This window comes from Phoenix dactylifera, chromosome 7 (assembly GCF_051530095.1).
Source record: "Phoenix dactylifera cultivar Ajwa chromosome 7, Ajwa_hap1_PhDact_Kaust_v1.1, whole genome shotgun sequence".
Taxonomy (NCBI): domain Eukaryota; kingdom Viridiplantae; phylum Streptophyta; class Magnoliopsida; order Arecales; family Arecaceae; genus Phoenix; species Phoenix dactylifera.
This window is the reverse complement of record NC_143196.1, coordinates 8,326,996-8,381,115: the sequence shown is the minus strand read 5'-3', so window position 1 is coordinate 8,381,115 and position 54,120 is coordinate 8,326,996. Positions and strand designations below refer to the sequence as shown.

Genomic DNA, 54,120 nt, shown 5'->3' with positions numbered 1-54,120 from the left:
TGGCCACTTTTTATCGAAGGTTTATATGGCATTTCAGTTCTATTATGGCCCCCATCACAAATTGTTTGAAAGATGGTTCCTATCTTTGGACTATGGAGGCTCAAGAAAGTTTTGAGAAGCTTAAGGAGTTAATGACAGCGGCCCCTATCCTTGCCTTGCTAGATTTTGAAAAGATTTTCGAGGTGAATTGGGATGCCTCTAATATGGGATTGGCGCGGTGCTTAGTCAAGAAGGATGCCCTGTTGCCTTCTTTAGTGCCAAACTAGGAGATGGGCGAAAGAACTATTCAACATACGATAAAATATTTTATGCTATTGTTGAGGCTCTTCGTCATTGGTGACACTATCTTGTGAGTAAAGAATTTGTTCTCTACTCCGATTATGAAGCCTTGCGATTCCTCAATACTCAACACAAGCTTAGTGCAAGGCATGCCAAGTGGATTGAATTTTTGCAATCCTTTACCTTCACCATCCATCATAAAGTCGGAAGTTTCAATCAAGTTGCGGATGCTCTTAGTCGAAGACATGTTTTATTGTCAACCTTAGAGATTAAGGTAATTGTTTTGATTTGGGCTCGGTGCAGTGATGCTCCTCATGAAGATTATTCAATTCAAGAAGGTTACTTGTTTAAAGGTAACCAATTATGTATTTCTAATTGCTCTCTTCACCAAGCAATCATCAAATAAGCCCACGATGGAGGACATGGAGGACACTTTGGCCGAGACAAGACTTTAATAATTGTCAAAAAAATTTTCTTTTGGCCAAAGATGAGAAAGGATGTAGAGAGACATGTCAACTTATGCTGAACATGGCATATTGCCAAAAGCCGAGCTCAAAACACTGGCCTTTATACTCCTCTTCATGTACCTCAAGCTCCATGGAAGGATCTAAGTATTAATTTCGCCTCTTGGTCTTCCTCGTACTCAACGTGGAAAGGATTTGGGCATGGTGGTTATTGATCAATTCTCTAAAATGGTATATTTTGTACCTTGCGAGAAGACCTATGATGCATCTCAAACTGCCTATCTTTATTTTCGAGAGATCGTTAAACTTCATGGCATCCCAAAGACTTTCATTTCGGACCGAGATCTAAAAATTTGTAGGACACTTTTGGCGGATTCTATTGACGAAATTGGGCACCAAACTTCAATTCGGTTCTTCTCATCATCCACAAAACGATGGTCAAACGGAAGTGATGAATCGAAGTCTTGGTAATCTTATTCGAAGTTATTTGGGCAACAATAAGAAGCAATACTAGGAATAAAGAAAGATAGGGTTGATTAAGCGGTAAGTGCCTGACACCCCAATCAGTTCGATCAAAGCGGAATTATCTAATCATACGCACACTAGGATATAGGAGTTTAGATAGATATTTGGGTTAGATAGAGATGAGGGTGACCAATTCTAATAATATTCGGAAAGAGCCAAGGTGGGAGCTAGTGCGCTGCCCGCCGGCCATGGATCAGGGCCCTTCACAGGGTTGATCCAAAATCACTGAGGGAGGTACCACATCTGGATCCAACATCACCAGAGAGAAATAGAGAGAGAAAGTTCTGTAGAGAGAGAAACACAAGAAAGAGAAACCAAGAGAGAGAAGAGAGAGAGGAGAGAGAAAGAAGAGAGAGGAGACTCTTTTTTTCTCAAAATAGGGGAGAGCTCACTCTCCCTCTCTTCTCGAAACAAGGTTGACGACCACCAGGCGGCCCAACCCTGGCTACGACGACTGGCCTAGTGACGTCGACGATCACTGAGGTCGGCCGAACGAAAGAAAACGGCGACTAAGGTCGGCCGGACGGAAGTAAAGAGGAAAGAATAAAGGGCTCGACCCTTCTCTTCCTCCCTTCCCTTTCAACCTCGGTAAGCAGCCAATCACTCGCCTTGTAGTCAAAAGACAACCAAGGGCGATGATGGTCAGCGGTGGTCGGCAAAAACAAAGATAAAAGAAGAAAATAAGAAATGCCCTATTTCAAGCCATTCCAACAGCTTGTCGGCCCAAATCAACGGTGGCAAAGGCCATGGAGCTGGATAAATAGGAGGATGAAGAGACTTGACTAATTACCTAGTCCGACAAAGCTTCCGACGGCATTTTCGGCAAGGACCGAGAAGGAGACTCGGAAGGAAGACTTGGAATCGATGGCCTTTCTCGGGTCTTTGTCGGTGGAGCTAGGAGGAGGAGGAAGGAGCCTTAAATAGAGGAGGTCCTTGAGATTTTGGCCAGTATTTGGATTGATCTAGGACTCCTAGAGTCTGTCGGTGTCAAGGGAGAAAGAAGACTCCCAATCGGAGTCTTCTCCTCCATCGCATGCAACAGGCACACATTGGGCTAATCGGTCTGGCCCCTTCCGGCCGACCCGCAAGCCCACAAGCTGGGCTGCGGGATCAGGCTGGGTTTAACCACTCCAGGCCGGCCCACGAGCTTTGAAATTATTTTTCATTACGTTGGGCCAAAAGACTGGGCGAGTCAAGTGGATCGAGCCCAGTTATTGAGTCTCATAAAAGGAGCTCTATTATTGGCAATGCCATGGAGGATGGCCTAAGCCAAAGCTTCACAACACTTCTAGGCTGTGTGGAATTGAAACTCCGGATCAAGTATTTAGGATTGCCACTCCATCATCTCAAACCAAGAGCCTCCGATTGGCATTTTTTGGGTGGAAAAAATCGAGAGGAAGCTAGCTTCTTGGAAAGGAAGGGTTCTATCTCTGGCAGGTAGTCTGATATTAGTGAATGCCATCCTTAGTGCAATCCTAGTATTCTGGATGTCCATAACTCAAATTCCGTCCAACTTTGTGGAAAGTATCTATCGTAAAAGGGGCAATTTCTTCTGGAGAGGCAGTAAAACATGCTCCAGAGGGCACTATTAGATTAGATGGGATCAAGTATGTAGACTGAAACACTTGGGGTGGGAGTAGTAAACATCCAACTTTTAAATGAGTGTTTACTTAAAAGGTGGTGGTGGGGGTAATTCTAAAAACACAAAAGACCATGGAGGATGCCGCTTCAAAGCATATATTTCGAAAACAAGGGACCAAGCTAGCTGAGCAGGTACAGAGCTAAGCATGCATCGCCTTATTGGAAGAGCATCTTGAGGATCCGGTTGTGGTTCTTTTCAAGCATTTATTTTTCTCTCGGAAAGAGTGATCAGATCATGTTCTAGCATAACCATTGGATTAGCGATAGTCAGCTAAAAACCAGCATCCCTCTATTATTCTCCTTGTTGGAACGTCTTCAAGATCTCTGACGTATGCTTTCTCTAAATCAGTAAAACTCATATAAAGATCTTATCATTTTTTTTTTTATAGTTTTTCATTAATCTCCAAAGAAGAAAATATCTTCTCTCATGGACCTTTCCAATGATAACCAAATTAGTGCTATGATATATTAGTGTTATAGTATAATTTATGCTTAATCGCCCTCTCCTAAAATTTTATGTATCGATCATAAGTTTACTACCATGATGGTTAAAATGATTTTTAATGTCACTTTTATTCTTACAAGTTGGTAGCATAATGCTCAATCGTTTTTTCCTATTTTCATAATTTTTCATAGTTTTCTTTATATTAGATATTTTAACTCTACATATACACTCAACATTTCTATCCTTAATAGAAACTAGTACGATATCCTAAATCATCTATATGACTTCCATTTAATAGCTTATAAAAAAAATAACTTTTCTATCTTTTCTTGTTCTCATCTTTTTTTAACCAAAACTTTTTGATCTTCATCTTTGATGCATCTAATCTATGCCAAGCTTTTAATTGTTCTTTCTTTAGTCTTGTTTTATAGATATCTTTTACGACATCCTTTAATTTCTAACTTGTAATATAATTCTTCATACTGCACCTTGAATCTAGCCTCTCATACCGCCTTCTTAAATTGTCTCCTAATCACGTTATAGCTTTTATACGTTTGTCTACTCCTATGTAGTTTACTATAGTACTCTCTTTTAGCCTTAACTGCCAACCAATCTTTCTCATTTTAGCAACAAAATTGCTTACCAGATAGCCTTTTTTTTTTTGTTTCATCCTCCTAATACATATGCAACCACTTTCTTAATACTATTAGCCATCTCATTTTACATGGAATAGATTTCTACATCTAAACCCCATTTTCCTTCCTTCAACATCCTATCCTTAAAAGTTATTTATTTGTCTCCTTATCTCCTCGCAATGTCCATCATCTAGCCTTTGGGTTTCTATTTTCATAGTTCCTACTATTTTCATGCTGAACTCGTGTTGTTTATATCTCGTGGAAGAGATCTATCAAAAGATTGATGTGTTCCAATACCTTCGTTTATATACTTTGCGGTAAATTATATTAATTTATCTTAATCTAATAGCTAAGTCATTATCTACTTTATCTAAATTAAATTAAATTATAATAAATATGTGAATATAAAAATATTTAGATATACGAAATAACTATTAAGAAAATGGGGGCTTATCTCATTAACCGCTTCCATCTACTTAGCAACTAGATGATGTTCTAGGTTCGAGTCTTCAATCATGCATCCCTAAATGTTTGATCATATATAATTATAGTACGGATAAACCTACCTTCCTTCCTCCTAGAAATGGATAAAGCATTTTTTTTGCTATTAATCCCAAAAATCTCCGGTCAACCCTGAACACTAATTATAAATCCAAATCATTTTTATATTTATATAAAAATATTTATAAATGTTTTGCTTTTGCATAAATCAGTCCCTTTGCTAGTTTTCATTAATTGAATATTAGTTAAGGTTAAAAATGTTATATGACAACAATTTTCTTGTTTTAACAGTGACTGAGGCTCAAAATTCAGCCTCTTCTCATTCAAGACTTCGCCAGTAGGAGCTAACAATGGAGGGGAACAACTTAGTGAGTTGATTAAGTGTGAGGGTTAGGAGGAAAAATATCCAGAAGATATGAATTTAACAATTTAGGAGAATATAAGCAGAATATTCTGCTTCGAATTAGCACGAGAGATGTAAGTAATAAGGTACAAGATTTTAGGGATTAAAATACACATATAGAAATGACAGAATTAATATTGAAATATGGAACATTTCAGGGACTAATATATGAAAAACCTTTATATCAAATAATTATAAAAAGATATCATATGGAAATTAAGCCTCAGCTGAATTTGGAGCCAAACATAAGCTGGCTCACCAACTGTTTGCCCGTTCGCGCAGGTGTTTATTTGTCTAGCCGGGCGTCACCTCAAGCTATCCTCAAGGCCCCTCTTCCAATGAAGAGCATGCATTCCTATCGTCCATCACTCATATCCTCGGCGGCTGTGGAGGCCTCCCAAATGGAAGGTTTTTTTGAAGGCCACACCACACACCCTTCTGCCCTATTTAGACCGGCAATCTCTTGCTGCGGAGTTCAGCAAGGCTGTCCGAAGAACACCTGCGTACAACTTAGCTCAGGGGCTCCACTCGTTCAGGGTCTAACCCCCTGTTCTCCATCTAACCCTGTATCTTGTTACCCCCTTCAACAGTCCAAGCTAGTTCCTCTCAGGTTTCCTAGTCTGAGACCACTTGGTTCCTTGTAGCCAGGGCTATCCAACTGCAAACCAGATTTGTTCGGACAGCAGAGGTTGCCGGAGCAATGGAGGGCAGGCACGTTGCTGCTTCGGTTCTTTAAGGTGATTGCATTTGGTTGGAAGGAGACTCAAGCACAGTTATCACTTGGATTAATGGAGTTGGATCCACTGGCCACATTTTTCTTGAAGATATTCTCTCATGCATTGAGAAGGCAGCTGACTGCAAAAGCCTGATAAACCCTAGAAGTATTGGAAGTATGCTTTACAACCAACAAGATTGTCATACGCCTACAATATCGGCATTCCATTTTCTTTTGTCAACTGGCACTTCTAGTTCCATCGTGCCAGATATTAAGCCTTCGATAACTTTGTGCCGTCCCCCGATAGCTCTTGAAATAGTCAAGAAGAACACTATTTGACGTTTCGTATCTTTAATACCTGAACTAAATTTAGATTCGGTTGCATTCAACTACATTGGCTTACCCTTGACCTTTCTCGGGGGAGCCGCTGCAGTCAAATTATTCAAGAAAGCGCCTAAGCCAATACCTTTCCCTTGATAGAGTTGGGATAAGGTATTTGACAAAGGAAAATTTTGCAGCCGCTATTCCAAAATGGTATCATATATTGCCAATAAAGTACAATACGTGCTTTAGCCATAACTCTAAAATATCAACAATGTGTTCAGTACAAGAATTTCTAGACTATAAAAAAATAAAATAAAGCTACCTTAGATTCAGTTTTGTTGATTGACCATATCTTAATCAGATTAACCATTCATTTAACATCATTTGATCTCCTACTTGAAGGCTCTTACAAGATGAGTTTGAAGCTTCTGCGAACATAAACAACAAAATAGCCAAGAGGAGAAAGAATGCAGTCTCCAAAATTAGAGTTCAGATCGCAAACCAGGAGGCAAGGGCACCAGCAAAATATCACGTCAGGTCCACCATAAATCTCTGTACTTTTACAGCCTCATCACCAATGCCAAACCAACTTTCACCATCTTCGCAATGAATAACAAGCACAAAATAAAATTTCTATAAGCATTTTCTTGGATGGAAGATCAGAGGTCTGACTCATAGCTCATACACCCAAAGAAGTCCAATACAAATAGTTCCATTACCTACACTCGTTATAACCTACATCAGTCTTTCTACTACACAAACATGAGAACAACCTGATAGGGAAGTAATAAACTCCATGTTGTAAAGCTAAACGTTGAGAGAAAAAGATGCAGCTTGAAGGAGTGGTAAAGCTGAAAACTTTTCTGAGGTATTTGCACACCAGACATCAATGGTGCCTGGGTTCCTCACCAAAAACCTCAGCAAAGCAAATTGGGCATGCCTACAAGATAAGAAGTATGGTCAGGAATAGATGGAGCACTGTCATGACAAACAGGGAGCCTGTATTCTTTGATTAATATTAATCTCAGCTTACCTTGTTTATGCCAAGCCATCTAGTCACACAGCCAGCATGATAGACATGCTTGCATGGAAGAATCATTTGTCTATCCCCTCTTTTGTAGTCCATCTGGCAAATCACACACCTGGTGCCAGGGGAAGAAACAGCACCCAAAAAAAAAATTATTGAAGATACTCAGATGCTTCCATAACCTATTTTTATGTGGAAACCAGAACAAACTAATAAACATCTTTGGAATTGAATGGTAGGAAATAAAAACAAAAACAGCTAATTAACATGAAGGTAAGTGTCTCTATTTATGATCTACACATAAGGACTTATGAAGAAAAAAGGCCATATCCGCAGATACATTGCTTGCAGAATTTGTATTTCAATTCCTCGTTGAGATTTAGGTGTCCCCTTTCTCTGTATTTTTTGTCATTTATTTTTGGTCCCATCAACTTGTATCACCACTAATATGCTTACCATAATTGTGCTCATCAATTTTTTTTTTCCCGTTTTCATCAAGAGATCTAAAGATCATGCAAGATATACAATAATTGCTGCCTGAATGGATGCATGGGTGCAAACCAAGGAATGCGGAACCGTCCCAAACCGGACGGTTCCGCCCGTTCCGAACCGTACTGGTGGCTTACCGGTACAGTTCCGACATAGAAAATAGTTCGCCGCCGGAGACGAAGAAGAACAAGAAGAGAAAGAGAGAGCGAGCAGGGGAGGGAGGGAGAAGGAGCGGCAGCAAATGCCGGCGAAGGGCCGCGGGGGGCCTGTGGAGGTCGAGCGGCCGGGGGGAGGGGGGGCGGAGGCCGAGGCTACGCGGGTGTCTTCTGTTTCTTTAATTTCGGGATTTTAAGTGAAGTCGACAAGCAATTTGCCAACTTTACTTAAAAATTATGAATTTTTTTTCCGTGGCCCTGTCCCTTGTTTCAAAAGAAATAGGAGACGCAGCCGCGGCCTCGGCCTTCGCCGCCCCCCCACGGCCTCCACTCCTCCCTCCCACCCCCACTCGCTCTCTCTTTCTCTTCTTCTCCGGCTCTGGCAAGTTTTCTCTCTCGAGCGGCCCATATCAACTCATGCTGCCGAGCAACCGATACGGTGCCCGTTACCGACACGATGGACCTTGGTGCAGACAGATGCTGGTTCTAACTCTGAGGCACAGAAATTTCTTTGTTCTATGATATTAGCTGGTCAGTATAAATGGAATATATATGGTGCATTGAAAAGGATCGTAAACATTATTCACAGAAGTTATTCTTTTAAACATTTTTTTCCTAATACCTTAAGAGGGATCCATAGCATAGTTAGTCATCAAGAAAAAAGATATAAACGTTGTCAGGTAGTCTTCAATGGATGCAGATTGGATTCTAACAATCCAGCAATCATCATGCTAATGTGGGATGGATTAATTATGTCCTTGGTGGACACCCAAGATGGATGCTGCAACTACTTCATGTCTTGACCTCAAATTTCTCGGTCACAAAACAATTTGAGGCCTCCAAATGCTATGCATATCAAGACACCAGACCCTAATAAAGAACATTTATTAGTCTTCCTTTACCATATAGATGTTCCTGATGTATTTCAATTCATGATTGAAATATAAAAAGTTAATGAAGTATTCAGTTTTCCAGATTATTTTAACAAAAAAAAAGTCAGGCCAGGTTATAGCCAAATCAGATTGATGATTTGAATAGGATATTTGTGCAATGACAATATATATATGTATATATATATGTGTGTACATATATGTATATATATGTGTGTACATATGTGTATATATATGTGTGTACATATATGTGTATATATATGTGTGTACATATATGTGTATATATATGTGTGTACATATATGTGTATATATATGTGTGTACATATATGTGTATATATATGTGTGTAGATATATGTGTGTATATATGTGTGTAGATATATGTGTGTGTATATATGTGTGTAGATATATGTGTGTGTATATATGTGTGTAGATATGTGTGTGTGTATATATATATATATATATATATGTATATATATATATATATATATATAAAGATTTTCAGAGGGACATCTATATTTCCTCATCCCTTATCTTTAATTTTTCTTCATATTTGTGGAGCATTATTTCAGTTTTTGTCAGATCTTATAGAACTAAGATTCCTTTTTCTTTCAACAAAAACTTGTGATTATCATCTTCAATTTGATAATAAAATTGAATATTCATTAGTCTGTGACAGAGCGAGTTTCTTCTTGATAATAAAATTTTCTGGTCAATTGAAAGAAATTTTCAGATTTTTGGAAGCAGATAGAAGCATGATACCGATAAGAAACTACAATTTACTTCCACTATACTGAGCAAGAGAAATTATATAGTGGTTTATTCCAATACACTGTGAAAAAAGAAAAAAAAATACATATTAGTTTATGCTGATCTTCCTAAATGATATATAGGCGCGGTGAATATTGCTTACAATCAGTTAGACAACTAAATACTACTGTAGGTGATTAGTCACAGCATGATCTATGTGAAGAAAGCACGTATTAGTAGTCTTTTCTAACAAAAGCCTGATTTCTTATAACTTAAATAAATAATGCATGGAAATTGCTTTCTTTTGAAGCAAAAAGCATCAAAAGTAAGACTTGCAGGGGCTGCAGGAATGACATTGGCCTCTGAAAGACAACTATAAATAGTACAAGACTGGATATGGACATTAACCTAAGCTGACAAAATACCATATTCAAGAATCAAGATCTTGATGAAGCATAATCAACTCTCTTAAGATAGAACAATCTGAATAAATTAGCCCACAACAACGTGGTAATCAAGCCAAGATGCCTACCTACAATTGGCAATCATCCAGTGTACAAGATAACACTTACAATAGGGAACATGTAATCTGACTAGCAAGTGCACTGGGAAATACAAGCCTCACAAAATCAGGATTAGTGAAGGAGAAGGCTATCACAGAATCAATGCTAATGATGGAACAACACAAATACATGTTATATGTTGATGAAAAACAATTCGTCAAAGTTCCTCTTACTAAAAGCTCTAAATATGGTAGCTGGAAGCATGGATTTACCCAAAAAAGCTTGAACAAACATATCAATAAAAAGATGAAAAAAGCAAGCTTCATTTACCATAGTTTGGTTAAGTTTGATATGTAGGAACATCATTGTCATGCAAAGCATTTTGGCAAAGTCTGCTATCTTGGCACTGGATCCCATAGCGGTATATTACCGAGACGGTACAGTACGGGTCGGTTTAGTATGGGTCAGTATAGTATAGTATGCATCCCAAATTGAAACAATTTTTGAGCTATTTTTCTCACTTTATCTCCATACACCTCGGTACAAGTCTATATGTGCCTCAGTACGCCTTAGTATGGGTAGGTACGTACCTCCGTATGACTCGGTATGGTCGGTACGGGGCCTATATCGACCCGAATATAATTTTAGTTCCAGTTCCGACTAGGTGTGGTATGGTACGCCCCATATAGGTAGTTCGGGTGGTACTGTAGTCCATGCATTTTAGCATTGTGATGGCTTGTAGAGAATAAACAAGAACATGCGTAATTGATAATGGAATACAATGATCATCATGCCACAATAGACCACATAGTAGTAACAATAGCGAATGAATTGCTATTCATCAAAAAGCCTTGCATGAAATGTGATCCAAAACCCATACTTTAACACACAAAAATAAGATCATAGGCAACATTTGAAAACTCGATTTAATTCAGGCTAGACCAAATAAACTTCAACTTCTGCAATTTCAACAATTTCGATGATTTCACTAATTTTAGTTGGAAATGATACAAATAAAAAAATGGCAATTTAGATTAGAAAAAAATCAGAAATAATTAAAAAATAAAATCATTCAAGGAAATCAATTAGACATAATTTTGAAATCTATTACATTGCTTAGAACAATCACATATGACATTCTTCTAGTTCTATACTAAATAAAAAAATTACGTTTAGAAATAATATTGGAAAAGAATATCGGATGTTCATTTACTATTTGAAAGCAATCTCACTTAATACAACCTAAATATCTCTGATATTTGAGTTTTACAAGCAAACCTATGTCAAAAATTATACTTTCCTCTAAGTTTCTTTTGAGGCATTTTCTTAATCCTCTTTAAACTAGTAAAGTCTTAGTGTAGACTACAGAAAATACTTGCAAGCATGGATTGTTGTACCACCCCGAACCACCTAATATAGAGTTGTATCATATCAGGTCAATACCAGTATAAAAATTATATTCAAGTTGGTACAGGCCCCGTACCAACCCAAATTGAGGTATATTGAGATATAATCCAGCTCGTATGAAGACGTACCCAAGGCGCACCAAGATAAAAAGTGAGAAAATGGCTTGAGAGCATTTTAGTATAGGGTGTGTATCAAAACAAACTAACCCATATTGTACCAAACTAGTAATGTACCAGAGTGGTATTTGGTATCAAAATTGCAAACCTTGCTTCCAAGATTATATGATACAAAGAAGTAACAAAAAAATGGGAATATATAGCTTATTGGAATGACAAACTTGGCCCTATCGGTTAGTTTTAACCAAAATTCCAAAATCATCCTCAGTTTTGGATTGGTTTGGGTGAAACTGAAATACTTGTGTTTCAAAGTTTCAAGCAAAACTTTAAAGCTGAGTTTAGTTCAGGCATAAAGTAGAAATAAGGCTTGGACTGAGCCTTATCCCTGCCAAACAGAATTTGTGAAGGAGGGAAAACCAAGGAATAATATGCCGCTCAAACTTGCTTATAACAAGCTTAACTATTCCAAGGGGGAGTTCTCATAAGGTATTCATTGGCATAAAGGCACTTCCTACTTTTTACCTTTTTATGGACAAAAAGGTCATCACTCAAAAGTTATTCCAAAAAACTCTCTTTTGCAATTCAAACCTGGAGCCAAACTAAAACTCGGTCATTGCAAAACTATTCTCATAGGCATAAATTTTACTATTCTATTTTCTTATTCCAAAACCAAATGCAAACAAAAGCATGATCTTAAGGTCTATGAAGAAAGCACTTAATAGAAGCAAGATAAAGCAACAAATTACCTAATATACTAATTATGTGAAAAATGATGAGGAAAAAATTTCGGAGCCAACTCTTTCATGTTTGATTAGCAGATGAAGATCTAACAACAATAGTTTCACCAGATGGATCTCACATTTTAGTCAATTGTAGTGTAAATTGGAATAGACTGGGTGATTAGTTGATCACAGATGATATAATTCAATTTCAACCACAGATAGGTATTTCTCAACTGTTTCATGCACATTACATATATCCGTGCATGCATGGACATACATGCATATGTTACACTTTTATGATTGTTTTCCAACTTGAATTTTAAATGCCTGATCACATCTAGGGCCACATGATTGACTACCAGCATTTCTGGAGAGTGGTGTCTATTTGTCTCATTTGATGAGGACATTTTGTAATGGGAGGACTTGTGCAGAAATATAATAGTATATTACTACATCAGAGCCAACTGAAAACATAATTCTTTCCAGCAGTTTTCAAAATAAAAAATTGCACATTACGGCTCGTCCACTTTAAGCAACAGAACTACAAGTTATGGTCATGTAAGAATGGGATCAAGTAAAAGAAAACCGCACAACCTCTGTCTCCTATTTGAACCCATTGTATAATTGGTGGGAAGCTAGCGATAGAGCATCCATCTTTAGCCCCTAGGATTAGATAAAAGGGAATAAGTGACCATATAAAGATGACTGTAACCCAGGACTTTGTTGCTTTCTTTTAATCACTAGAGTTGTACATGAATTGTTTGTTCATTTAGAGCACAATTCATAACTTTTGCTACTTTGTTGTGCTCAACATACAAGAGCCAAAATTTCATTATAAAAATTAAGAGGGCAATAGCATGGTATGGGACTTGATGATTTGTCTTTCCCTCTAGTAAGGGATTATCTTGTATATTAGAAAGAAAAGTGGAGCTACTTGAATATGCACAAGGATTTTTTTCTATAACCTCCCTGTTACGGGGGAACTTAGCCACCATGCCCCACGTGACCGGCACGCGCGCCCAGGAAGACTACGGCTGCCCCTTGATCCAGCAATCCGACCTCGGGTCGGATATCTTCGGCTCCGCAGCCCGACCCCGAGTCGGCTGCCCCTTGATCCAGCAATCCGACCTCGGGTCGGACATCTTCGGCTCCGCAGCCCGACCCCGAGTCGGCTGCCCCTTGATCCAGCAATCCGACCTCAGGTCGGATATCTTCGGCTCCGCAGCCCGACCCCGAGTCGGCTGCCCCTTGATCCAGCAATCCGACCTCGGGTCGGATATCTTCGGCTCCGCAGTCCGACCCCGAGTCGGTTGCCCCTTGATCCAGCAATCCGACCTCGGGTCGGCAATCTCTTGACAACAACAGACTGTTCCCCTGAGGCACGCCGCGGCTCCCTGCTCCACTACTTCCTGCAACGGCCGAATCCGGCGCTGCCCCACGATCCCCTGTAACAGCCGTACAAAGCGGAGCTCCACTACGCCCTGCCATGGCCGTACCCAGCGCTGCCCCACGACGCCCTGTAACGGCCACGTCAGTGGCAACCCTATCGTGCCACACGATGACCAATCCCCAGAAAAACCCCCCAGCCTGATATATATGGGGCTGGGGGGGAAGGGGGAGGAAAAAAAAGATTTTCCAGAGTATCATCTTACCTGCTACCTCTCCTTCTCCTTCTCCTTCGATCTCCCCTGACTTGATCGTCGGAGGGCCCCCACTACCCTGGTGGTGGTGCGAGGCTTGCTTGCAGGTTTCACGGCGGAGGGCGGAGCGCAACCAAAGCAACTCAAAGGGAACCCCGTTCACACCGCTGTGCCAATCGTTCTCGGTTTGGACCCCCAGCAACAGTTGGCGCTAGAGGAAGGGCCCGGATCTCAGAGCGATCGTAATGGCACGGCGAGGTGGTCGTGGAGCTTCCAATGCTTCCGGTCGCGGGGCCTCTCGCGCCTCTGGCCGGGAGGCCGCTGCATCTCCAACACACTCTCAGCAACACTCCACCGCCCCACCGCCCATTCAGACGGTCGAAGCCGCCCAGTTCGACCAGCTAGCCCAGCAGGTTCGCACCCTCGCGGAGGCGGTGCAGAATCTACAGGGTGCGATGTCCCGGGCGCCGCAGCGGGCTCAGGAGCCGCTGCTGCCTGAGCGTTCGCCTGTCCTCCTCAACCCGCGCTCCTTCCTCTCTCATGGGGAGGAGCGCCGGCGCGAGGAGGATTCTCGAGCACGCTCCATTCTGCCGGGACCTTCCCACCGGAGCTGCGCGGGGTACGAGAGGCGGGCCCGGGCGCGTTCCCAGACCTCCCAGTCCTTGAGGAACCCGCGCTCCAGTCGGTCCCCCTCTCGCCGCTCCTTGTCTCCCACCCACCGGTCGCGCTCCCTGGACCGGCGGGTGGACGATCTCCACCGACAACTCCAGGTCCTGAAGGGCCATTCCAAAGATCCCTTCGCTGACTTAGAGATCTCCTCCCAGCCGGCGCTCGCCTCGAGGATCCTGCGGACCCCGAATCCGCCGGGGTTCAAAATGCCGGCGATCGAGCCCTATGACGGGGCGGCGGACCCGCGGGATCACGTCGAGAGTTTCAGGACCCTTATGCTCCTCCACGGAGCATCAGATCCCCTTCTCTGCAAGGCTTTCCCGGCAACCCTCCGTGGCCCGGCGAGGGCATGGTTCGCCGGGCTGGAGGCTGACTCAATCCGGTCCTTCGACCAGTTCACTCGCCTCTTCATCACTCATTTCGCCGTCAGTAGCCGGCGGCGACTGGTCTCCGACTCCCTCTTTGATGTTCGGCAAAACGAGGGAGAAAGCCTGCGGGATTATCTTACCCGCTTCAACAGGGCTACGCTGGAGGTCCGGAACCTGAGTCAGGAGGTAGCTCTTTCAGCCCTGAAGCGTGGCTTCCGGAAGGGCAGACTCACCTTCTCCCTGGACAAACGCCTGCCGCGGAGCTTCCCAGAGCTGTTGTCCCGGGCGAACCAGTATGCGGACGCCGAGGAGGCGGCCGCCCACCGGAGCAAGGAGGCCGCCGAGATCCCTCAAAAGCTTGGGAAGAAGAGGCGGAAAGAGGCACGCCAGAGGAGGAGCCCGACGCCTCAGCGTCGGCGCAGAAGCCCGTCGCCGGCGAAGAACCACGGCGCCCCACGCCCTCGTTCTCCGCCCCGACGTTTTCACCGGTACACCCCTCTCCTGACTCCCTGGGCCCAGATCCTTATGTAGATCAAGGGGCGGGAGGACCTCCCGGCCCCGAGACAGATGCAGAGGATCCCTGGGAAGAGGCCCTCCCGGGCGTACTGTGAGTACCATCGAGACCACGGCCACGACACGGAGGACTGCTTCCAGCTTCGGGACGAGATCGAGGCTCTCATCCGCCGGGGGCGTCTCGGTCGATATGTGAGCGACCGACGTCCCCCCGCAGACCCGCGTCCGGCCGACCCGGCCCCTCCGGAGCCTCGGGAGCAGAATCGACCCGTTGCGGGCGTGATCCACACTATCACTGGGGGCTGCCCCCGGCCCGTGAGGAGCGCAGGGGGCTCGGCGGAGGCGTCGGGGGCGGCCGTCGCAAAGAGGCAGAGGGTCGGCAATGTAATCACCTTTTGTGATGAGGATGTGAAGGGGGTTCAGACCCCCCACGATGACGCCATGGTGATCTCCCTCACTATGGCAAACTATGATGTAAGGCGTGTTCTTGTGGATAGTGGAAGCTCAGCTGATATCTTGTTTTACGAGGCCTTCCAAAAGATGGGCTTGTCCAGACAATTGTTGCACAAAATATCCACCCCCCTCATAGGATTCACCGGTGACGCTGTCCCGGCGGAAGGTGTCGTTGAGCTGCCTGTGACTGCGGGCGTCGCACCCGCAGAAGCCACGGTGCGACTCGGGTTCTTGGTCGTCCGTGTTCCCTCGGCCTACAACGCTATCCTCGGACGACCCGGACTGAACGCCCTTCGCGCGGTGGTCTCTACGTACCACTTGCTCATGCGGTTCCCCACGGCGGTCGGGATCGGGGAGGTCCGAGGCGACCAACCGACCGCACGGCAATGTTTCCTAGCGACCCTCAAAGGGAAGAAGCCCGCAGAAGCCCTAAGCGTCGAGTCCCTTGATGCCAGAGACGAGGTGGCCTTGCGGCAGGGGGAGCCGGCCGAGGGTGTGGTCGAAGTTCCCCTCGAGGAAGGCCGCCGGGACCGGGTGGTCCGTGTCGGCGCCAATCTCGACCCGGGAGCTCGGGCCCGGTTGGTGGAATTCCTCCGAGCCAATGCCGATGTATTTGCCTGGTCGGCGGCCGATGTACCTGGGATCGACCCGGAGGTCATTTCTCACGCCCTCAACGTCGACCCGACCCACCGGCCAGTGAAGCAGAAGAAGAGACACTGTGCCCCGGATCGGATCCGGGTGGTCGACCAGGAGGTAGACAAACTCTTGGAGGCAGGATTCATAAGGGAGGTGAGTTACCCCGAGTGGCTGGCAAATGTTGTACTTGTCCGGAAGGCGAGCGGAAAGTGGAGGATGTGCGTCGACTATACCGACCTGAACAAGGCGTGCCCTAAGGATAGCTTCCCGCTTCCGCGGATAGACCAACTGGTCGACGCGACTTCCGGATATCAGCTGCTGCCTTTCATGGACGCCTTCTCCGGTTACAACCAGATAATGATGGCCCCACAGGACGAGGAGAAAACTGCCTTTATAACGGACCGGGGGCTGTACTGCTACAAGGTAATGCCCTTCGGTCTGAAGAACGCTGGCGCCACTTACCAGCGCCTCGTCAACAAATCTTCAAAGAGCAAATCGGCCGGAACATGGAGGTGTACGTGGACGATATGCTGGTGAAGAGCCGCCAGGCAGACCAGCACATCGTGGATCTGGAGGAGACTTTCACCACCTTACGGAAGTTTCGCATGAAGCTGAACCCAGCGAAGTGCGCCTTTGGCGCTTCGGCCGGGAGGTTCCTTGGTTTCATTGTCAACCAGCGGGGTATCGAAGCCAACCCGGACAAAATCAAGGCCATCCAAGGTATGTCCCCTCCGACCAAAGTAAAGGAAGTTCAAGAGCTCGCTGGAAGGGTCGCCGCGCTCGGACGATTTGTGGCAAAATCGGCCGAACGCTGCCAACCATTCTTCAAGGTGTTAAAACGCCCAAAAGACTTCCTCTGGACGGCCGAATGTCAAGCAGCATTCGACCAGCTCAAGGAATACCTGGTGTCTCCTCCCCTACTGTCCAAGCCGCAAGAAGGGGAGATGCTCTACCTCTATCTGGCGGTCTCCCCAACCGCGGTCAGTGCGGTGCTGGTTCGGGAAGAGGCAAAGCTCCAGAAGCCTGTGTACTACATCAGCCGGGTCCTACGGGACGCCGAGACGCGGTATACGAAGGCTGAAAAGATCGCCTTCGCGCTGCTGACCGCGACCAGGAGGCTCCGCCCCTATTTCCAGGCCCATTCTGTCACCCTCTTAACTGATCAACCGTTACGACAGATCCTCGGCAACTCCGAGAATGCGGGACGGCTGGTGAAGTGGGCAGTAGAACTCGGTGAGTTCGACATCCGCTACCAGCCTCGACCCGCCATCAAAGCCCAGGTGCTCGCGGACTTCCTCGCTGAGTGCACGGTGCAGGAGGCGGAACCTAGACCGCCGGAAACGCCCAGCCTCGACCTCCCGACCTGGACGCTTCACATCGATGGGTCGTCGAACCCCGAGGGTGGAGGGGCCAGGCTGGTCCTTACCAGTCCTGATGGAGTGATAGCCGAGTATGCCTTGAGGTTTGGATTTCTAGTTACCAACAACGAGGCGGAATACGAGGCCCTAGTCGCAGAACTCAAACTCACCAGGGAGCTCGGCATCCGGCGTTTGAAGGTCTTCACCGACTCCCAGCTGGTGGTCGGGCAGGTCCGTGGGGAGTTCGAGGCCCGGAGCCCGACCATACAGAACTACGTCCGGAAGGTGCAAGCACTCATTCCCGACCTCGGCAGTGTCGACATCCAGCAGGTCCCCAGAAGCGAAAATGCCAGGGCCGACAGGTTGTCCCGCTTGGTGGGCGCAGAGGCGCACAACTTGTCGAGGGCAATCTACCTAGAGACCCTGGATGCCCCGAGCATCGGCGAGGCTGGAGCGGTGATGGCAATTGATCCGGAGCCGTCTTGGATGGACCCGCTCGTCGCCTACCTCGCCGAAGGGATCCTCCCTGAAGACGAAGATCAAGCTCGGCGACTTGTCAGGAAGTCCGCCCACTACGTACTCTATGAAGGGAGGCTGTATCGGACCTCGTTTACCGCCCCCCTCTTAAGGTGCCTCCGCCCCTCGGAGGCGGCCTACGTCCTCGGCGAAGTCCATGAGGGCGTCTGCGGATCGCACTCGGGGGCTAGGTCCTTGGCGCACAAGATCATGAGGCAAGGCTATTATTGGCCTACCTTGTTGGAGGACTCAAAGGATCACGTACGGAAATGCGACGCCTGCCAGTGCCACGCCAACGTCCAGAGAGTCCCTTCTGTCCCCTTGGCACCAATCACCGCACCCTGGCCCTTCGCACAGTGGGGAATGGATATCCTCGGACCATTCCCCGTCGCTTCCGCCCAGCGGAAATTCTTGATTGTTGCAATCGACTACTTCACCAAGTGGGTGGAGGCAGAGCCGCTGGCCACTATCACGGAGGTGCAAGTCCGGAAGTTCGTGAAGAAAAACATTATTGTCCGATTTGGGGTACCCCGGATCCTCATCTCGGATAATGGTCGACAGTTCGACAACAAGCATTTCCGTGACTTCTGCGAGGAATTCGGGATCGAGCATCGGTTCACATCTGTGTCGCATCCCCAAACCAACGGTGAGGCCGAGGTGACAAACCGGACAATCCTCCAAGGAATTAAGGCGCGAATCGGTCGGACGGGGCAAGCTTGGGTCGAAGAACTCGAGAACGTCCTTTGGGCGTATCGGACCACGCATCGGACCCCTACCGGGAAGACGCCTTTCAGCCTAACCTATGGCACGGAAGCGGTTGTCCCCGTGGAGCTCGGACTCCCCTCGCCCCGGGTGGCTACGCACCGACCCGAGGCCAATTCGGAGCAACTCCGAGGAAACCTGGACCTCTTGGAAGAAGCGAGGGAAATGGCGCAGGTTCGGATGGCGATGTATCAGCGGAGGGTGGCCCGATATTATAACTCCAAGGTCCGACCAAAACTTTTCAGAATCGGAGATCTGGTGCTAAGGCGAGCCAAAGCATCTCAACCCGCGGAAGGTGGGAAGCTGGCGCCAAATTGGGAAGGCCCGTATAGGGTTCGCTGGGTAAACCGACCTGGCTCCTACCAGTTGGAGGCCCTAGATGGTCGAGAAATTCCAAGGAGCTGGAATTCCGCTAACCTACGGGTGTATTACCAGTAGAAAGACAAAGCCAGAAAGACAGTTCAAAAATGTATAGTCCTTTTCATCTCAATAATTCCTGGTTACAATGGCGTGTTCGTGTGATTACAAAGAATTCCCAGAGGGGAATTGGGGAGTAAAGAAAGTAAGGAAGAGGTGGGGACTCCGTTAAGCTGAAGATCTGGGATCCCGAACCCTCCATCCGAAGCAGCTGCAATCCCACCGGGCGTGGGTGCTTCCCCCCGGAGGCGCCATCGACGCCTCACGCAAAAGACGAAGAGCCGGCGCGGACGAAGAAGAAGTTCGCACTGCTTCTAGAGGAACGCCACCTCCAAGGGATATTCCGGTCCTCCCCAGGAGAAGGGGAGGAAAGGAATACAAGGGAGAAGAGCGCGAGGGGGCGCGATCCCGGATGAAGCGTCTAGCGCAGAGCTCAATCGGGAGGTGGGACTGAAAAGAGGGGGGATGTGATCCCGGATGAAACGCCTAGAGCGGAGTTCCGCCGGGGAGAATCTCCTTGTTGATCCCAGATGAAACGGCTAGTTGGCGGAAGTCGCGAGGGGCGCGCCTCCCGTTCCTCCGGCAGGGGTTTCCCAGCCACGCACCCGAGAGGAGGTCCACGATCCATGGCAACCTGAACAGCTCCGGCTTGGCAGGCTCCACCGCACCTGCACTTATATTTATAGCCAAACTGTGGCCCCCCGGGCGTTCCGATGCGGGTGCATCGAATCCGGAGCCGTTCCGGCTCTCGAGGCGTATCCTCCCACGACCTCCTAAGCGTCGTTCTCCTTAATTGCATTCTTCATGCAGGACACTCCGGACGGCGTGTATCCCACGGCCCACGTATCTCCGCACGCGCCCAGGCCGCATCCGCCTCGAAGAACGCGCGTATCGCGGCCGCTTAACTGGCACTCCTCGCAAGCAGCAACTGGCCGATCTGATTTCCCAGGTAACGCCTCAATTAGCATTTAATAGCCTTCTAGTGTTCCCCAGGCGACGCTTCGAGAGGAGGAGAAATACGATCGCAGCTGGCCACGGAGAAACCCCGCCGAGCGGCAAGTGATAGGCGCGCGACCAACGAGTGGAATTCTCCGAGGCTCGGCCCTCGGATGCCAGGCTAACCCGATGATCATCCCGGGAGCAGACTAGCCTGAAGCCCCGACCGGTCGCCTCGGCTTGCGCCAGCCTTGGCCGACCAACGAGCGGAATTCCCCGAGGCTCGGCCCTCGGATGCCAGGCTAACCCGATGATCATCCCGGGAACAGACTAGCCTGAAGCCCCGACCGGTCGCCTCGGCTTGCGCCAGCCTTGGCCGACCAACAAGCGGAATTCTCCGAGGCTCGGCTCTCGGATGCCAGGCTAACCCGATGATCATCCCGGGAACAGACTAGCCTGAAGCCCCGACCGGTCGCCTCGGCTTGCGCCAGCCTTGGCCGACCAACGAGCGGAATTCCCCGAGGCTCGGCCCTCGGATGCCAGGCTAACCCGATGATCATCCCGGGAGCAAACTAGCCTGAAGCCCCGACCGGTCGCCTCGGCTTGCGCCAGCCTTGGCCGACCAACGAGCGGAATTCCCCGAGGCTCGGCCCTCGGATGCCAGGCTAACCCGATGATCATCCCGGGAGCAGACTAGCCTGAAGCCCCGACCGGTCGCCTCGGCTTGCGCCAGCCTTGGCCGACCAATGAGCGGAATTTCCTGAGGCCTAACCCTCGGATGCCTGGCCTAGCGCCGGAAGAATTTCCTGAGGCCTAACCCTCGGATGCCTGGCCTAGCGCCGAAAGAATTTCCTGAGGCCTAACCCTCGGATGCCTGGCCTAGCGCCGGAAGAATTTCCCGAGGCCTAACCCTCGGATGCCTGGCCTAGCGCCGGAAGAATTTCCTGAGGCCTAACCCTCGGATGCCTGGCCTAGTGCCGGAAGAATTTCCTGAGGCCTAACCCTCGGATGCCTGGCCTAGCGCCGGAAGAATTTTCCGAGGCCTAACCCTCGGATGCCTGGCCTAGCGCCGGAAGAATTTCCTGAGGCTTAACCCTCGGATGCCTGGCCTAGCGCCGGAAGAATTTCCTGAGGCCTAACCCTCGGATGCCTGGCCTAGCGCCGGAAGAATTTCCTGAGGCCTAACCCTCGGATGCCTGGCCTAGTGCCGGAGGAACTTCAAGAGTCAGGAGCCGGCCCTCGGCAACCAACCCCTTCAAAACGGCGACGCCATCGGACTCCTCCCTTGACAACCTCGATAGGCCGATCGGGGACTTCATCGGCGTCTTCCAGGTTGTCCCAATTCCCCAAGAGGGATCTACGTCGATGAAAAAGAAACGCTCCTTCCAGCCATGAATGGAGGAAGGAGCCTCCTTAACGAGGCCGCACCCTCGCCGCGCCGCAAAGCACCACCACCCTCTGTCCCGGGGGTGACCGTTCAGGCCGTAGCATTCCCAAAAGACATTCAGGGTGGCGGGAACCTCGTGCATGCGGCAGAGAACCTGGAAGGCCGTCAGGGTACGCCATGAGTTCGGCACCAGTTGCGTCGGCGCCACTCTTAAACCTCGAAGCACCTGCACGACTAAGTCCGAGGGGGGAAAGCGGAACCCAGCCCGAAGGATGTCCTCATTGATGGCGACCTTCCCTGGAGGAGGATGGGACATCCTCTCCTCAGGCCCCGGGAGCGTAACGTTGCAGGCTTCGGAAAGGTGGTACCGGGCCACGAACCTATCTAGGTCTTCGGGGACCAGCTCCGACTGAATGCGGTCCGCTCTTACTTCGTCCATCCCTAACGGCCAGAGAATCTACGGTCAGGACGGGGTCAAGAGGGGAGAAGGGACCGGAACGACTAGGGTACACTAATACGAAAGGAGAAAGTACGGAGAGCCCTAAATTGAAGAATGGGGCAACTCACCGGAAGGGAAGGAAGAACGGCTCCAAGAGCATCAAAAAAGGAGCGAACGAACAGTCCGACAACAACGGCAGCAGCACAAGGGAGAAACTCGAGGATGCCTGTGGAAAGAAAGGCGGACGGGGAGGGCCCCCGGTTAAATAGGCGGAAAGGCGGGTGACGCCTCGGTGACGCCAGAGGACGCCTGGCTGCCGAAGGATCGTTCGCGCCCCAAAGGCGAATCGACGCCATTAAGGAAGGATGTCCGCCGAAATCCGCAGACTGCTAGATCAGCGACAACCGCCATACGCCATAAAGAAGGCGGGGAGCTCGGAGCGCGCGCGCCTTTCCGAGGGATGGCGGCAATCTCGAAGCGTCACTCCCTTCACCCGTTCCCCTCCTGGTTCCAGGCTCGGAAGTAGGGGGCTACTGTTACGGGGGAACTTAGCCACCATGCCCCACGTGACCGGCACGCGCGCCCAGGAAGACTACGGCTGCCCCTTGATCCAGCAATCTGACCTCGGGTCGGATATCTTCGGCTCCGCAGCCCGACCTCGAGTCGGCTGCCCCTTGATCCAGCAATCCGACCTCGGGTCGGACATCTTCGGCTCCGCAGCCCGACCCCGAGTCGGCTGCCCCTTGATCCAGCAATCCGACCTCGGGTCGGATATCTTCGGCTCCGCAGCCCGACCCCGAGTCGGCTGCCCCTTGATCCAGCAATCCGACCTCGGGTCGGATATCTTCGGCTCCGCAGTCCGACCCCGAGTCGGTTGCCCCTTGATCCAGCAATCTGACCTCGGGTCGGCAATCTCTTGACAACAACAGACTGTTCCCCTGAGGCACGCCGCGGCTCCCTGCTCCACTACTTCCTGCAACGGCCGAATCCGGCGCTGCCCCACGATCCCCTGTAACAGCCGTACAAAGCGGAGCTCCACTACGCCCTGCCATGGCCGTACCCAGCGCTGCCCCACGACGCCCTGTAACGGCCACGTCAGTGGCAACCCCATCGTGCCACACGATGACCAATCCCCAGAAAAACCCCCCAGCCTGATATATATGGGGCTAGGGGGGGAAGGGGGAGGAAAAAAAAGATTTTCCAGAGTATCATCTTACCTGCTACCTCTCCTTCTCCTTCTCCTTCGATCTCTCCTGACTTGATCGTCGGAGGGCCCCCACTACCCTGGTGGTGGTGCGAGGCTTGCTTGCAGGTTTCACGGCGGAGGGCGGAGCGCAACCAAAGCAACTCAAAGGGAACCCCGTTCACACCGCTGTGCCAATCGTTCTCGGTTTGGACCCCCAGCAACACTTCCCTCTCTATAATGGAGGTTATTCTCTTTCTTATCCAATTGGAGGCTGTGTCTTGCTTATCCGCTTGGAGGTGTCTGTGCTACCAGAACTCTGACACTCTTACACCCTTTACTAATTTCTACATTGGGACAACTGGTACACTTCAGAAACAATTCCCAATGATGCCCCAAGAGAATTCTTAGCAAGCTAGACACAGAACAATCACTGCTAGTAGTCAACCATAGAGGAGAATTCTCAGCATGCTAGACACAGAACAATCACTGCTAGTCGCCAACGACAGATTATCAATAAACAATTGTTTGCTTGCTGCAGGAGCCACCAGCTCATGTTGTTAGAAAGCAACTCCGTTGTCTCTCATGCATAGCCCAGAAACTTCAACTAATTATTGAGTCTGTCAGGTCCTGTTATAGTATGACCTCCACTTTTCTCATTGAATCTTTCATGAAGTTTAACAAGGTTTTAGTTACAGATGCACATTTTAAAGCTAATATAGGCACTAAACTTGATGCACATTTATTTAATTCTATTATTGAGGATTTTATTGGAAATTTGTTCCAACATGTTATTGCTTATCAATGTTTCAGATGTTTGCTGCAACTTAGAATGTCATTTAACACTCTACAGGAGATAAACCAATCATATAGTCTTGGCAAAAAAAATGCCTATGAGGCGCACAGAGACATAAAAGCACATTGCATGGACTGTCAATGCATTAATCAATGCATTAATCAATTACATTAATCAATTACATGGTTAATCATTAAATGAACGACAAGAATGAAGAATTTACCTCTCTCCTCGTTTCTTCTTTCTCGAAAAGAAGCTACATTTGTACTTTGTGACCGGAAGTGAAGAAATGTGTTCTTCAGAAAGACCCCGGCTTTGTGTTCCAACAGCCTCACCCAAATCTAGTAATTCCTATTTACAAAAAACAGTTCTAATTGATCAATAAAGTGTAAAAACATGTTCAGGGAGCACCCAAGAGTTCTAGTTGTCATAATGTAATTCAGTAGTGAATTAGAAGCATCATTTAGGGTTAATATGATCAGGACCAAAGCAGCATGTCCATGCCGTAAAGATGGTGCATTCCAGAAACTTATGAACCATATGTCTTTACAAATTTAAGTGCAGACTTTGGTACAAGGGTCAGGCAGATTACTGTTTTCAGAGAAAATGGCCATATATTCGACATCTCGAAAGAATATTTACACTGAATTTTTTGTACAGAGATACCTTTTAATATTGAGTCATGGCTATATTGTTGTCTGCCATAATATTTAGTTCTCATACTTGTGCATTTAGTATAGTATAGAATGATGTAAAAAGGTGAGTAACAGAGAATGGTTCAAGTACTGAGTATACGTTTGGTAGCTTATAGTTTCAGATGCTATGCAAGCTCTTCCAATGAAAAGAAATAGTCTGATGTGAGATATAAATATGGGAAAGGTAAATTAGTTAAAATTAATCTCTTGTGAGAATGTTAACTTATAGATCTAAGAAATGTTTCATAATTTTTAGCCACGGGAATGGAAGAGGCTATCATCCATACAATTGGCAACTTAGCGGACAAGCTTTTACCCTTTAATTATTTGGTAAGTAGTAAAACTCTGCTGATATTTCATTTTAGTCATTAATCTGTGATAAAGAATGGTAGACTACTTAAACTTAACCAATTTTAGCCCCCCATAATTGAACTGAAAAATCTATTGCTGATTTCTTTGGATTCTAATCAATAAAATCTGCTGCTTGTTAGAATTTTATTCACCATGTTATTAATGATATTGTCTTTCTTACCCCAGCCTCACTGCCGTTGATTTTTTCTCTTTCTCCAACTTATGATTCCATGAAACTCACTTCCTCTTCAAGTCCCATGCTGCAACAATGCTGATTAGTAGCATGTCAGTCCAAATGTAATCCACCGTAGGAAAAATCATTGGTGGCTTATGGCTTCATTTGGAGTATGTTCTGTTTGTCATATAACCACGTAATGCTTGCTTATATTTTTTCCGATCTTCATTATCTTAAAATGAATTTCCTTCATTATAATTACTTAAGGAAGTTTAAATGAAGCCAATTCCTAGTCCTCTGCATCCTCCTGGACATGTTACTGTCGACTATCATGACTGCTACGATCTTAAGCAGGATATCTTCAAATCTTAGTTTGCATATAGCAATTAGATACTTCTAGTCACAAGTTTCGTCGGTTCATCTATGGTCAGCATGATCATGCCATGTACATTCTCAATTCAGGTTGTGGGTCATTCATGGTCTTCCCATATGTTGACTGATGATTGACAATATGTGATGATCCTACCCACACCCATCAAACAGCAATTCCAATATAAGTTACTGATAAAGGACCTCAATTCTATTCAATATTCTCTGTACCTTGAAATCACTCAATTGTGTCCACGTTTAATGGAAGTACACAGGTAACTGACTTCCAATGCATGTTTGCTGACTCAAATACTACCATGGAACCTATTAATATTAATGTTAAGCTCTCATGGTTGATGACCACTCCCTCTTTGTAATTATAGGTATGTCAACAAAATTGTGGATTGTTTTTTTCTATTTTATGATCAGTTTGTTTGACATACCTTAAGATCATCCTTGTTCTATCAATTTGCAATTGCACCTAGCCTTGTTCTATCAATTTGCAATTGAACCTAGCCTTGTTCAATATCTTGTAGTTTCATGAATTATTGTTACCGGGGTAGCACCATCACTTTTGCTTGTATATTACAATTTTCTCCATTCTTCAAATTCTTGCCGGTACTAACGCTTATTCAGAAAGTTAATGACTATGTTTTTATATGATGATTTGCTTGAAATTAAGATTAATAAAGCCAAACTTGAAATGTTGAACTGGACTACTAATCTGGCAGAATGAAGAAAACAAACTAGTGGTCTTCCACCCTTTTTGACTTGATATTGGTTAGTACCAGTCTGCAAGGTACCGAAATGGTACCAGCATGGGTCATTTGATAGTACCTGTCGGTACCCAATGACACCTTCAATTCAGCCCGGTTGTCCAGAACCAGGTGCTGAGGAGCATTCCAAGTGCTGGCCTTTCACCAGTCCAGTTTGGTGCAGCCAATGTAAACAGGTACTTGAATCCTTGATTATCACTGTCCTGCTTGGATTGCAAGCCCCTTATTTTATGCAGAAACTAATTATACTAAAACTAATGATCATTTCACTTACCACGATTACTTTGTCAACATGTCACTGCCTCATTTTTTTTTCTCAATACTTCAACTGATTGGCAGAATGTCCATTTCTAGAACCTTTATAGTAGATGAACTAATGGTTTCCGTTGTCTCTTTGCCTAACAAATCCTTTACTTTGAAATGTTCTGCTCCAATAACATCTCTCTAATCTCATCTATAACTATTTTTTATCTCTTTAAATGAAATACATTCTACTTATTGATCTTAAAATGTAAAAATTCTAGTCATTCACAGCTTCACTCTATGTAAGCATCTGATTTCTTTGACATTGTTATCTACTCGCAAATCACACTCCAATTTATGAAATATATTAGTAGCAGAAGAAGTTTCTCTACTATATGCAATGCAAGCCTGGTCAGGCCAACTACCACCAAGACAACCTAGACAAAAAAGTTATTTTCTTTAAGAAATCCTCCCTCTTAATTCCATCTCTTTCCAAGTAATATCATCAAGTGAGAGATTAGCAGAACACTACTAGAAAAAAGGGAGCATGTTTATCATTTCATATATATAATAAACATCTAGTACAAGAACTCTCATCCCGAAGATATAATAGAATAGACTGATAATGTAACCCAGGCAGAAGATCATACGACCACATGAATAAGTTGAATTTATTATGGTATTTTTATCATCAACTATTTAGATTTAATGATCAGATAAAGATTTTGAGTTTTTTGTCTACATTTAAAATTGTGGGGCCACAACTTAGCAAGGTCCATGAAGTCAAAAACCCACCAGGAACTATTCATTTAAAGAAATAAGAGGTGCATCATCATAGGAATTTGGCATATGAAATAGATCAAAGTCAAAAGTATGGGTTTTTGGTTTGAATGTCCCACTATCAATTTTGGACTCAGTGAATCTTTTACCAAAAGTTTAATGATTAGTGTAGTCTACCACATACACACATACATATGATAAACACATATACATAATTATACATACATATATAATTATATGTATATATGTCTATTTATTTATTTTCATATATTGATTATTTGGATTACTTGTGTCATTTTGGGAGTATTTATTCAGTTCTTTGAGTGTATATATTTAAATGTATATGTATACACACACACACACACACACACACACACATATATATATATATGTATGTATGTATGTAGGTATGTGTGTGTGTATATCTTCCTAAGCTTAGAAAGATACAAGTTGATAAGGAAAAGAGTAATTCAATACTCTTAGGTTGCTAATTAATCAATAATACAAGAGAATGAAATGAAAAAGATGAGAAAATCATAATTTCGACATATTAATGACATTATTTAAATTTCACATATGAATCAAAGATTTGATCCAAAAATTCAACAATTAATCACCTTGCCATGTGAATATGCCTACTCATTAATGATAAATCAAACCTCTAGCCTTTTCTTATGATTAAATATAGCATTTTCTGTTGCAATTCTTAGAAAGTAAGAAGCAACTGGGAATTCAGTTCCGAGGAATCCAATAAAAATTGAGAAAATGGAAAGGATACAAGGAAAAGAAACATCTATTTCTCTCCATTCAATCTGTGACATCTTAGCTAGAAACTTGTAAACAATTAGATGAACTGTATATATTATCTCATCAATCCAAACATTCTAGATTATAATTTATAATGTTCATAGTAGCAAATTGATATGGTAGTAATTTATTTGGTATACACGACGGTAATTTTTATGTGAAGATTATATTTCTAAGCAATTTTGTCTATCACATTTTACTCTTATAAAAGTTTACACAGTTATTTATTCAATAACTAGAGTGTTATCCAAAAAATTAACATTCAATTATGGTTTAAGTGGCTGTATAACATGATCATTCAATATTCTTTGGTTGTTAATATTTTCTATTTAAATCTCAGAGTTTCAGCCCAAATGTGCTGAAACCGTCCGGTCAATTATTCAAGATATATTAAATTAAAATATGCGTGATATTTGTTTTCTTGGCTTGCTTTATGTTTTTTTGTTCTTATTTTCCTGATTTTTTTGCCCAAAACCTGAAGCAGAATTGGTGAAACAACTGAATCTGCCAAAGCTGAAACTCTGTGGGTCAGATTGAAAATAAAACCGAAACCAAGCTTCCTGACATTTTTTGGCATTCTAATGTAAACACAGTTTGATGCCCATTGGTAGCCCTTATCGCGAATTTTGGGTGCGTATTGTTAAATGTGTAAAACTTTGTTGAGTAATGTCAATTTATATGACAAATTATTTGAACACTATAAGATGCATATATTAAACAACAGCCAGCAATAAAGATTAGGATGATTTATAATCCCAGATCTCTAAAGTTGTGTTCAAAACTAAATTTATTTCTAATAAAATTTAGGTACACTACAATAAACAAGTTAAGCTGTTTATATCTGAGAATTAAATGGGATAATGTAGTTTATCTCGAAATAGCAATTTCAATTCTTTTGATAGAGTCCAGTTTCTTTTCATATCAATGCATTCCACAGCATGCTTACTGTTCCAGCTCCTGACCAGTGTGAACATAATATACTAATAGTGTATTCCTTTTTCTATTTAAAATAGTCATATGTATTGCATATTTTTATGTTAGTAGAATACAAAGGCAAATAACAATCAAACTTTTGCACAATGATCTGATGAAATATTACACACCTCATATGTCATAATGTCAGGATCAATATTGTCTTGCCAAATCACCTGCAAGCATGGATTAGAAGGTATATTTAGCTGACATGAAGTAAAAGTATTATGCAACTAAAGAAAAACTAAAAACACTAGTCTACAATCCATTGCATAATTTTGCAGATAAAGTTTAATGGCCATAAAATTGGAGTCCAGTAAAATCAGAACATGCTTGACTAGCAGAAATTTACATACAAATATATGCCATCAGGACACTTTCATTTACACTATGGTACCGACAAGCAATACCTAGGACTTGATATAGTATAAGACTAGTTTATGGATTCACAAAAAGAAAATATTAACAAGTAGAAGGATCTATAACTTCGACATGGGCCCAAATCCAGCACAAATTAATCAATATGTACGTAGAATAGGGAATAAAAAGGAAGATTTGCTGTAACTTGTAATATATAATGTCTTGATGAGCCTAATCATGTAAGTTTGTACCAAGTATTGTTTTAGGAAGAACTGAAGTAGTCCAAGTGCTATCTTGATATGCAATGCTTGCAAAAGAATTAAAAAAAAGAAAGTTATCTCTAAAAAGGATTTTGAATCAAAAAGGTAAAAATCAAGTTTCTGACTAAACTTGGGGGTACATCTCCAGACGTTAAAATTGGGACAAGACTGATGCTATAGTTACTAATATATATCTCAAAATGTTTTATCATTCAAGCTGCCATGTTTTTTCTCTGGCATTAACCACAGCACCTAGAATACAACACGTGCACTGCATACGTTGTTGTAGAGACTCACAACACCCTCAGCAGTTTTCTTTTTATAGTGGAATAGATGATGTGAACTACAGGGTGTTCCTGGTTAATATGATATTTGGGCTAAATTAGTAGTTGCATATTTGCCATAATATGACATGAGGTGTTTAAACATATGCTTTCTCGGTACCGTACTCCATACCAGTGCCACCCCATTACTATTTTGGTACACCGGGTATGGGGGTCAGTTCGCCATACTAAGTATCGGTACACCCTCATACAGCATATTGGTACCAAACTGGTATGACACTGTACGCCCTATATTGTTGTACCAAACCGGTATGATACTGTACCCGGTTCGGTACGATATGGCATATGTTTTAGTTTGAACTTGTAGATTAGTGATCAATTAAATCACATACTACATATAGACACTCATTAGCATATTCATTTTTGGCTGAATTACCATATAAATACATGTAGAATGAGAAACACCTAACAAGGCATATCCTTATGAAATATTATATGGAAAATTTTAACAGTATGATACCATTTAAATTTGGATTATATTTTAGAAATTCCACATCAACTGAATTATAATTTGTGAGTTTCAAAATTCTTACATTAAGATCAACATTTTGGGATTTAAAATTTATATGGCCTGTGATGTAGTTTAGCTAACTAAGGGCCAATAGGGCTTAGTGTAAGTGGGCTGAGAAGGAGCTCATTTCACTCAAGTGGCTTTTGATCCCGCTAGACTGAAGCCGCTTTGGGCCATTTCTCCCTATGCTGGGCCATTTTGGGGATTCGCTTTAGCTCTAATTTTGACCATCCAAGCACCCATCTGCATTGGCTCCCCTGGGCTGAACTGAGGTTGGATGCACAGTTAGGGGCAACAAACAGGCCCTAAATAACCATCCATTTTGTGTGCACTTTATGCACAGGTGACAGATATTCGAGACACTTGATTTTCGGTTTATAGACATTGAAGATCTTAATCAATGATGTAAATTTCCATTTCAAATAGGGTATCAATGATTTTGCGCTAATAGTATTTGAGGACAAATATTATCGATAGTATCGTATACACAAACACATACTAGTTATTGTGCACATGCTTATGCATGTGTAGCTAATGAAAGGTAATGATTCAAGAATTAGCAGCAATGAGATGATGAACATGCACCAAATACGAGGAAGAAATATATATTGTATAAAGTACTGGGAAGGGCGCAGGGCTTAAACAAGACCTATTGTTAGCAATGACAATTTCACATAAATGTGCCTAAGTTTTTGTTTAAAACTTAAAGCCAGAGGTCATGGCGAGGTCTAAAAATCAGGTCCTCATTGTAGCAGCAAGAACATCGATAATAGTTACTAATTGTGCATTTAAGTGTAAGGATTCTGTAGTTCTTCTGTAGTTGTGTCACCTTGTTCATAGCCAGGAAGCCTCGAATGAACATGATGAAAGAGCTAAAGCTGAATTTTTCCACGTGATAGAGGAAAGATGATGAATGATGGAAAAGATCGCTGATTTGTAGAATAAAATCAAAAACAACAGCTTCAAAGTCATACAATCTTGTGCAGAGGTGTGAAGTCTGGACAATTCATGAGTGGGTAATAATAAGAAATGGGATTCTCATGCAAAGTTCAAGAGATGTGACAAAGGAGAGAAACATGAGAAAATTTTTGTCCTTAACTTACTGTTACGGATTTGTACGTGGGCTGCTTGGGTAACAATCGGCAAGATTTAGGAGTCCATTACCGATTTGTATGTGTGCATGCTTAATATGTTTCTGAATCCAGTAGGTTCCCCACCAGTGGATAGGTTTGTGAACCCATTTAGCTAGAGATCTCATCTCTTTATGATATGTTTTGGTATTCTAAGACTACAGAATTTTTGTTAGGTAACAAGATCAGGCCCTATAGCATACCCAGTTCTAACACTTTTTTCCTTTTAAAATCAAACAGCTGATATTAAAAAGTACCATCATTAGTACCTAGACAGGAAAACTATCTAGATGGGAGAAGTATAAGAATTCTAAATACATCAGGTTAAAATTGAAATAAGGTGAAATTTTGGTTAAGAGATACCCACAAAGAATTAAAGTTCCTGTCCACTTAAGAGTTGATGTTAGTAAATCTATACATGAAATTAGATTTCGATGCATAAAAATATAGAGCTACACTTCTTGTTTAAATAGCTTGCAGTGTCATAAAATAGAGGTTGATATAATAGCATGCACTAGCAGAAATGTAAACCAGTGAACCCACCACGAGTGTAACATAAATCCATTATCTTATCAACAAGCAATGCATACTAATAGAATTGTGCCTCTTGTTAAAACTACTTGCAGTTTCATATAATGAAGTTTCAGAATCAGTCATGAGCAGCAGAATAGGAACTGCAGAACAGGAATAAAAAAATCATAATGATTGGATTCTGAGATATGTTTGTCTAAGGTACAAGAATGATTGCTCATAAATAGAACGCATATTAAAGAAGCTCGCCTGAGGACCACTTGCATTATGGCTTGCTCGAATGCCTGCTAATCAAAAATATGAGAAGCATATTATAACTCAACAAAAAAAATCGAGTTTTATATTAACAGAATAATATACATCACTATCAATAGTTCCAAAATGCAAAAAAAGATAAAAAAATAGAAATAGAAGAAAGAGGTGAGGTGCCAAATGTGAATCTTGGAACTGGCAAACAGGAGAGTAAGTTGTGGAGGGAAAACCAGAAGATAAATATTGCCAGGTACTAACTTCCCTTCACATAATTAATTAATTAATATATATATATATATGTGTGTGTGTGTGTGTATGTATATTAATATAATTAATTATATATATAGACATACAAACACAAGAAAAAATATCACTAGAAACAGAAACGAAGAAAGTTGCCATACGTGACTCTTGGAAATGGCAAAAAGAAGAAAATTTTGGAGGAAAAGCTAAAACAGAAGTAGCAAGCCATTAATTATGATTTCTTGGAATGCTCTTTTGTAGGTATCATTTTTCTCAAGTGACAGGTATTAAGCCGATAAATCACATTGAATGAACCCAAACTAAGACTGTTTTGAGTCTTTTGACTATTATTTGTGATGGATAATATGTTTTCTTTCCTATTCCTCATTCATGCTGTCATGATGATAAAGTACTTCTACTTTCTAAAATATCATAGAAGAAAACTATGAAGGGCCTGTTTGGATGTTTGGACTGAAAATCCTAAGGGATTCATGAGTTGGGCCAGCACAGCCAGCAAAAACATAGGATTAGGCCTATATTCATAAATACCCAGGAATAGCTTTGGAGTGGGCCAACCCAAATCCCATATGAAGAAAAAAAGACTTGCTCCAAAGCTACTCCTGGATATTTATAAATATAGGCCTAGCCCAACCTGCAATCCTATGATTTTGCTGATTGTACTGGCCCAACCCATGAATCCCATAGGATTTTCAGCCCAATCATCCAAACATACCCTAATTAGTTAAGAATGTCTTTACTTTCACAAAGCATACTCTCAATTTAGTCTTCTATATAGACTGGGTATAATGTGGAGACTAGCAAGATTTAAATACTGATGGGATGATGGAGCATCCCACCAACCCCAATGTTGGGATGGGGCACGATTCCGAGTGTCGAGACCGGAGAAGTTGGGAAATGAACCATCCCACGTGCCAGGACAAGGGGCGTCCCATTCTATAGAAAAACCAAGACAACCCCTTCTCCCAGTATTTTAACCCTTGATTCTCACAAAGAGTTACAACTTTCCTATGTGCCATTTATTGGGAGCTTGTATTTGATTGCATAAGTTTGTCACTGATAGCAGCCATAGTAAAGTTTGACATCTGCTTGTGTTACTTCTTAGTGAGATTCCTTTATTTTATCAATCCTGCTCTCATTTCAGACATATAATAAGAGTTTTCCAGCTTGACTACTGTTTTATATATCAGTAGATACACCAATAGCAGCTCTAGATGATCAATTGCTCTAAGCTTTAGCTAAAATTTTGATAAAACTGCTCCCTAGTCTACAAGGTTTTAAATAGTGGTGAGACAACAGGGCATCCCACCATCACGAGTGTTGGATCGGCATGCTTGTTCATGATCTAGTTGATAGAAAGAGCAAAAGTGAAAATGCTTCTCTGCGCTATGCGAGGAGCACAATATATACAAACTATGTTACCAAGTTCATTGGTTCACTCGATACAAATTCAAGTTCATATTTTTAAATTTGCTACATACCAATGAACGCAATTGAATAAGGGTAGGAGTGGGATACACATTCCTATTTACTAGATATATGCCTTTGATTAGGTTTTGTTGACTAATGAAATCCCATACCATGACAAAATTCATATAAGAACCTTGCAGGAAGCTTTGAAGCCTATACGTCATGGTCTGCCGTACCGGTCCGTACCGGCCGGTACAGGCCGGTACGTACCGGTCCGGCCTGGGACCGGTACCGGATCAGCGTAAAATCCGGTACCGGTAATTTATTGTTGAAGGACCGGTACGCCACCGGTACGGACCGGTACGCCACCAGTTCGGACCGGTACGGGACCGGTTCGGACCGGTACGCCACCGGTACGGACCGGTACGCCACCGGTACGGACCGGTACGGGACCGGTTTCGTACCGGTCCGGGCCGCCACCGGTACGCCGACCGGTACCGGTACGGCGGACCTTGCTATACGTGCAGTTTCTATAAATTTCATGGTTTACTTTTCAAATAAGTTTTGACTCGGAGATGTTTTAGGCAAGGATTGCTGAACTGAGCTGTACCGGCCGGTTCAACCCGTACCAAGCTGACTCGGTTTCCAACTAGGTCGGTTCTCCAATGAAAAATAGTTTCGGCCCCCTGATTAGATGCGACCGAACCAGACGGAACCAGACAGTTCCGTCCAGTTCGACTCAGATTCGATGCTAACCGGTTGGTTCGCACTAGATCCGAGGCTTACTGTGGGGCTGTGGCAATCATTGCCACAGCGAGTGCTGTGGCGTGGCATCGGCTTTAAAAGCCGCACGCCCTTGAAGGGGAAGGCCCAAGAAGGCCTTCCCAACGATCAGTAGTGGATTTAGGACCTTTTTTCTTTCCAAGAAATCTATAATACTGATTCAGGCTATCATAAGGAAGAGTCAAGGATAAATAAGGAGTGCTTCCTTTTTTTCTATCTTCTTTCTTTCTTTTTTTAGGACAATGAAAAAATAGCTCAAAAATTGCAAACATAAGAGAAAATCATGCCAAATTTTTCTATTTGGGATTGAGTTTTTATATGTTGTAGATCTATGGACTATGTATATGCTGACATAAAAAATTTTAAATTTCAAATTATATAGAATTCTTAAAAATTATAAATATGTTTTCAGATTAAAAAAACATAATAAAAAAAACTGTAAAATTAGAAACGTATTTAGGGCTATGCAAGCTACTCTACATAAATATTTGGTAACCATTCATTCAAGTTTTGATACGATCATGTGCACAATAGCGTAGGCCTAAATTTGGAAAAAAATTGAGAAATAAGAACCTTTTATGCATGCATGAGAGCCTAAAAAATATATGTAGCATCCATTATTGGGTTCTACATGGGTCTGAGCAAAAATTAATTTTTAAATTATTAATATTTATAAATTAATTTTTAAATTATTAATATTTATAAATTAATTTTAAATATAAAAAATAATTTAAAATATATAATTAATATCAAAAATTATGAAAAACTAGTAGTACGTATTACATAATTCAGAAGTAATTTCTAAGGTAGAAATCATATTTTTCTAAATTTATAATATATAAACATTTTTTAAAATAGAAATTATTAAAAATGTAAAAAAAATAAAAAATAAAAAAAAGATTATGTATTAGATAAATCAAACGTATTTTCTAAGATAAAAAAATTATCATCCTCGTATTAATAATTTTCTAATCTTAAATAATTGATAAACTAGCGTACTTGATGGATCCAATGTAGGAATAGAGCCATCAAGAAAAAAAGGACCCAAAGCGTGATATTGGCTGGGAGCATGCTACAGAGTTCGAGGGTCGACACCAGTGGCAATGCAACTAGTGCAAAACAAAATTCAGAAAAGGAGAGAACCAATTTAAAGCAACATTTAGCTGGGGATTACCGCAACGTATCTGTGCCGCTAATGCCCACTGGAGGTTCGGCTACTGATGAAGAAGCACTTTGCTAATTTCAAAGCAGCGAAGGAGAGGGCTACCAAGAAGAAGGCGGAGGTGGAACGCCGAGCGGTAGAGCCACCTTCTTATCACTCTAGAGAGTCAGAGGTGTACGCTCCATATGACGAGGCACAGATCCAAACTACCATGCAAGCAAGCCTGAATGATCAGTGGCAGCAGGAGGTGGCTAGGCATAGAGCTCGATTTGGACCCTCGTTCTACGAATCAGGCTTCGATTCTACAAGTAGCAGGGCAGATACAAAGTTAATAAGGACCTCCTCAATCAGAGAGGGCGTTAGCAGAGGCGGTGGCTGGATTGCATCTATGCTGGAAACTTGTGGTAGCAAAAAGAAGTCATCCAGAGAGATTCCACCAGGAGCAGCAATCCATGATTTAAATCTGCATGCCTTTTCCGGCAGAGATTCAAAGTAGCAAAAGGTTGACTCAATGTTGAAAAAGGATAAGAAGAATATGTGGCGAGCTATTGGATCCTGGTTCCACTTTAGCCACATCCTAACAAATGTGGCAGACAATTCATACTAGAGGTCCATCATTTTCTCCATACAGGCTACCGGTTTCGATGTAGATCCTCCAGGCTCGAAGAACATCTACGGTGAGCTTCTTGACAGCAATAAGGAACTAGAAAAATGGATTACATCCTACAAGAGCATGTGTCCTACATATGGATTGACTGTGATATGTGATGGTTGGACTGGTCAGATGGAGCATCAACTTTCTAACATACTGTGATACAAAGACTTTCTTTCATAAGTCGGTTGATGCTTCTGATCAGGTGCCCAACTCCACGTACATCCTCAAACTTATGGAGGAGGTGATTGATCAAGTAGGAGAGGAGAATGTCGTGCAAGTCGTCACTGATAATGGATCATAATATAAGGTCGTCGGAAGGATCTTGATGGAGCGACGACCACTTATTTTTTAGACCTCATATGCTGCACATTGTATCGACCTCATGTCGATGGACATTGTGAAGATCCGTAGGGTGCAACATACAGGAAAAATAGCCCAAATCATCACCAAGTATATTTATAACCATACTTGGGTCTTTTCACAGATGAGGAGGTTTGCAAGAGAAGAGATTTTAAGATCAGAAGTCACACGGTTTACTATCAACTACGTCAGATGTTTGTTAGTCCCAAATGGCAGAAAAATAGATATGTTCAGCACGGCATTAAAGGGAGTAGGGTCGAAGATTTGGTGACGAGGTAGACATTTTGGCAACGGGCCACTTCGATAGTGAAGGCTATCAAACCATTATATGAAGTGCTGCGGGCCATGGATAGCAAGAGGTACCCCCAAATGGGCTTCCTGTATCACATGATGAGAGGGCAAAGGCTCAGTCATGGAAGCAGATCCAGCCCATGCCTAGGAGTACATCGGCATCATTGAGCGGCGGTGGGACTACCAAATGGGTAGGCGCTTGCATCTAGCAAGCAAGAACATTGAAAAATTAGACTGCTCCAGTACTTATGTAATTTTACTAAGATGGTCTCTATGTGCTGCATAATACCTAAACCCCCGGTTTTAGTACAGCGTAGCTGAAATTGGTATGGATGACGAATTTCTGCTAGCTCTGCGTAATGTCATTTACAAGATGAATTTTGATCCAGAAGTTATGGCCATATGTCTAGAAGAGGTAACTTAACTTAAGTGGCATATGCAAGTTAACTGGTATCTTCTATTATTAATGTAGTATAACACGATTCTTTTTAACAGATCAAATTATTTAGAGAGGGCAGCAACAGCTTCGGACAGCGAGTAGCTGTCATGAGTAAGATAACTATGAATCCAAGTAAGTTACCCATCAGGAGAACATTTGCCTAGCATTAGATGGTTACTAATATCATACTATCTTATATCTATTTTAAATCAATGTTTTTGCAGCTGAATGGTGGATTCATTTTGGGCTATCTGCAAAAAATCTTAAGCAGCTAGCTATTCGGATTCTCTCCCAGACGGTCTCTTCGAGTGGCTGTGAGCGCAACTGGTCCACCTTCGCCCTCATCCACAAGCAGAGGAATCATTTAACACAAAAGCGCCTCAATGATCTTATTTATATCCACTACAATCTAAGGATGAGGCTAAAGTATATTCATGAGAAAGTTGAGCTCAAGTATGCAGATCCGATCCATAGTACTTTCGTTGATGATTACAATAATCCTATGATCGGATGGCTTATAGGCCAGCAGCAAGAGCCGGAGCTTGACAAGCCAGGATCGCCTCTACGGCTGGCCAACTTCGTAGCCAGCGAGGCTAGATTTGATGCAGGACAATGGGCTGAGCATAATATTCCACGCATTCCTACATCTTATCAACCACAGCCGTAGGAAAGCCAGTAACCATATGACTCCTTGTTCGAGACATCCTCAAAGACATGATCGAGAGATGCTCGGATGAGTCCACTACGCTACCCGATCGACTCGGTCAGGAGGGCAACATAGTCAAGCAGAGAGAAGCACGAAGGGTAAGAAAGCAGCTACCCAGCAAACCAAGAAAAAAGCAAAAGGCCCCAATGGAGAGTGTCGAGAGGGAGTCCTGGAGCAGCAATAATGATGATTCTGATGATCATGAATCTGCTGGCACTGAAGGGAGCGGAGGAGTCCCAATTTATGAGATAGCCTAAGGATGGTCTTCAATACACCGGTGAGTCTCAATTTATGTATGCTACACAGGATAAAGACCACGGTGTATGATCTGGTAGAGCCCGCGAGGATACAATTGCATATAGAAGACAGGCTCCTCGAGGTCGTTCAGGAGAATACGATGCAGCTGCAGATGACCTCGCACATGAAGTAGGATTCATAGACGTATCAGATTCAAGATCGTATACTAAATCCTATTATCCGCAGCCACAGACAGCTTATAATCCATACGGATACAGATATAGTGTATCTGAGGCATCTTCCAGTGGCTACTTTTCTACCCAGTCTCAAGCATCTCACGGGTCAGATTTTGCTATCGGCATATTCGGATAAGCCCCTCCACAATCGTATTATCAGCCAGAAGACAGCTCTCAGAGCTAGAGCTAGAGCTAGAGCTTCAGCGAGAAATCCGAGAGTACTTATAACCTGGCACGCATGTCTTATGGAATGAGCATACAAGACTACAACGCCACTTGATTAGAAAGATGGGTTGATGTGTCTCCTGATTATGGTGATGATCTGGATATCTACGAGAGGCATTGCCACTTGACCCGATTTTAGATATCATTATGTGTATTTGTTGGACTTTAAAAGTATGCAATTAATTGTATCTTGATTTGAGTATAATTTTATATTGTTTATTTTATGATTTGTATCATTTTGAAGCAATAAGATACATCATCAAACTCATAACGGAATCATAGAAACATCAAAAAACATCAAAAAGACATCAAGAAAATAACAAAAAAAAAAGCAAATTAAGCTTAAATTTATAGAAAAGTTCGAAAAAGAGAAAAAAAATAAAAATTAGGATGTGTCGGTCTGTGAACCAGCACTCCGATTCGGTACCGGTTCGAACTGGTACCGAACAGTACCGGTCGCCAACCGGTAAGGGTCTCGGTGTCGGTTCGACGAATCTTGGTTTTATGAGTGGCTTCCTATTTTTCCTGTAATCCCAAACCAACCCTCAACTTCCTCATTCCTCAACCACCTAACATCTCCATCCCACCGTAGATGGAATCTTCCTCTCATTGGCCTCTTCAATTTGAAGCCCAAAAAGGTCAAAAGACTTCACTATGCAGCCAACAAGCATTATTAGAGCCAAACTCCATCTTAAAAGTCCTATCCACCCAAAAAAATATATTTAGTCATCTTTATTTTTAAATGAATAAAATTATTCTATTTTTGAATTAAAAAAAATGAATCTTACTGTAAATCAGTTTGAAACATAAGAATTCATATTACACCTATAAGCCCAGCAATTTAGGTACTGATCACACCCTAAAAATCAGATGTAGATAGATGATGCACATGAACAAGCGAGAGTCAGAGAAAGAGGGAGAGAGAGAGGAAGGGAAGTCATAAAATATGTATTTCTCAATTGGCATTGACCAAAAATAAGGTTCAAAGCTTGAGTCCTATACTAATAGGTATTTTCCATCTCAATCAAGGACTTCCATTGAGACTAGATTTGATTTACTAAGAGGCACCAGACTCCAAGTAACCCACCCCATTATGAAGGCTTACAATGCCTACATGGCCAACAGGGCTAATAACCACCAGCTTACAACATTCTATTGGACAAGAGAATAAGACTAAATGAATCACGGTTCGCATCACGAATTATACAAGTCCATGGTATGCCATACCGGCCTAAACTGGGCAGTACAGAGCATACTGTACAATAACGGTTACGTACCGGTACCCGGTATGGGTGGCATACTGATACTCGATATACCAAAAAAATTCCGTGCCGTATCGTATCGACACTGTGCTAGTGTGGCACCGGTACGGGGTCCAGTACCAAGACGGCAAACCATGCACAAGTCCAACATGAAAAAAATAAAACAAGCTGAAAGTAGAACTAGTCCCATGGGTTATGTTTAAGTCCGCAATCCACACTGAGAAAATTGTCCAATGGGCTCTAACAAGTGACCAAAATAATTTATTTTAATAAATATAACAAAGTCAGCTAGGTAATATTACTGCACTACACAATCTCAAAGAAATTTTAATTTCATAAAGATTCAGCAACTTTATATCAGGTACCAGAAGTTTAAAGCTTATAAAGTTAAATGTACCTAGCAGTCTTCTAACTAATTTTTTGCATTTGGAGCAGCTAAGCCAGGCATTTTGTCATACAAACTATTATTACATAACCTCAAAGAATTAAAGTTATCAGACTTTGAAAAAACTACTAGATAGTATGAAATCATTATAAACCTATCGATGATCATTTGAATGATAAAAAATTTTGACATCTGCCCTTGATCCAAGCAAGGAGGAAACTAATGTCATTTCTGGATCACAACTTAAAACATCTAATGCCATGATTTTAGAAAGCTTAACTGATAATCAAATACCACATTCCACACATAGGAACTGAGCTGGTAATGAGACCAAAGCCAATTGCTTCAAGACTAGTCTTGAATTATCTTCATGATGGTAATCTCTTTATAATGACTAGTAACAATTTGGATCTTAAATGAAGAAAAAACAGAATTGAAAAGTTATCTAAACTAAGCTCGTAAACCTTATGGACAGGACCTAAGAACCGATAAAAATCAGCTCATTTTAATAAAATTATTCAGACATTATTATTTTTCTCTCTACTACAAAAAATACTAGTGGATAGCTATGAATTATCTGAAAAATGAATTAATGGCATGGCTATATCAGTGGAAAAGAAATTTGCTTCTTCTCTCTCTCTCTCTTAATCTTATCTCACTAAGGTCCCCCTGGAAGCAGTCTTAGTTATTGTTCTCTCTTTTCTATGAAATGGTTGAGAAGAGGAGCGGTTGGATGAGAAGGCTAATGAATGATGATGTGTGGCAGACTCTAATTCTGTTTCTACCATCAGGCTCTCCTCTCTTTCATCACCTTACTCAACAGCTGGAGAGAGGACAGCTAGGCTTATGAAGTCCAGTATGGATCCAGATCAAATCAGTTTAGTTTATGGCTCCAAGCCAATCAACAATACTAGAGCAATATCTCAATGACGTAATGCCTAAAGAGTGGTTTTTCCTTAATAACACAAGGCAATGAAGGGGAGCTGAGTTTTCACCTCATGACCTAATGGCACTTAATAGCAGAGACCAACCACAAGATCTTAATTTTCCACCAATGAAACAAGCTTCACCTAATTATTGATTTTAGAAGGTATCCAAAAGAATTGAACACCGAAATCTTCAAAAAATCTGACACAAGGGAAACAGGAAAGGGGGAGGGGCATTCATATCATAGATTTGTGTACATGTATTTGGTAATATGAATGGATGTAATTATGTATAATCAATTGGACCAATTGCTCAATTGATAAAGCTTATTGCTATATATTAGGCTAGGCTTGGCAACTTTTATAAAAAAGTGCCAAACATTTGGATGTAATAGGCCAAGCATTTTCTTTTATTAGGGTTATGGAGTACCATGAAATGTTCGTGTCCAGCACATTATAAAAACTCAAAATTCAAAGTCCCTGCAAATAAGCTTTTGAGCAGAATTATTTAATATATGCTGAATAAATGATAGCCTTGGAGTCAAAACTTACATTCCTCAGTGCTAGGATTTGCATTTGCATTTACATCAGCATTGACACCTCCATGCACAGCTACCTGTGTTGAATCAACATTGTTCAATGTTGTTGTGTTGTCCCAAGTCCTCCTTCCTCCATCTAATCTGGGTGTGTAATCATTTATCTCATAGGCATGGTCAAAGCTGTAATAAAAACTATTAGTGCCTGAATCAGACAATCCATATTTATACAAGTTTGTATGCATCATTGACCAGTAAGGATTTCCCTGCATAAAAAACACATAAATATTAACTAATTATCCAAAGTACCATTAATCATTGATTATCAGCTCTATATATTTGATACAGGTGAAATCACAGCCAGGATTCGCAAACTAGAACTCAAAGAAGCAAATGTATATGATAATCGAGAGATGCATATTATTCTCTCACATTTACATAATTTGTATAAATGTGTTAACATAAAAAGTATGATATTCTGAGAAAAGAGAAGCAAAAAAGAGCATGTGTATGGTTAAGAAAGCAAATAATTAATATCACCTGCACCATGGAGGTGAGGAAACTAATTAATTTCTAAGTAAAATCAGGATCAACGTATTATTACAGAAAACAGCATAGATTGCACATCTATATAAATGATTTTTAATACTAAGCAGGGGCCTTACTATCTAAACAAATTTAACCACGAAATTTCTATCATAATCATAAATCAATGTGACACAGGTTATTGCTAATAACTCGCAAAAAGAAAACTGAACCCACATATTATTAGCAAACCCAATTGTCCAGACATCTAAAGACATATATAATCTACTAAATGCCATGCCAGAAAGAATGAGAAATTCCACACTCTCTGAAGCAAAGAATTGAATTCCCTTATCACATGGAATGGAGATAGATATGCCACTTTTGTCAAGCCACCTGATCTTGAAAAGCTTCTGCAAGAGCAACATCAGCCTGAGCATATGCGAGGCCTTCAAACAAATCCATAAAGCTTTCTGTGACAGTGTAAGGAAATCCAGTGTTTATGTAATGAACCTCCATCTGTCGGTTACTGTTCATTTGTGATTTTTCTACTAAAAGACCTGCCAGATTAACAAGTGAAACTTTTGAATCAAAGACAGAATAAATCATTTTCCACAAAACTAGAATAAAAAATATAAGAAAAGGAATGCTGGAAAATGTCAGTGTCTGTTCCCTTTATCGTCAAAAATTAAGAAATCTTTTCTTCCAACAGGAACTAAAACAGGGCCTATTTTCAGCATTAACTCCTGAAAAAATTGCAATAATAACCAATTACAGCATAATCCATGGACACAATCTTGAGAACCATAGTTCTTAATTCTTGTTGCCACATGGCATGCTTTCAGTAAATAATCAATATATGCGCATAATATTATCAATTTTGATAAAAACATTTCTCAGGATAGGTAAGTCAGATTATCGACTTTCTCAAGGATTTCTTTCCAAGACATAAATCTAGTTATTGACATCGATTCCAAGCTCCTTGAATCAATATAGAACAAACTGACAAAATTTCAGTCATATAAAAGCAAATAATTAGTGTCGAAAGTTGTACCTGTATTTTATTATGACCACACGAAAAAACTTTAGAAATTTAGAGAGCCAAGCAGAAATCTCTCAGAGCTGTAAGGAACACTCAACACACTCCTTAGATTTCTTCGTTGATAAAAAAAGTCCTCCAAACTACAAAAGAGACCACATCAAATTCCAAAGTAAATAATGAATCAAATCCGTCCTTCTTCCACCTATTTTACTCATTTTTTCTCTAAATCAAGCATCAACAATACCAAATTCTAGGGTTAAAAATAATTAAAAATACCTCATCTCCCACTCTCTCCACCCATCTGCACCAACCTGCCTCCACTCTGCAACCATTCCCCGAGAAAACCACAAGAGAATCAAATTTTCTGGACAAAAAGCCCAAACCAACCCCACTAATCTCTACCTTTAGGGAAATCTTTCACCAGAATATTCCAAACGCAAGAATCCGCACCTCATCCGACCACGATCGCTCAAAACACTCCCCAGTCCACTCCCTCCCTCTACTCTCGACCGAAAACCGAAGCAAAAAGCTCCTCAAGCTCCCGATCCGAACAATGCTGGAAGAAAGAGGGAGCAAGGAACTGCAAGCGGAGGAAGCAAAGATTTGAGAGCTTCGACGGCAATGGGGATGGCTTTGGAGCGGAGAAACCTCCCTCTCTCTCTCTCTCTCCCTCTTCTCTCTTCTCCCCTCTCTCTCTCTCTCTCTCGCTCTCTCGCTCTCTCTGGTTTGGGCGGCGAGGAGAGGAGGGCGGATTTGGGGGCTTGTCCTGGCTCTGTCCCGGGGCTCTTTATAGTCCGTCTCTCTCTTCTTCCCCTGCTGCTGCTGCTGCCTCCTTTAATCCTCGTCCCGGAGAACCCCGACACCACGCGCGCGATATGACGCCTGGAGCGTGACATCTCGCGACACGAGGTCTAGAACGCGACAGCGACCTGATACGCTCGTTGTGGTCCGTTCGATTCCTGATGGCACGCATCTTGATGGATTAGCTTGCCATCTGGTGCCCTCGGACCTGAAGATACGGCGTTCCTTTGCGCCATCAGTTTCCTAGTTACCGATTTCACCCTCTTGGACATGCGGGAAACGGCCAGAGCTGAAGTCCCGTGAAGCAACACCATTTGATTTCATAATTTATATACGCAAGCATCACGTACTTGAGTATCCAACCATATTTGATGCAATGTTATTTGACATATTTGTGTTCGTGTTAGAAATTAGGGAGTTGGATGGATCATGCTTAGTTTGGGTTGCTTAAGTTTTAAGTTAATTTTAGAGAATTGATAGTTGGAAACAAATCAAATATGAAGTAATTACCTCTCCAACCAAATTTTCCAACCAGCATCATATAATTAGAATTGCTAGTGGATGTGGATCCCCTAAATAAACCATTTTTAATCTAAATATAATAAGAAGATGAGGTTATAAATTCTACATCTATTAAATAAACTAATTAAATATAATTAAGTTGGTTATCTAATATGTGTTTGGATTCTAATTTAAATTAGGAGGTCATAGCATATAATATATTACACATCCAATCTCCAGATATACTATACCAAATCATAGTTGAGACAATATAGGTACATTAAGTCCAAATTCTAATCATTTTTTTAAAAATAAAAGCTCTAGCTAGCCAATTAACTAAATTATTTTCTCTTGTTTATATAGTTTTTTTATCCAATAAACCACCATCCTCCCCATAAAATAGATATTATATGCACAAGATTCTCATTAAAAAAATTATATAAATACTACTAAATCAAAGGATGGATCGTACAACTAATCCCTTTCTAAATTCTACAAAGTTCAATCACAAGTATTAAGTTGTACATAAATTAAAGTAATGGAATGTATAAATCCAATAATAAATAAGGTGCCAACACCTGCTTAGTGAAAAAGTATTATGGGAAAAGATGTATTTGACGAGGACAGGAATACCGAATACCCTGTTTGAGAACGAGGGCGATTTAGTCATTTACGTGCAAGCTTCTACTGGTCACGAGATGAAGAGATGATACGGTACGATACTGAGCTCGATAAAACGCGAAACCCGACGGGGTTGAGCTGGCCAACTACTCTCACACACACAGACAACGGTAGCGCTGTCCGAAAACCGCTCCGCTCATGAGGGTGATTCCTCCACGCGGCCGCTTCCCATAGGATCCTCGGTTCACTAATTTAGTAAACATAAAGAACGGAAAAAACGATCCATTAAATTTTTATAAATGCAATAAAGTTAAAGCCCCCGTCCCCACTAACGGATAGTTTGAATACTGGTGGGGAACGCTTGGGTCGTACGCAAGGTTGCAATCAAGAGAGACACACACATATGGAGAGAGAGCACTTCTCACCGTCAACAATATGACGCCTGGAATTCTCCTTTTGCTCTCTCTCTCTCTCCTCTTCGTTTGCGTGCGCTCTCTCTCACTCACTCGCAACTCTCTTTTCCTTCTTTCTCGCCGAAAAGGAGCTCGCCTACATTGAACCTGTGCCCAAGGAGCAGCCCGCCCTCCCTCCCAGCTTTCGGTTGCCCATGGCATTGTCTTCGCGCGAATCCACCTTTAGATCTTGTAAGAATGCTTCAAAATCTGCCGAGATGGATGAGAGGAAAAAAAAAAAATTCAGAGTGCTTTAAGATCTGTATGATGCACGATCCGAGAGACGATATCATGAATGGCATTCTTTTGTGCCAATGATACAACCTGAACCTTTGGCTTGAGGGCGTGACAAGAAATATTGTAACAATATGACCCTCTGTCGATTTCTTTAATCTAACACCTTTAGACCACGTTAGTGATGGATTCTATCTATGGCCATATCAATGGATTCATGGATACTTGATTAGTTACAAGAGGTGGGAATTAGTTGTTTAACCTACGGAACGACCAGATAATAAAATACTGCTGCTGAACGTTTGTGTTTGTTGGAAGCAGTAACCAAATCATACCTCCTCCCCAACCATAAAAGCTACTTGCAGAGATAGGTTATGATCACCATGGTGAAGATATGGATACCTTTCACAATAAGGTCCTGTGTTTTGTCTTTCCATGAAAGGACAGTAGTTGCCATCAAGCAGTTAGCTAGATGGGATTCAATATGGTAGGATTAGTTAAACTGTTTGTAGAGGCATAAATGTGTCTATACATGCATGAGTACAAGTTTGAGATCAATTAAATGGAGCTTGATCCTAGTAGGTTTGCTTTTGACTTCAAAACATGATCATCAAGATAAAAAGCAACATGAACTTGACATTGAATTTTAGGCTCAAATTATGATTTCAAGCTCGTTCCCCAACTATACAAATACACAAAATATGCTTATCCACGCCAATTGCACTATGGACAATCACAAAATTTGACCCTGTGGCTCTTGAACCAAGCCTCACCCCACAATCCATTCCCATCAAATGCGCTATATAAAATATATAAATAAATCTACCTCATCCTATCAGCTTAAGCTTTTAGGACAAATGGTGATTTCAACATGGTATCAGATCTTTAAGACAAACGTCACTCAATATGTCTTCTCTTCAATCTTCTACCTCGAATAACACAACAACCTCTCTTTCCATTTTCAATCCCAATTTCACTCCCAATATCTCCAAACTCACCCGCAACAACTACCCCATATGGAGAGCACAGATGCTGCCATACCTCAAAGAAGAACAAGTGTTCAGGTACATTGATGGCACTATAAAAAAACCTCCTACTGAGCTCACTGCACCTGACAGCTCTACCTCTCCAAATCCCGATTATGTTGTATGGGATAGAAAAGATAACCTCATTCTTAGTGCAATCAACTCCTCACTCACCGATGAAGTGCTCGCTCAAGTTGTCCACTGTACAACTTCCAGAGATGTCTGGTACGCCCTTGAAACTGCCTTTATTGCTCAATCTAGAGCCAAAGCCGTCCAAGTGCGGTCTCAACTCGCATGGAAAGGTAACATGTCGGCTACTGATTATTTCATGCATATCAAGAGACTCACCGATGAACTTCCGTGCAGTGAGCTAGTCAACCGATTAGTTGAACTTCCGTGCAGTGAGCTGTATAGGATTAGTTGAACTTCCCATAGCTGGTCAACCGATGATGTGTGATGACATCTTAACCCACATACTTGCGGGTCTTAGCCCCGAGTACGACTCTATGGTTGCAATGATCAACTCCCGCCAGGACTCAGTACAACTAGAAGAGGTATACTTCCTACTCCTTACTAGTGAGGCTCGCATCATCCACAACAACCTGCCCCTATCCTTACCAGGAGGTTATGCCAACGTTGCAACAAGGCAACAAAACAATTCCTCGAGCCGAGGCCACAGCAATTCTAATAATTATCGAGGACGGCGACGTAAGCAATATGATGTTGGCGGGGTGGTAATGGTCTGGGAAACAATTCCATCTCAAACCGCAATTCCTATGGTGACAATACCTCCTCACTTTGGTGCCAATTATGGGAAAAGCCCGAACACACAGTCCACAAGTGCTTCCATTGTTTTGATATCACCTATCTCCACCCACGCCAACGAAAGTATATCGTTGATCTTTTACAAAAGATCTCTCTGGACAAAGTTAAACCTTGCAGTATCCCGATGTCTAGTTCCTGTCAGTTATCAAAATTTGAAGGTCAAGAATTTGATGATCCCCATCTCTATCAAAGTACTATTGGTGCCTTACGCTATTTGGGCTTTACAAGACCAGACATCACATTTGCAGTCCATAGAGTCAGCAAATATATGCATCAACTCTGGGTACCTCACTGGCAAGCTATTACAAGAATACTAAGGTATCTCAAAAACACAATTTTCTATGATCTCCACTTATCCTCTCATTCGCATCATACTCTGCATGGTTACACCGATGTTGATTGGGTCGGGGACTGTGATGACAGAAGAAGTGTTAGTGCTTATTGTATTTTTCATGGTGCAAACCTCGTTAGTTGGAGCTGCAAACAACAACAAACAGTTGGAAGAAGTAGCACTGAATCAGAATATAAATTCTTGTTCAGCATCGCTGCGGAGCTTCAATTGTTGCAGTCCATACTTAACAATCTTCATTTGCCTCTACAAGAAACTCCTACATTGTGGTGTGACACCATAGGTGCTACCTACCTCTCCTCCAATCCAGTCTTCCATGCCAAAATGAAGCATATTGAAATCAATTTCCATATCGTATGAGAATAGATGATGAAGAAACAATTGAGAGTGTCATTTTTATCGTCAAAAGATCAAATAGCCGATCTACTCACAAAACCTCTATCAGTAGTGAGGTTCACGTATCTTTGAGACAATCTTCATGTGCAAGAACTGCCTATTCGATTGCGGAGGCGTGTTAGAACGAACTCACCAGAAGAGACCGAGTCTTCTGCGCAAGTGAAGGAGAAGCCCATTCCCAGAAATTCATAGCTATTATGACAGCTACAAATTTGAATTCAAATTCATTCAAATTTGAATTTCAAATTCATTTAAATTTGAATTTCAAATTCATTCAAATTTGAATTTCAAATTCATTCAAATTTGAATTTCAAACTCATTCAAATTTAGACTCACTAGAAGAGAAATTCTTAGTTGTCATAACAGTTGCCAAATTTGGAGTCACCAAAAGAGGAATTCTTAACTGTCATGATAGTTAAAAATTTGAATTTCAAAAAAAAATCGCATGTTGGGCTTACCCATTAAAAGAAAAGTCTAGCTCACATGTGAGGGAGAGTGTAAGAAAATATAAATATATAAATAAATCTACCTCATCCTATAAGCTTAAGCTTTTAGGACACATGGTGATTTCAACATAGTATCAGAGCAGAGATCCTAAGTTAGAACCCTTTCTTCGCACACTTTAATCCCATTATTAAAAATTTTAGATGTTGGGCTCGTCCATTAAAAAAAAGTCCGGCCCACATGTGAGAGAGAGTGTAAGAAAATATAAAATATATAAATAAATCTACCTCATCCTATTAGCTTAAGCTTTGAGGACAAATAGTGATTTCAACATGAAACAATTAGCAGGCGTGAGAACTTTGCCTAACCATGCTATAAAACTATGGCTATTTGCATCCAATTAGCTTTTGATCGGATTCTTATCCTATGCCTTTCATGGTAGCTAATGTGTGGAGTCTTTGTACATGTTCCTAGGATATGGCCCGCCAAAAAACAAAAGTTATCTTAATTGGCAAACCACATCCATCATGCTACATGCTTTGTTAATTAATGTTTGACAATTCTCCATAATCATCAGCCAACTAATTAGACCCTATTTGGCAGCACTTTCTGACCATCTACAAGCACTTTTAGATGAAATAAGAGTGTTTAGTAAAAAGAAAAAGAAAAGTTGTTTTAGCTTTGCCAAAAAACTAAAACAACTTTTTGGGAGAAGCTACATTTTAGAGCTTCTCTAGAAAAACACTTTTAGGTCCGTCGAAAAGCTGTTTTGAGTTATAATTTTTTTTTTTGGGACCAAAATATCCATAATAAAATATAAGAATTATAAAAATAATAATATTAAAATATAATAATAATAATTATAATATTTTATGCCTTTATTATTGCATTATACTATAAATGTAATATTATATTACATTATATCATAATACATTGATATATTATGTTATATAATATCAAATTATATTATATTATTATGCTATGGTAAACAATATTATATTACTATATTATAATAATATTTATATATTAATATATATTATATTTTATTATGCTCTATTGTATAATACTATGTAATATTCTTTATGGTTATTTTGTCATACCAAAAGTACTTTTCAGTTTGTTTACCAAACAAATATTAAAGTCTCACAATACTTTAAAAATGGAGTTATCAAACAATAAATAGCTTTTTATAAAATCTCTACTTTAAAAAGTTCTACTTCAAAAAATTTTACTTCTGAAAGCTCTATTGTCAATTGCTCTGCCATAGGCCTTGGCCTGTTAACGAACTGAGCTGAGCCTGAGCCTGGGAGCCTCGGAGGCTCGGGCTCGGCTCATTTCACAGAAGCTTGGGCTCGGGCTTAGTACCGAGCTCTGTATTGGGCTCGAGCTCGGGCTTGCTTGGGAAGCTTGAGCTCATAAAGCTCATTTCAATTACGAGCAGCCCAAGCTCGAGCTCGAGCTCAATAACAAGGATCCAGTATACATTAAACACCATAACCAGTATAAATTATTGATAAAATTCACCAAACATATTTTTTTTGTGTGGGCACGGAAAAGTCTTAGAGACAGAACATTGTGAAGAAAGAGGGAAAAAAAGAAAAATACTTCTTCTTCTTCTTCTTCTTCTTCCGCGATCTCCCCTGCAGCGCTGCTCCCGCCATCATGGCTTTCGCCATGACACCCCCTGCGTCTCGAAAGATGATCCCACCTCCGATCGCCCTAAACAAAAGGCCGAGCAAGGCTAATCCCCATCCCTCTGTGCCGAGCTCACAATCGGGTCGGTTGCCTTCGTCGCCTTCGAAACTGCTGCTGTCCAAGCCACTGTCACTTCTTCTTCCCCATCTCCGACGTCGGATGGCGGTTCGCAGCCGCCCGGCTTCGTGTTCTACCGCTTTTCCTCTTCTTCCCCTCTCTATTCTCCTATATTACACGATTAGGGCTAGGGTTTTGAGAGCCGCCCACTGAGAATACTGGAAGAATGCCGCACATAATAAAATATTACACCGATTAGGGCTCAGAGCGACTCTCCGCACATAACAAAATAGAGAGAGAGAGAGAATATTAGGGGGCCGGAGAGGAGAGGGGGGAGACTCAAAAAGGGTCCATACAGTGTTAAGTGACGAGCCCAAATGGGCTCGTGAACTGCTCGAGCTCGAGCTCAGGTTTAAACGAGTCTCATTTTGGGCTTGGGCTTGTTTGGGCTCGAGCTCGGGTTTAAACGGGCCTTATTTTGAGTTCAGGCTCGTTTGACTACTGAGCCAAGCCCAAACCGAGCCCAAGCAGCTCGGCTCGTTAACGGGCCTACTCTGCCAAACGAGGTCTTAGACAAACAATATCTGCAACAAATGGTTGGTGCCGAACCCGCTCAGACCAGAGTTGTTGGTCTTTAGGCAGCAAAATATTGTGTAGAGCAATTTGTAGTCGCCTTGTTATTCATCTGGATCAGCTAATAAGCTAAAGAGCTTAAGAGCTGATAGGAGATGGAGAGTAGGGGAACTTTAAGGGAAGAGGGGAAGCTTGGACGGGTTGGGAGCGAAGCACGAGGCGCCCGTGACAAAAGTGAAGTTGTGACGTACCTTAGCACGAATCCCGAATTGGGAGGGACAGGCTGGCTGGTAGGGAGCTGGCGTGGAATTTTACTTTTTGGGAGTAATTCACCAAAAAGGTAAAAAATAAAGGAACAGCCTCACCAGCCCCAGGCTAGACTATTCCTTAAGGTGGTCCGGGACTAGGGAGCTATAGATAGATGCCTTGATATCTCAGTGCTTAGGAGAAGACTTTGCAAGGGTTCTATTCTATTAGTTGAGATAAATTAGAGGGATAGATGTGCCAATGTTCTGTATATGTGCTATGCTGTTATGCATGGGATTGGAATAAGCTTGGATCTGTACTCGCATGTTCAGCCAATTATAATGAGTGTAATAAGGCTTACAATCATAGACTATCAATATTTGAAGAGCGATATCGGCATAGAGAGGAATTCCTTATTGCATTGAAAGGGATGGAATGATTATTTAGTAATTAAACTACTTGGCTTTGATCTGGAGGATAAATTGGTGGTTTGATGTTTGATTTAATATTTTTATTGGAACTAGAAGTCTAATGCAGTTTATTTAGACTTTTTTATGGGTGCAATTACATTGAACCTCATGCATTGGGGATTTAATTAGATAGAAAAATGTCACTTGCATCACTATCTTGTGCGTTGATTCTTGAAATAGTGGTTGCATCAGCACGAATGGAAACTAAACCAATTGGAGTCAAGAACTGGTAGTTGCATCTGTTTGTCGCTTGCACTAGAGCCAAAGCTTCAAACATGTAGAGGATTTTCTGCCTTCCTCATGAGCAGTTTCAGAAAATTTTTGATGTCTATATTGATTCAAGTGATGCAAATGGATGATGTCATTTGCGATCAAATTTGATATGTGGTTTTTTTATGCAAGCACATGATCAAGTATGGTTGCGAACTAAGCTAGCACAGAGATAAATAGGCATAATTGGGTTGGTTGCTCGGGGCCTAAGATTAGGTGGACAAACAGAGATTGTGCAATTAGGAAGAATTGCATGAGCCTACCATCAACTTCTTACGTGCGCAATCGGTCACGAGTCAAAGTTTGGGTGGTTCTCTTAGCAACATAACTTGTGACCGATCAGAGGCTGTGGTTTTCTATCACACGTTACCTACCTGATTATAAAACCAAGAAAGCGCCGAGTTGAACCATCCTTTACAATTACACTTTCTTGAGACTGTAGCTACTACTTGTCATTTTGGATCTATATATTCCGATCTTGCTTAATGGGTCATAATCTGAAACTTTGTTTCTTTAGTGTAGATTTCCATCACAAGCAATTTTGTGCAAAAAGAGAACCATTTCAAAAACTCGAACGTTTGTATTGTGAGAAACACCTTAGATACCTCAAGCAATAAAGAGATTAATTAGGACTCGAAATAGTTGAATGGTCCAAACCTCGTCATTCTATTGCATGAAACTGGATCCCCTCCTACCACGTTGGACAGGGAAAGCAGCAGTGCATGAAGTTTTGAAGCAAAGCCTTACTCTATCTTGCTTAATCATCGTAGCAACAATCCTGAAATCATCCATCAGATGCAACACTTTTAAGATAACATCGTATGCACCATCATTGGCACCCATCATGCACGGACCTGCATCACCAAAACATTGGAAAAATATCTGAAAATTCTGTTCGTAACGCATGCCAAGAATGATTTGGAAGATCAACTTTCCTGCATATGTACTTGAGATTGTCATAAATATGTTCTCTTGGATGTGATCATAACATCATTGGGTCCATAAATCTAGATCCCATTAAAAGGATGGAAAAGGGTACTCTTTGGCACTTCTTCAGAAGGCATGCACCTCCAGATTTCAGACTTTGAAGGAAATTTGTAGAG

At 42.3% G+C, this 54,120-nt stretch overlaps 1 protein-coding gene across 3 annotated transcripts; it reads right to left on the bottom strand.

Moving 5' to 3' along the window:
* Positions 1 to 6,562: 6,562 nt before the first annotated feature.
* Positions 6,563 to 46,643, bottom strand: BB (RING/U-box superfamily protein). 3 transcript variants are annotated; one of them, XM_039127451.3, is made up of 10 exons: positions 44,461 to 44,872; positions 44,335 to 44,380; positions 44,071 to 44,198; positions 43,413 to 43,576; positions 42,508 to 42,757; positions 32,615 to 32,649; positions 29,361 to 29,405; positions 24,285 to 24,412; positions 6,966 to 7,074; positions 6,563 to 6,872 (listed from the first exon to the last, which is right to left on the bottom strand). In XM_039127451.3, the coding sequence occupies exons 4-10, from the start codon at positions 43,551 to 43,553 to the stop codon at positions 6,819 to 6,821; spliced, it is 762 nt and encodes a 253-aa protein (XP_038983379.1). In that variant the 5' UTR covers positions 43,554 to 43,576; positions 44,071 to 44,198; positions 44,335 to 44,380; positions 44,461 to 44,872; the 3' UTR covers positions 6,563 to 6,818. The 3 variants fall into 3 exon arrangements, with proteins under 3 accessions (XP_038983379.1, XP_038983380.1, XP_038983378.1); XM_039127452.3 differs by having other exon boundaries at positions 44,509 to 44,866; XM_039127450.3 differs by having other exon boundaries at positions 44,335 to 46,643.
* Between the last annotated feature and the right edge of the window lie 7,477 nt (positions 46,644 to 54,120).

Bases quoted from the DNA above. Each gene is read 5' to 3' on its own strand.
- BB (XM_039127450.3), bottom strand. From the start codon at position 43,553: ATGAACAGTAACCGACAGATGGAGGTTCATTACATAAACACTGGATTT. The intron at 29,406-32,614 runs GCGAGCTTCTTT...CCATGCTTGCAG, and splicing joins ATAATGCAAGTGGTCCTCAG to GTGATTTGGCAAGACAATAT. The intron at 6,873-6,965 runs GTAAGCTGAGAT...CTTATCTTGTAG, and splicing joins GATGGCTTGGCATAAACAAG to GCATGCCCAATTTGCTTTGC.